At 39.5% G+C, this 72,089-nt stretch overlaps 4 protein-coding genes and 3 long non-coding RNA genes across 8 annotated transcripts; 3 read left to right on the top strand and 4 right to left on the bottom strand.

Moving 5' to 3' along the window:
• Window positions 1-6,319: 6,319 nt before the first annotated feature.
• On the bottom strand, window positions 6,320-7,438 carry LOC103424174 (transcription factor MYB24-like). The gene is made up of 3 exons (XM_029096516.2): window positions 7,166-7,438; window positions 6,954-7,083; window positions 6,320-6,846 (listed from the first exon to the last, which is right to left on the bottom strand). The coding sequence occupies exons 1-3, from the start codon at window positions 7,326-7,328 to the stop codon at window positions 6,420-6,422; spliced, it is 720 nt and encodes a 239-aa protein (XP_028952349.1). The 5' UTR covers window positions 7,329-7,438; the 3' UTR covers window positions 6,320-6,419.
• A 21,176-nt stretch (window positions 7,439-28,614) lies between these two features.
• Window positions 28,615-29,157, top strand: LOC139193168 (uncharacterized). The gene is made up of 4 exons (XR_011577568.1): window positions 28,615-28,678; window positions 28,762-28,859; window positions 28,943-29,040; window positions 29,124-29,157. It is a non-coding gene; the product is annotated as an uncharacterized lncRNA (long non-coding RNA).
• Window positions 29,158-41,427: 12,270 nt separating this feature from the next.
• On the bottom strand, window positions 41,428-41,988 carry LOC139192652 (uncharacterized). Its single transcript, XR_011576885.1, has 3 exons — window positions 41,849-41,988; window positions 41,644-41,735; window positions 41,428-41,551 (listed from the first exon to the last, which is right to left on the bottom strand). It is a non-coding gene; the product is annotated as an uncharacterized lncRNA (long non-coding RNA).
• Window positions 41,989-42,201: 213 nt separating this feature from the next.
• On the bottom strand, window positions 42,202-43,866 carry LOC139192651 (uncharacterized). The gene is made up of 2 exons (XR_011576884.1): window positions 43,530-43,866; window positions 42,202-42,642 (listed from the first exon to the last, which is right to left on the bottom strand). It is a non-coding gene; the product is annotated as an uncharacterized lncRNA (long non-coding RNA).
• On the top strand, window positions 43,709-49,108 carry LOC103403606 (glutamyl-tRNA(Gln) amidotransferase subunit B, chloroplastic/mitochondrial). Of its 2 annotated transcripts, none has more exons than XM_070814964.1 (9): window positions 43,709-44,117; window positions 44,508-45,174; window positions 45,509-45,717; window positions 46,300-46,440; window positions 46,527-46,730; window positions 47,251-47,448; window positions 47,525-47,593; window positions 48,425-48,541; window positions 48,636-49,108. In XM_070814964.1, exons 1-9 carry the CDS (start codon window positions 43,845-43,847, stop codon window positions 48,714-48,716), a joined length of 1,959 nt encoding a protein of 652 aa, XP_070671065.1. In that variant the 5' UTR covers window positions 43,709-43,844; the 3' UTR covers window positions 48,717-49,108. The 2 variants fall into 2 exon arrangements, with proteins under 2 accessions (XP_070671065.1, XP_070671067.1); XM_070814966.1 differs by having other exon boundaries at window positions 43,882-44,117; window positions 44,504-45,174.
• A 25-nt stretch (window positions 49,109-49,133) lies between these two features.
• Window positions 49,134-50,423, bottom strand: LOC103403669 (F-box/kelch-repeat protein KIB1-like). The gene has a single exon (XM_008342509.1). It carries the CDS (start codon window positions 50,421-50,423, stop codon window positions 49,134-49,136), a length of 1,290 nt encoding a protein of 429 aa, XP_008340731.1.
• Window positions 50,424-50,894: 471 nt separating this feature from the next.
• Window positions 50,895-51,845, top strand: LOC103403668 (mitogen-activated protein kinase kinase 9-like). Its single transcript, XM_008342508.3, has one exon. It carries the CDS (start codon window positions 50,895-50,897, stop codon window positions 51,843-51,845), a length of 951 nt encoding a protein of 316 aa, XP_008340730.3.
• Window positions 51,846-72,089: the final 20,244 nt, after the last annotated feature.

Here is a 72,089-nt window from a genome sequence, read left to right as displayed (position 1 = left end):
GAAGCTCAAGGGAAAATTTTATAGGACGGCAATAAGGCCGGCGATGCTGTATGGCACAGAATGTTGGGCGGTGAAACATCAACACGTACACAAAATGGGTGTAGCGGAGATGAGGATGCTTCGTTGGATGTGTGGGCACACGAGAAAGGATAAGATTAGGAATGAGGATATCCGGGGTAAAGTAGGAGTAGCCGAAATTGAAGGAAAGATGAGAGAAAATCGGTTACGGTGGTTTGGACATCTGCAAAGAAGGCCTACTGACGTTCCGATTAGAAGATGCGACTATGGGACAGAGGTTCAGGGCCGAAGGGGTAGAGGAAGACCTAGGAAAACTTTGGAAGAGACTCTAAGAAAAGACTTAGAGTACTTAGATCTAACGAAGGACATGACACAGGATCGAGCACAATGGCGTTCTAAGATTCATATAGCCGATCCCACTCAGTGACTTGGATTTTCCAAGTCTCCAACCGAGAAGTTTTCCTCACTCGGGAAATTAAGGGAACACTACCCCAACCTACATGCTCCACTCAGAAAGCTTCAACATACAAGCTTTAACAAAAGAAAATTCAAAGAACTTAGCGAAGAAGGCTTTGGTGTATTTAACACAATACGTTGAAATGAAGGAAAGCTTATTTATTGATATCCCCGATAAGCTACAAATATGTACATATACATGAGTCAAAATAAGCACACAAGAGGGAGCCTTCACAAAGGTTGCTTAGGAGAAGTCTCAGCAGTCGGTAGAGCCCCAGAAAGAGAAGGCACCGGAGGGGGATCATTTAGAGCCTCAGTACTGGACAGAACCCTAGAAGGAGGAGGCATCAGAGGTTGATCATTTGGAGCTTCATTACGCGGTACAGCCCCAGAAGACGAAGGCAATAAATGCCTTTGGAACAAACCCACAAATCTCTGATGATCAAGTAAAACCTGACCATCAGTTTCCTTCATCTGGTCAAGCTTCCTCTTCATGTTTGTAGCATAGTCATGTGCGAGCCGGTGCAACTGTTTATTCTCATGCTTGAGCCCTCTAATCTCCTGTTTGAGACTCATCACTTCAGCCGCCAATGATTCAACTTGGCGGGTTCGAGCAAATAGGCGTTGGGCCATATTAGACACAGAACCTGCACACTGAACACTGAGAGCCAGCGAATCCTTAACAGCTAACTCATCAGACCGTTTGGAAAGTAGTCTGTTATCTTTGGGAGTGAGAAGGTTCCTGGCCACCACCGCAGCGGTCATATCATTCTTCATCACGGAATCCCCAACGGTAAGAGGACCAGTAGGGGAGACGAAGGATGGGCGCCATATGTTGTCTGGAGAAGGCGGGGCTGCCTCTTCAACAAGGTTCAAGTCAAAACGACGGTCGGAGGGGCCAGACATTTTCAAAGGTGTTGAAGAGAGAAGAGGTCGGACAAATCAAGATCTTAGAAGTGCAAGAATGAAGCTTCTACTGGTGGAGATTCAAGTGTGCTTTGGAACTTAATGCCAGCCCCTATAAAAATCTGCACTCGACGAAGCTTCAGAAATCGAAGAGGCACCTGCTCAGAAATCGAAGAGGCGTTTGCTTTCTCAAAAGCTGGGCTGCTTAGAGATCACCAGGGTTGATCTCAGAAATCGAAGAGGCGTTTGCTTTCTCAAAAGTTGGGCTGCTCAAAGACCACGAAGGCCGATCTCAAAAATCGAAGAGGCGCTCGCTTTCTCAAAAGCTGGGCTCCCCAGAGACCACGAGGGCCGATCTCAGAAATCGAAGAGGCACCTACTTTTCCAGCCTTTTCCAGCCTTGTCAGCACCTGTCACATGCACACTCAGTTTTGCGGAAATTATGGGCATTCTGTCAAAGACTTCTGGGGAAGTAGAAAACACATGAATCTTACTGTTCAATCACCCACTTCTCACACGCAACAATAGCTCATGGGTACCACAGATAACTTTGCCAAAGTTCTCTGCCAAAGTTGAGCACGTGAAGCTTGCAGCTCCCACTACATCGCTCTGACCAAGAAGGGTAAAAGAATAGCAAAGAAACAGCACTAACAAAGTTTAGACCCATAAATTTTGAAGGTCTAGCTACCATATTATTACCCACAAGGGTAAAGGAACAGTACCACTGCTGGATAATTGGAAAGTCCCTGTGTGTCAACCTCTGTGCTTCGTGGCAAGGTAGACTAGCAAACATGCCCAACCTTTACTCACATTCGAGAAAACACTCCCAATAAGATTGCTTGCTCCAAAATCGAAGAGGCACCGTCCTCCGAATCTCGAGAGCCAGACTCCCAACATGACTACTTTCTTAAAAATCGAAGAGAGGGTAAAGGAACAGTACCATTGCTGGATAATTGGAAAGTCCCTGTGTGTCAACCTCTGTGCTTCGTGGCAAGGTAGACTAGCAAACATGCCCAACCTTTACTCACATTCGAGAAAACACTCCCAACAAGATTGCTTGCTCCAAAATCGAAGAGGCACCGCCCTCCGAATCTCGAGAGCCAGACTCCCAACATGATTACTTTCTCAAAAATCGAAGAGACACTGCTCCCTGAATCTCGAGAGCCAGACCCCCAGCATGATTGCTTTCTCAAAAATCGATGAGGCATCGTTCTCTGAATCAATCGAAGAGGCGCTCGCTTTCTCAAAAGCTGGGCTGCTCAGAGACCACGAGGGCCGATCTCAGAAATCGAAGAGGCACCTACTTTTCTAGCCTTGTCAGCACCTGTCACACGCACACTCAGCTTTGCAGAAATTATGGGCATTCTGTCGAAGACTTCTGGTGAAGTAGAAAGCACATGAATCTTACTGTTCAATCACCCACTTCCCACACGCAACAATAGCTCATGGGTACCACAAATAACTTTGCCAAAGTTCTCTGCCAAAGTTGAGCACGTGAAGCTTGCAGCTCCCACTACATCGCTCTGACCAAGAAAGGTAAAAGAATAGCAAAGAAACAGCACTAACAAAAGTTTAGACACATAAATTTTGAAGGTCTAGCTACCATATTATTACCCACAACTGTAAAGGAACAGTACCACTGCTGGATAATTGGAAAGTCCCTGTGTGTCAACCTCTGTGCTTCGTGGCAAGGTAGACTAGCAAACATGCCCAACCTTTACTCACATTCGAGAAAACACTCCCAATAAGATTGCTTGCTCCAAAATCGAAGAGGCACCGTCCTCCGAATCTCGAGAGCCAGACTCCCAACATGACTACTTTCTCAAAATCGAAGAGAGGGTAAAGGAACAGTACCATTGCTGGATAATTGGAAAGTCCCTGTGTGTCAACCTTTGTGCTTCGTGGCAAGGTAGACTAGCAAACATGCCCAACCTTTACTCACATTCGAGACAACACTCCCAACAAGATTGCTTGCTCCAAAATCGAAGAGGCACCGCCCTCCGAATCTCGAGAACCAGACTCCCAACATGATTACTTCCTCAAAAATCGAAGAGACACTGCTCTCCGAATCTCGAGAGTCATACCCCCAGCATGATTGCTTTCTCAAAAATCGAAGAGGCATCGTTCTCCGAATCTCGAGAGCCAGATACCACAGACCACTTTTTCAAAGTGCTCTGACAGAGTTAAAACATGTGAAACTGGCAGCTCCCACTACCGTGCTATGACCAAGCAGGGTAAAGGAATAGCATTACTACTTGTTGTTAGGGAGACTCCTATATATGTCGACCTCCATCCCCAACGGACAGGCAGACCTGCAAAAATGCTCAACCCTTCATCATATCTGAGAGGGCACTCCCAACGAAGCCTTTCGAAATATTCAGCTTTCTTTCCCCCCGATAATACCTCTGCAAACAAGTTATACTAGAGCAAGAATATCTCATATCATCAGGGTTAAAAGCAAGAGTATCCCATATCATGCTTTTTCCCTGTCTTTTCTTTTGGCCTTGTTTTTATCTGCAAGACAAGGAGAAAGAAAGCAATCAGTCAGCACTTGGAATCAAGCTTCCAGCCAGGAACTGACTGCCTGGAACCCCTTACCTGATTACTTACCTGGCATTGCTCTCGAGTACTCATCTTCAACATCTTATGTTTCCAGGGAAGATTTCGCATCTGCTTGAGGAACAGATAGGGCAAGTGCGAAGGATACAAGGAAGCATGTGGAGACAAGCGTAACAGCACACGTGCCGATACATTCATTACTCTGTCAAAAGCAAAAGTATCCCATATCAGCAGGGTGGAACGTACTCTAGATTTGATGGACTTGTTTTGACCCTCAAATTCTTCAGTCGGCCTTATACTCTGGAGGAAACCAGAAAACCCTCCAGCTCAGTTCAAGAATAAGCCTGTGGAAAGTTACTTCTTCAAAAGCAAAAGTATCTCATATCATCTCTTCTCATTTTTCTTCTCTTTATCCTTCATGCTGCTGCAAGATGGGGAGAAGGTGAACAATCAGTCGGAGCTCTGATTGCTTACCTTGTCTGTCACCTCTTTCAGCAAACCCCCTAGCTTGGCGACTTGGGGGACTCCTACTACATGGTTTGTATCGCGCTTGACCAAGCCTGAAACTACAAGTAAGCTTCAAGTGAAATTGATACATTACCTTGTGCATCTCCACCAGTTAAAGATACCACCCCTGGATGGAGGAAGAGTACTTCCAGAGAAGATGCCACATCTACCTATGAGACAGATAAGGCAAGTCAAGACGACACCACACTCCGATACTTAGAAGTTTCGTGATTACGAGATCATTCTCCCACAATATTTCCTAATGTCATTTGTACTAAATCATTCACTTGTACTCACTAAATGAGAGCTTGAACCTATGTACTTGTGTAAACCCTTCACAATTAATGAGAACTCTTATATTCCGTGGACGTAGCCAATCTGGGTGAACCACGTACATCTTGTGTTTGCTTTCCTATCTCTATCCATTTATATACTTATCCACACTAATGACCGGAGCAATCTAGCGAAGATCACAAAAAGCGATCGTTTTCGCTACCTAGGATCTATCTTGCAAGAGAACGGAGAATTAGATGGAGATCTCAACCATAGAATACGAGCTGGATGGAAAGAGTGCATCCGGCGTGTTGTGTGACCGTCGTAGGCCACTGAAGCTCAAGGGAAAATTTTATAGGACGGCAATAAGGCTAGCGATGTTGTATGGCACAGAATGTTGGGTGGTGAAGTATCAACACGTACACAAAATGGGTGTAGCGGAGATGAGGATGCTTCGTGGGATGTGTGGGCACACGAGAAAGGATAAGATTGGGAATGAGGATATCCGAGGTAAAGTAGGAGTAGCCGAAATTGTAGGAAATATGAGAGAAAATCGGCTCCGGTGATTTTGAACATGTGCAAAGAAGGCCGACTGACGCTCCGGTTCGAAGATGTGACTACGGGACAGAGGTTCAGGGCCGAAGGGGTAGAGGAAGACCTAGGACAACTTTGGAAGAGAGTCTAAGAAAAGACTTAGAGTACTTGGATCTAACGGAGGACATGACACAAAACCGAGCGCAATGGCGTTCTAGGATTCATATAGCCGACCCCACTTAGTGGGAAAAGGCTTTGTTGTTGTTGTTGTTGTTGTAGTCTACCGATGCAAGCATTTTTTCTAAATTCCATATTAAAAAATGTTATAAAATATAAAAATAGAAATCATACCAAAACCGAACCAAAATTTCGGTTTGGTTTTGATTTAGACAAAAAATCGAATCAAATAAAACTGAACCCACCCCTATTTTCTGGTAGTAAAATCCAGCCATCGACTGAAATGGTGCATCCCATTCTTGGGTGCATTATGAAATGTTTGTAGTCATTTGGCTATTGAACTCTCAACTCACTTGGGTATGACACAATCCAAGTTATTGAACAAACTATAATCAAACTAAGCAAAGCATTATAGGTATTGTGGCAGTATGTTCGTCCATTTGCATCCAGATTCAAACTTTACTTCCTTTTAAATATCAAAGTTGTAAAAAGAAAAAGGAAAAATAGTGAAATCGGAGTGGGAATCGTATTTGTCCATATAAATTGAAATGAAAACCAGTTCTTATCTTGGAACAAGACCTTTGTGGTAATAAATCATAGAGTAAGATTGCATTTGTCCCAAATCATTACTTAAAATAGCATAAGAAATATAAAGACAAAAATGTCACGAGAAGCTTGATATGACTAAGGTAGTACTAGTACACAAAAGTTTTGAAGACGGCGTGGATACTCATGCAACTCAAAGTACAAATGGGTTTTTGATTGAGCAAATGACTTATTGTGTTGTTTAATATTTTATTATGTTGTTTAATAACTAATACTATAATGCTTTGAAAGGCAGAAAAGGGTTTATGGAAAATTACATCTCCATACTTGAAGCTAAAACCAGTTAAATTAAACAACTTCCGATTAATCAAAATTGTGATGCAGCATGCCAACACCAACTTAACCCTTATTTGACAGAAGTGGAAAAACCCTAGTTGTGAAAACTAGCTTTGCCTGGTGGTGTTAATAAAGTTTGCATGTACATCATTTAAGTTCCACAAACCATCCCACAGAAAATTGTCCTCATTGCTGGAGGCAGCTTCAGGCAAAGACACATTGACAATATTGCCATCGAGCATGGAATAGAAGAAGCCTTGCTCCTGATGATGATCAGCTGCGTGAGGCCAATATAACGGCAGTTTAGTCTCATTTTCGTCCAATAAGGACATGATTCTTTTCACTTCTTGATCCACTTGCAAATTTTGTTGTTGTTGCTGCTGATTATGGGATTTTTGTCTCCTTAAGAGGCGGGTTTTGGCCCCTTCGGAGGCATCAGAAGGCGCTTTTACCCTTTTCTTGAAATGAGTCCTCCAGTAGTTCTTGATCTCATTGTCAGTCCTTCCAGGCAAACTTCGTGCAATTGTCGACCACCTGATTTTTTTAACACAGAAGTTAAGCCTTGTAGCAAATAATAAGCTAACTGAGTTTAAATAAAAACTCACTAAGTTTAAAAAGGAACGATAAAACTAAATATTGACCTGTTTCCCCATCTAGCATGTAGATCTAGAATGATGCTTTCTTCATGAGGAGTTATGTGCCCCCTCTTAAGTTCTGGCCTCAAATAGTTCACCCACCTCAATCTGCAGCTCTTTCCATTCCTTTTCAGCCCTATACAACAACAGATCAAACAAAGATTTTTATTAGGGTTTTGGGGGGGGGGGGGGGGGAGAGAGAGAGAGAAGTTGCATACCTGCAAGCCTAGCCAGAGAGTTCCATCTGCCTTCACCATGAAGCCTCACATGCTCAATGAGCAATCCATCTTCCTCAGCAGTCCAAGGTCCCTTTCTCCATGCCTCATCTTCTATCATTCCCCAACCCCTATGATGTCCTCCTGCCATCATCCCCAAATACATTTGTGAAGAAATCACAACTTACAGCTTTAACCTTTAAAGTTTGTGTCTTCAAATCCTATGGAACCTATGCTCTATGCTTGTTGTATGTTTATAAAATTGCAGCATTGGTCCCTATACTTTCTTCCATCAGTCAATTTGCTGTCATTTTCAAATCCTCCCCATGACAAAAACACGCTGCCACGCCTTTTCCCATTTGTGATTTGTAAAGATTGTTCCTTGATTTCTTTTGTCACTTTATAATCTTATATCCCACCTTTCTGATTTAACTTAACACCATACAATTCACTAAAATATTGTGGTAGCGACAATGACTGACGCGCTTATGTGCCTAGCAGGATACCAAAAGTATGCTATCGTTTTGGGTGACACATTCTAGTAAGGATCTAAATCTTTAGTTTAAGTTATTGGATGATAAGTGAGACAAAAGAGAAATAAAGAATACCATGGCTTTAAGACACGTACATACAGAACTTGTGCATGTTAGGAGAAGAAGAACTAGAAGGTAAGCATAGCCTAACAAATTTTACTGTAGAAATAAGTGGGTGGTGGAATTTTTTGAACTTGAACCAATGGATTTTTACCAGGTGTTGGATTTGCTTACTTTTTAAGGAGATTTGTTCCAATTAGCCTCTGAAAAATTATAATTAAATATAATTTGGTGATGCCATTAGAATTCTAGGGTATTATATTGATGGTTGTGGAACGTCATCAAAGGGGACACCTGATGCTTTTTGTTATACTATTGGAATGATATTGGTATGCATCAACTTCAATTTTCATTGATAATGTCAGAGCAAATACAAGATTTGGTACTGAAAAACTAAACTCCATAGAGGGTTTATACAATTACATAGATCTAATTAACAAGTAATGAAACAACGCCACTAACTTTGCAATCTAGTAGTGTTTCTTTTAATTATAAATGAGAAGTTTCAAATCCAACTCATATTTATGAAATGACAAGTTCGACACTAATATTATTCTATTAAAAGGTAATAAAACAACACTAATTAGAAGCCACACATCATGGATGAAAAATGATTTGATTGAGCTTGAAACACTAGTGACGATAAATACGCCACACATAATAAAGAATCTCTCTTAAAACTAATATAATTTGCGTTGTATCGATATGTGACTCAACAAACACTAACAGAATATGATGCATCACGTTGTTGCAGGTGAACCCTACCGAATCAAAATCTCAGATTCTTTGATTAATTAACATTTCTAGACAATGCTAATCCGTGTTTGGTACGGATAATCAAGAAAGGCGAAACACCTTCAGCTAGAGTAACGTGATGTGGGTTTATTAATTATTGTACTAGACCACTACCCTTTTGTTGTTAGTGTGTCATTCCAAAGCAGATTAGGATAGAGTTTAGGGCATGACGTGGGGTTACTAAAGCCCTAATTTTTCACCTAAGAGAGTTTCTAGAAACAATGTAATTATGTTGTTGCCTTTTCAAAACTTAGTGAGTTCGTCATGATCTGTATCTAGTTGTGCTCCACTTATTTATTTATGGATAGAGACGATATTACAAGTGTTTATAAAACTCATGTGGGTCCTTGATATTGTTTGTAGGGTTGAAATTTCAATAGGAAGAAAACTAATTAGTGTTAGTGAGTCTAATTACTTTGAGTTTTTATTTGGGTGGAAAAGGAAATGAAACCATAATTAGTATGATTATGCAAATCTTAATTAAATGGGGGTAAGGCTAGCCGACATTCACCTCTCCCAGACCTTGCGTAAAGCGGGAGCCTTGTGCACTGGGTACGACCTTTTTTTATGCAAATCTTAATTAAGATATGAAGTCATAAAGATTCAAAGATATGGAATCCATGCAAGTGGTCTGGTATGATTGTCTTTACACAGTGCTTGTATCATAGTTGTTTTTGCTAAAAAAAAACTTCCATGAGGCTTATTCCTGCTACATGACATTGATGCTAAATAATAATACAGTTCAGTTAGAAGTTAGTATATGTATATTTGATGAGAACAAGAGTACACATCACCCACTTTTAATGATACTTTCATTTAACAAGTCTTGCGACATGAACAACACCACATAAGATTTTCTCTTTTTTCGATACTCACTGTGACTATGTTGAATTTTTGATAAGTGAATTTAGGAATTACTACAATTCAATATACCATCTAGTCTCGTAACACATGACAATCTTTTAACATGGTAGTGATGCTCACCACCTAATCTCTTTACATCCACAATTTGCATGTTGGGTGAAATTAGGTTTTTTTATTTATTTATTTTTTTTTTGTTTTTGTATGGTGAGGTTCATGGCTTTCGGTCTCTAAGTTTTAGTCATCCTTTGAATAAATAAATAAAAAGTCTAAAATATACACTCCCATAAAGTGCATATGAATCTTCAAGATTTGTGACCGAAGTATTTCTTTGTTCATCTTTGCCTTTCAACTAGGGATGCTTACATCTAAATCGTAGAAAACTTGGCAAATGAAAATCATGTGAGAAAAAATTGGGCACAAGACAATTAAGAACTTAAACAGAACCAAAAAGCAAATGGCTACGTATAGGTTACAATGAAATCAAGATAATGTGTATAATATCAGATCAGATGCTATGACTGATGACAAACAACAGCCTTCCAAGACAAGTCATCATTTACAATCCAAATACCCAATTCTTAAAGCCGCTTCTGAACTAAATCTGAAGCCATATCACCAAAATACCATCTGTTTTCCATCCCCCAAAGATTAATTAACATTACTGTAATCGATCTTGAGACCGTAGCTTGTCTCGTCGAGACTCTTGACCTTCACACCCTTCTGTTCCAAAAGCTTTGTCATTATGAAACCAAAACTTATGCTCTGCCTTTTAACTAGCAACGAGTTCACCATCATTGCAAATTTGGATATAAAATCATCACCATCAATATTCTGAGCGAAAGATCTACTGGCAAAGAAAAGTTTCGAGCTCTTCCCTGTGTAGAAATCGTATGAGGGATCAGACTCAACAAAAAGGTCACTACTGACAGGAAGCATGTTCACGTCCACCACCCAGGCATTGTACCTAGATTCTAAACTGACACGTCCCGACCCCGATATTCCCTGAATACCCGAATAGGCACATGCTGGCCGACATCCGAGGGTGATGAAAGCCATTTTTTTTAATACAAGAGTAATGATTAGGAGGAAATATTCATGAATAATCATTAGAATCTAAAGGTAATAAACAAAGTTTAAGGAAATGTCTAGAGTGCACAGAATACGTTCTAATTCAAGATCACAAAAGGAAAAATCATTACAAGATATCACACAAGTGAGTGATAGACTGCTACTGGTAGGGGAATGCCTCGTACGTTGTGTCGTAGTCCTCGTTTCTAAGACCTGAATGGGGGCGCAAAACAAAGATGAGTGGACCAAGTTCATATATACGATAATAATAAAACAGTTATCAAGATACTAACCTCTACAGTTTATATAAAGAAAACTACTAGCATAATAAGTGATAGTTTTACTGAAAACCCTAGCATGCCAAAAACATCTCAAAATACATATCTTGGAAATCAAAATATCAAACGTCTCACAGATCGTCTCGTAACTCGATGTAGTACTGCTAGTAAGATAACTGAATAAATATAACTCCCGGCCCTATGCTAGCACTGTGGTCTCTGCGCCCGTAGCCAGAGATTACCAACTCCCGGCCTAATGCATGCTCCGTGTCCCTCAGCCCGTAGCTAGGGATTATTTCTCTCGGCCTATCTGCCAACACCAGATCCTCACCCCAGGCGGCATAATGTCCACTAGGTATACACAAATAGTTACGCCCCTCATAAATAACCACTTCATAGTATAAAGTCATCCATCGTCTATACTATAAAGAGGGGTTTCTAAAACATGTTCTAGCAACCTATCGTCATCCATCAGATAGTCTACCAGTTCATGGTTTTTATAGAAAATACGATATATTAAAATATAGCTCAATATAGGCCAACAATTAATTCCTTACAAAATAACGAGACGATAATCCACATTCCAGTAAACATGTTTAACATAAAATTAGTTCATAAAGTCATAAGGCATGCATTTCGTTTATGCAAATAAACTATAAAATTATGCAAATTTTAGAAGGGGTCCACTCACAGATACTTCATAACAGCAGAGTTGTGCGGAAAATGATTAAGGAAATCCCCACTAGCAACTTCACCTAAGCATAAAAATATACAATTTATCAAACTACCCAAATATAGAATTTCAAGAAATGGAAATGGGTCTTGGGTTTGGATCCGGATTAGGGTTTAGGTTTAGGTTAAATAAGGTTAGGACCTATTGGGTTTTGGGTTTGGATAGTTTAGGAACAAAAAGGGGGTGGTTTGGGCTTGAGCCCAAACCCACACAACACACATACACACACGCCAGCACACACACACACATGCATGCACATCACACATGCACACACATGCACACATATACGCACACACAGTACACTCACACACCCACACACACGCACGGCACAACACACATATACACACGTGCACCACACACACTCACCATACACGCACACACCCACACGGAAACACACACACATTGTACACGCACACACCCATACACAACAACACACACATACACAGTTAACACACACACACACACACATTGCAGTTCATACCACTGCACACCCACACACGGCACTACCAGCAAACAACAAGGTAATTAATTACAAGTGATAGAATTCAAAGGAGTTCGAGTGCCCACACCTTCGAACTCGTCAAAAAATGCTCGGGTTTCACAGTCGGAGACTGAGACAGGGAGTATGGGTGCATGCAGAGAGTTAGTCCCACGATTTCAAGCTTAGGTTAGCCCAAGCACACAACAAAAGCCAAAATTGAGCTAAAACAAAACAAGGCAGTCAGCAGCTTGCTTCAAACTCAACGACATTCACTGGAATTCGTCACTGGGGGTGGCATGCATGCACATATTCAAAACAGGGTTTAAACCCTTAGATTTTTTACATAAACACGCATCACAGACCAGATTATAACCCACACTAATCAAGAGAGGGATTAAACCATACCTGAGATGGAGTTCGAGAGAGCTCAAGCTCTCTGCGTTAATGGTAGAGCACATAGAAGTGCTTTGATGACACATGCAAGGCTGCAGGTGGATTCGCCATGTCCCAAAGGTTTGAGGTTCAGATTTTTGGGTTTTGGTTTGGTTGAAAATGGAGTGGGTGATGGTGGTTTCCTTCTCGACGCTGGAGAGATAAAAGAGAGTGTTTAGAGAGAGGGAGCACGGGGAAAGGGAAGAAAGAGAGGACTGAAAAGGAAGAGATAAGAAAGACTCGAGGGGGGGGGACAAAAAATCAGGGGTGGGCCCCTTAGGCTCACCAATTAAAAACTAAAAACCATTTTTAAATAAAATAGGGGATGGGGTGTAACATATGATGAGCATGATTGTCTCCATCTTGTGTGATAGACAAGATGGAGACAATCATGCTCATCAGGCCACGAAATCATCTGTCCAATAGATGATTTCGTGATCATATTCATTTACCTTATTAAGATCCCTGATTTTATGTAAATATTGATTTGTAGAATCTTTCCTTATGCAAATTGTCAAAGATTGTAAACCCTCTGTAAATCTGTATAAATACAATATACTGAGATCAATGAAGATCATCCAAAATTTCAACAAAAACTTGTGCGTGTTCTTTATGTTATTTCCTTGCACTGTTTAATCTTTCATGGTATAATAGAGCCCTTGACTAATCGTCCAATTTTTTTTCTCTTCTCTACTGTCTCCTAATGGCTGCCACTACCAAGACTCCCTCTTCTGCTGAACCTTCCACTTTCCCTAATGCTTCCCATGTCATCACTATCAAACTTGATACCATCAACTACCCTATCTGGCTTGCTCAGATTGTACCGGTTATCAAAAGTCATCGTCTGATGCACTTTATTGATGGTTCTTCAGAATGTCCTCCCCTTTTTCTCAAGGATGATGCTGGACAACTTACCACCACTGTCAATCATGATTATGAGGATTGGATTCAGAAAGATCAGTTGGTCCTTTCTTGGATCAATGGGTCTCTTGGCCTTCAGGCTCTTTTTGCAACTGCTCGCCACCAATCTGTTCGTGATGTCTGGGCTGCTTTACAGCACCGATATGCTTCCAAATCAGAGTCACATCACTCAACTTCGTACCTCCTTCTTCCAAACCAAGCGTGGCGATTCTTCCATTGCTGACTACCTGGATCGCATCAACTTTCTTGTTGACATTTTGGCGTTTGCTGGTTCGCCAATCACTGATACTGATCTTGTTTCTGTAATCATGTCCAATGTTGGACCCAAGTTCGAAAACACCGTTGTTGCTGCCCAAGCTCGTGAAACCCTAGTGTCTTATGTTTATTTGGAAGCCTTTCTCCTCTCTGTCGAGCTTTGCTTTGCTGATCCAACTCCTGTTGTTGATCACTCTGTTCAAGCTATAACGGCTTCCTGCAATCGCGATTCCTCTCGCGGGGGTGGTCGGTCCTTCTCTAATCGTAACGATGGCCGCTCCATTTGCGGGGGTGGCTCCTATCGAGGCAACTCTAATGCCTCTTGGAATTTTAACCGTGGTGAACGTAATGGTGGCTTCTATCGAGGCAATCCTAATACCTCTAGAAATTCTAATCATGGTCAGCAAGTTGCAGGTCTTTTAGGCCCAACCCCAAATCAGCATAATGGATCATCTTCTTCCAACTTTGGTGAGTCACGCATCAAGTGTCAAATTTGTGGTGGTCTTGGGCATCTTGCAATTGATTGTTTCAATTGTATGAATCTAGCGTATGAATGGCGTATTCCATCTAAGCGTCTTATGGCTATGGTGACTCAAGCTGCTCAATCCGACAAACCTTAGCTTTTAGATTCTGGTGCTAATTCTCACATCACCAATGACTTGGGCAAACTTACTCTTACTCGAGAATATCGTGGCAATGATTCTGTTGGTGGTGTGCTTGGTGGAACAGGTTTGCCAATTAGTCACATCGGTAACTCAACCTTATCATCAAATAACCTCACTTTTAAACTGCAAGATGTCCTCCACTACCCTAATGCTTTAACTTCCATTGTCTCTGCCTATCAATTTATGAAAGATAATGTATGCTTCATTACCTTATTTCCTGATTATTTCTTTGTACAGGATTCGGTGACGGGGAAGATTCTTTTTTGGGGCAAGAGTAAAGATGGTGTTTTTCCAATTCACTCATCATCAAAAGATTTTCATGGTTGTGTAGCAATGCTAGGTGTTCATGTTGGTGGCAATATTTGGCATTCTCGTCTTGGTCATCCCTCCTCTCAAGTTTTTCAATTTTTATTTTCTCGAAATAAATTGCCTTCATCTGGCAAAATCTCTATGAATAATTTTTTTTTGTCATTCATGCCCTTTGGGCCAAAGCATTAAACTTCCTTTTTCTCCATCCTTGTCCGTTACATCTCATCCTCTTGAACTCATTCATTCTGATGTGTGGAATGCTTCAAATGTATCCATTAGTGGTTATAAATATTATGTTTTATTTGTTGACAATTATTCTCGTTATTCTTGGATTTTTCCAATGCGCATAAAATCTGAAGTTTACTCCATCTTTGTTTCGTTTAAGACTATGGTTGAGAATCAATTTTCTACTAAAATTAAAATGTTTCAATCGGATGGGGGGGGGTGAATATACTAGTACTCAATTTAATTTTTTTTTCACTCAACATGGGATTCATCATCGTCTTTCTTGTCCTCACCATCCCGAGCAAAATGGTTTGGCGGAGCGTAAGCATCGCCACATTGTCGACAATGGGCTCACCTTGATGGCCCAAGCGTCGATGCCTCCTGCTTATTGGGCCGAGGCAATGCACACTACGGTATACTTAATAAACCGTCTTCCTTCCAAAGTTTTAGATTATGATACTCCTTTTCAAAAACTATTTGGCAAAGAACCTTATTATACCGTTTTAAAAACATTTGGTTGTGCATGTTTTCCATACTTGCGTCCTATAATAATAATAAACTACGTTATCATTCTACCAAATGTGTGTTCTTACGGTACTCTTTGAATTATCAAGGGTATAGATGCTTAGATATTTTAACCAACCGAATTTTTTTGTCACGCCATGTTCTTTTTGATGAGTTAAATTTTCCATTTTCTGAGTTATCCTCTACTCTTGCCTCCCACAAGACATATTCGTCCCCGGATTCCATACTTGAAATTATTGGGTCCCTACCCACACACACAACCCAGCACACGTCACCCCTTCCTAAACACATTACCCAGATGCCAACCTCTTCCCCCACCCCCCAAGCAGTGCACCCCACCATAACCCAACCGGTGCAATCCAACATCATACATCATACCCCACCCCTACCTAATCCCCCTTCCTCGATGCCCACCTCATCCACTACCACTCAACCCGCACCTCCTGTTCCCTCATCGCAACAACCTACACCTGCCTCCTTACAAGTTTATCACCGTAAAAGTTCTCGCTCTCCAGCCTCTGAACCTGTTCCTCCAATTTCTTCAAGAAACCCATCTGTACCCGCCACGTCTTCGGTAAAAGAGATGAATGCTCATTCTATGGTGACTCAGAGTAAATCTGCTGGTCTTAAGTCCAATTCCAAATATGCTCATTATGCGGATGCTTCTGTATCTACTAATGTTTTCTTTGAGCCTACTTGTTTCAGTCAAGCAAATAAATTTCCTGAGTGGCGTTAAGTAATGACAGATGAATTCAATGTTCTTCAACGAGTTGGCACTTAGGTTCTTGTTCCCCGTACTTGTTTAATGAACATTTTGCCAAATAAATGGGTTTTCTGTATTAAGAGGAACTCTGATGGCTCTATCCAACGATTCAAAGCCCGCCTTGTTGCCAATGGGTTCCATCAGCAACCGGGACTCGATTACGGAGAAACTTTCAGTCCCGTAGTCAACCATTCCACCATTCGTCTCATCCTCGTTCTTTCTGTTCAGTTTCGGTGGCCTGTTCGTCAGCTTGATATTCAAAATGCATTTCTACATGGTTTTTTATCTGAAGACATCTATATGCTCCAGCCAAGTGATTTTGTGGATTCCCAATTCCCTGATCATGTTTGTAAACTTCAGCGGTCTCTCTATGGTCTTAAACAAGCCCCTCGAGCATGGTTTCAATGTTTCTCTTCTCACTTAGAGGATTTGGGTTTCACTCCATCCCAGGCCGACACATCTCTTTTCATTTATCTTCTTGGATCTATACGCATTTATTTGCTTATCTATGTCGATGATATTTTGATCACAGGAAATGACATGTCTCATATTACACAGTTGATTGTCGACTTAGGCCGTCGATTCTCTATGAAGGATTTAGGCCCCGCTCATTATTTTCTTGGCATGGAGATTGTTCGAACCTCAGATGGCTTATCTCTTTCTCAACATAAATATGTGCAGGATCTTCTATCACGAACGAAAATGGCAGCAGCTAAACCTGTTCATACCCCCGCTGTCAGCGGTCGAAGACTTAGCCTTCAAGATGACGACCCTCTTCCGAATCTCATGGCATACAGAAGTTTGTTGGTGCTTTCCAATATCTCACTCTCACACGTCCTGACATTGCGTTTGCAATTAATCAAGTTTGCCAATTTATGCATCAACCTACCTCTTACCATTGGTTAGCAGTCAAGCGTATCCTACGATATCTAGTCGGTACTCTTTCTCACGGTATTACATACAAACCTAGCTCCATTTTTCTCACTGCCTATTCTGATGCCGACTATGTCGGTGATCCTGATGACCGACGTTCCACTGGTGGATATTGCATTTATATTGGTTCTAACCTTGTCCCTTGGAGCTCTAAGAAACAGGGTGGTGTTTCTTGTTCTAGTATTGAAGCGGAGTACCACCAGCTTGCCTACACTGCCGCTGCGATATCCTGGTTTTGTAAGCTTTTTCATGATCTTCGACTTCTACTGTACTGTCTAAAAGTCCATTGTGATAACATTAACGCAATATCTTTAGCCTCCAATCTTGTATTTCATGCCCGCACTCGTCATGTTGAGGTAGATTATCACTATGTTCGTGAAAAGGTTGTTCTTAACGAGCTGAAAGTTCTTTATCTTTCGACACATGATCAGATTGTTGACATCTTCACCAAAGGCTTGTCCGTTACTCGCTTTCGCTATCTTTTTTCCAAGCTTCTAGTGCTTTTTCACCCCGTCAGCTTGCGGAGGTTGTTGGAAATGTGCCCTAAAACCAATCATATGATGATACTTTACGGACATTTCACATGTTAAACTAATCTAGTTTAATATCAAGGGCAAAAATTATTGTTTTAAGTCGTCTCATATAAATGTTATATGCTTAAACGATAAGTCCAATGAATATGTAATTAGGAGAATGTAATTTAAAGAAGTTAGATTCATGAGACCATTCTCTTTCGTATACATATCCTAAACGTTCCTGATTATAGGATTGCCAATTGGGCATTGACAGTCCGTTAAGATCAGTACGTGTTGTGTCTTCTCTCAGGGAGAGTGACTGGTCTCGAGTCATTGGTGTGATTGACACCAAGACAAGCATGTAGGTGCTCAATAGAGAATAAGTCCACTGAACACGATCAACGAGGAGTTCTTATACTCATGTCACATGAGAACTCATGGTTGGGATAATGCAAAGTAGTCATTTGACCTGAGGCATCATAGTTGTCTTGTGGTTAAGTCATTGATCTTTGACTATGTCAAAGTCATTCTGTCAGAAGTGTCCACGACATAGTTGGGGTTAAGCCATTTAGCCATAGAGGCAAGTGAATGCACAACAAGGGATCTCTAACCTTCAAACCGTTTGAGGGAGAATACTCTATGATATGATTAAGAATCTCTGGCCAGAGTATGAATGAGATTTAGGAAATCGTTCCAAATCACATTCAAGGTAATCATATAAGTAAAAGAATCACATTGGATAGTAGACATGAATAAATTATCAAACCAAACAATGTGGTCAAGAGTATTGTATTAGAGAAAGACCGTATTGCATTGTAATCCTAAACTAAATAGGTTCTCCACCTCTTCTGATTAGCTTGGGTAACCATGACATACTGCTAGGTGTCACTCATGGTTTGTGGAAGCCCTAAACGTGTATAAACACTAAAAGGAGAATTGAAAGTAAGTTTCAATTCACAATCGATTTGAAAGAGTTCTAATCGCCTACTGCCTCGCTAAAAGGAACCTAATGGATCGTACACCGTGTAAGGTAGAGATTGAAGAAACAACGGAGATGAGTAAGGATAATTAAATGGTTTAATTATTTATGGCAAGGATTAATTAATATGTTAATTAATCAAACGAATAAAGTTCGTTAAAGACCTAGGGTTAATTTTGGGCCTCAAGGCCCAATGGGCTTCGAACGTCAAGCCCATTGACTTAAGTTGTATGACAACTTAATGACGAAATATTCACAAAGGCCTAAATAGCCCAATAACACCCTATGGCCGGCCATATTGATAAAGGAGTGGGTTTTGGACTTATTACAAGTTTGCCACTCCAATGAAGGTAGGTATAAGTATGACTTTATAGCCTTTTCTTCATTAGGGTTTCTTTTAGAGAAAAGATGAGAACACAATGTCTCTCCCTTTCTCTCTAAGAGGTCGGCCACCCTAGAGGATTTTAGCTAGCAATCTTACATCCTCTAGGTCACTCATCTCTTCTTCAAGTCCTACCTTGGTGTGGAGACTTAGAGGTTCTCAACTTTGGGAACTTGGAGAATCCTTTCAACCATCCTCATCCAAGAAATCCATGGAGCTAATAAGCAAGAATCAAGGCCCTCTCCTTGGGTGATTAGCCTTTGCTTATGCAAAGAGGAATCAACAAAGGTATAAAGTTTCTCAACTCACTTTGTTTTGAGTTGAGTCTTGGTTCACCATTCTACTAGGCTTTGAATTTCATGGGTAATGTTTTGTTTTTTAGTGCATACAAGCATGATTCTGTCTTTAATTGTTAATTGCATGCCATAGATGTTGCTCAAATGAACATGTTTTTCACAAAATTTCCTTCAAGTGGTATCGGAGCCTAGGTCTAGTAGTTGGTGAATCCTTTTGGGTTTTGTAGTTCATAGTCTTTGATTTGAATGTTGTAATTGTTACAAGCTTTATTCTTGCTTCTTTGAATGTAAATTTTGTTAGAAAATTTGTCATCTCAAATGTTGTAGATGTAGTTCATATGAGCATGAATTTTGGAGCTAAAATTTGGTGCCATGTTTTTGGGGAAATTCGGCCAAATCCAAAGGGTGGATTTTTTGGTTCATGTTTGTCTTGTTAAAAGTGTTTTAAAGTGACATTAGGAACCCCTAAGTACCCTAGTATGGTAATATCTTATTTCCCTTAAGTTTGAGAGTTTTTGGGGTGTCTTTGGGTGAAAAATGTTCATGGAGCTCTTATGGGTTTTCATGGATGTTCTTCATTGTTCTTGTTTTGTTTTTGGCAAGAACAAAAAGGTGGGGTATTTTGATTCAGAAGTTTTGGTTGTTGAATAAAGTTTTTGTCTGTGATGGATGGTTTGAATTTTCAATAAATACCCATACCAATCACTTACACTTTTTCCTTGTTTCAAGGAACCATGTTTTATCGAAACCTACTTTTTTAAACCAACCCATCACCTTTTCAACCCATCACCTTTCACTTTGTTGAAAAATTCATAAGTTTTTATGACACCATCACTCTCACCAACCGGCCACCCTATTAAAATAGGGTACTTTTAGGGTTTTTATGTAATTACATAAAGTTTTGATACTTTTGTGTATATATACTTTGACCTGAAAGTTTACGTTTTTACGTAAAGGCCCAAAATCACTAAAGGACAAATTGTTTCGCTCCTTTAATGAAGTTTTTGTATTTGATGAAATTTTTGGGTTCTAGTTGTAATTACATGAAGTAGTGGACTTTTGTGTTCTTACAAAGTGACCTCAAAAGTTTGTGTTTTGCAACATAGCCCAAAAAGTTGAGGTTATTGCATTTGGCCCAAATTAGTTGAGAACAAAATAGTTTTGTATCTTTAAATGAGAATTGGATTTTCATTTCATTTAGCTCCATTTAAATTAATTTTATGGAAACAAAAACCAAATGAAAATGTTGCATTCAAGCTTAATTAGTTAAAGCGTTAATTAAGTAAAGAAAGGGTGAATATGAACCTAAGCCTATGATAATTGAGCTATGTGAAAGGCCGTCTCAAATTTGTTTGAACCATGGGAATGTGTAGATTAGATTTTGGTTGTAATTTGATATGATCAAATGTTGTAAAAGAGCATAAGCTCTTCTTTACTTTAAAGTAATTTGTTTTGATCAAATATTGTAAAAGAGCATAAGCTCTTCTTTACTTTGAAGTACTCATTTTCTTGTTTTATTTGATATGCATGAAATTGGAGTAGTTGGGTCCAACGCCCAATAGGAAAAACACGCCTTAATATGATTAAATGCGTAACTAAAATCAATCACCATCCCTAGACCGAGATTCAACACTAGGCTCGTGTTGGATCTAATCAAAGGTTCATAGTCATCCTAAGGCCCTAAGGCAACTATATAGTCCATCAATGAATGCAAACCTTATGTTAGTAGTACCATATACTCTTGCTTTAAAAACCGTTTTACAAGCATAGTGGGAGTATCATGTACAACTAAATCACACATGGACCAATAGTTGTAATAGGACCAAATTGTTTTAATAAGATTAAAATGCATGCTTATATGTGATGAGACCTAAAACCCTCAACCAAACCATTATTAAGTTGATAAGCGTGAGAGTGCTTTGAACACTTTTTCGTGGCCTTCCACCGTGGTAGGCTCCGATCGTTTGTGACTCGTACACCGACTTCACCCTATCATGGGGGAGTACAAAGTGCGTGTTTACACTCAGAAGGAGTTCTATATGCATACATGATGTTGTGAAGGTAGGCAACGAGAATGATGATGTTGTAAAGGTAGGCAACAAGAATGATCAACATCATATCATTGTGAGGTTGTTCTTGAACCCCTACTTGAACTTGCATGGTGGGAATGACTTAACTAAGTGCAATGGAGGCAGCATCATATCATTGTGAGGCTTCATTCTCTGGAGGCCAAATAAGATGGGTACTTGCAAGAGATGCAAATGAGTAAGCGTACTCTCTCATTATTATTGATGCTAGCCAACATCATATCATTGTGAGGTGGGCTTGGTAATGGTGAGTCTCCCATACCCTACTAAGAGTTTCCTCCAAAACTCTCGAATTCCGATGAGAGATATGGAATTTGCCAAAAATAGTGGGTGGTGCTATTTGATTTAAAGACCCGAATCAAATGGCTTAAAATCAATCAATTTATATTCGTTGTGTATTTATTTACCAATATATTTGCAAACGCTATCCAAAACTTGACAAAGAAAAAGCCGAAAGCTTTAGTTTCCAAACTTGGTACTACAATCCCATAGATTGTTTATAATGGCTCGTATATGTACCTAAGTAATCTCATCCTCACAATCTTCCTATTGATAATGTATCATTGGAAGAACATGTTAGATAAGTCTATCATAAAGAGGACAACACTTTTAATGTCATAATTCTTTAATTACAAATTGTTGTAAGAAGAAATAAGAGTTGCTTTGAACAACCCTTAGCTAATGCAAACATTAGTGCTTGTTTCTTTGTTACATGAACAAGGAACTTGAGAAGTAAGCACAAGGGCATGAACACTTTATGTGCCATGATTCTTCACTTACAAATTGTTGTATGAAGAAATGAGAGTTGCCTTGAACAACTCTTGAAAATTTGTAATTATGTTTAGAACATAATGGTTGGTTGACAAAAATAGTCCATCAACATGGACTTATGATGATTTTGAATCATTGAGTGTTGAAGTGTTAAACCACTTCTAGAGATGGAAACTAGGCAAGGACTTCACCTTTGTGTCCCTATCCAAATGGTTCACTAAGTTTATTGTAAACTATATAGTGAACAATAACCACACGCTCTCCAAATCATTTGATGTGTATAACACAATTGAAATAAGTTTCAAGAGAGATAGTGGGAGTTTAGGGACCATGACTATTGTAGTCAAAGGAGAAGTCAAATGAAGAAGGCAAAATAACTCCAAGGGAACAAACTTTCTTTATGAAAGGATGGACATTGGAAGGGATATTTGCAAGAAATGTCTTGCAAGTGTCAAGAACACACATTTTGAAGGTGTTGTAAATTGTTCTTGAATAGTTCAAAATAGTTGATTCTTCTACTTGAATGTATGATTCAGTATTAGTAACTATGTTTTACAATCGTTGTAAAAGTGTGGCTAATAAGAAGTAGAAGATTAATGACAGAAGAAAAAGCACTTCACATTCGGAACGTGAATCAAATGTAGATCTCTGTGAAAGCAGATCGTACTTACTTCCTCATATGAACTACCAAAGAAATTGGAAAAACTAAAGATTGTCTTTACATTCCAATTTTAAGGAACTTAATTCCGTCACTATGAGAGATGGATGAATGTTTTGTTTGACAAAACATTGTTCTTTATTAATGAATGATTAGATTATTGTAACCTAATTGATTATCTCTATAGTAGAGATGATATGGTAGTGTTAACTGTTTAGAATATAACGATGCTTAAAACCCAAAAGGTTGCAAGGTAGTGACTAATCCCAACTGAGTTGTGATACCTCTAAAACATAAATTACGAGTTGGTCATAGATAGATGCTTTGGATCGTTAGATCCGGATCCAATGCCTTCTTGTTGAAATTGTATAGAGGCAAAATGTTTGAATCTTTATTCTTTTGGAAAGGAAGAAAGAATCACAAAGTTGTTGAGGTTAATTCACTTAGATGTTAGTGGCACTTGTCCACAACATAATACTGCTCATGTTGTATGACATTCACCGAAGATCGCTCTTGGTTGGACTATCATTTATTTTGAATAAACACAAGTCCGAATATTTTGCAAAAAGTTTCAAGGAATTCAAGAAATGTAAGTTGATGAGTAAGATGTCTAAAGTATTTACCTCCTTAGATTTGATCCAAGGAAAGGTAACATTTTAGAACAGTTTCATTGAAAGATATTAAGGAAAGAAGCATCATAAGATAATGGATTTCTCCATTAAGAGAAGAATGAACTCGAATAAGATTTAGTTCGTTGGATGTTATCAATTACCCATATATAGGATATATACTTCTAAGACAATATGATTGTCAATTAGAAGATCTTCCAAAATTTTCATGACTCCATAGGATGTAGTTGGAAAGAAAGACAAATCTTAATCATGTTAAGATTTGGGGTTGTATGCTAATAAGCAATATTTGTTTAAAGAATTATCTTGTGGGTATCCTTGAATTAACATTTGGATATCACTTCTATAAACCAACTAACAAATGTTGTTTGTTGGGTAGTTCATTGTAATCCTACACTAGGAGTTGCCTAAGATAGAGCAAATGAACGAGGGATAGAACTCAAAGAATGGGTTCTTTGAGAGACAAGATAGTGATCAACAAATATAACAACCTAGTTCCTATACCACAAGCTCCAAGGTAGTAAAGAAGGATTTATAAACTGTCTCAGTTGAATGGTTTGAACTTTATGATTATGTCATAGAGTTACACTTCTTAATTCGAAAGAAATAAGAATGAAAATCCTTATGACTACATTGAGTGTATATATAACATATACTCAAGGAAATGGTAAAGTACCATTTGACCCGAAATAATGAAACCTTTATAGCTAATTGGTAGCTTAAAGTGACTACAATCAAAGAGAATGGTTGACTTGGAAGAAACCATCTTTGACATAGTCTTGGTTTCAATTAATTCGAAGATTGCTAGCTACAACTAAATGGTGATTCAATGTTTGGACATAATATGGGTTTCCGAAACCATTATTAAGATAGTCTTGATAATATATGTCTAAAACTATGAATCACAAGACATGTAAGTTGTAGAGATCCATCCATCATGAATCTTAGCAAGCTAGTGGGAGCTATAAGCGTCTTATGAGAGAAAAGATCAAATCGTTTGATTTCTCATAAAGATGTAAATGAATCTTTTGTTCACTAGGTTTACAAAAGATTAGTGGGACTTAATCATGTTCCTAAATTTGAATATATATATATATATACACACACACATATATGATATATTAATTTTGGAAATGAAAAGTGTTGATGCACAAAATCAGCGAAGACTTTGGTACAACAGAAAGTGTCAGGTTTTGTGACCTTCGCTTGGTTGCTTGGTTGCTTCAGTCACTAGTGAGGATAAGTACGTAAATGAATAGAGACAGAGAAGCAAACACAGGATGTACGTGGTTCACCCAGATTGGCTACGTCCACGGAGTAGAGGAGTTCTTATTAGTAGTGAAGGGCTTACACAAGTACAAAGGATCAAGCTCTCAATTTAGTGAGTTCTTGTGAATGATTTAACACAAAATGGCATTAGGCAATATTGTGGGGGAATGACCCCTATTTATAGAAAAACTTGTAGCTTTGTCACATTGACATGTGTCATGTTATGATTGGTTCTTGATGTCGACACGTGCTGCGCTCTGATTGGCTTCTAATCTTGACACGTGTCGAGTAGTGATTGGCCTCCTGGTCGGAGGGGAACTCTTCTGGGTCCTTGACAGTATAGCGTTGGCCGGTGTTCGGTAGTTTCGGGATTGGTCAAGTATGGTACAAACAGTGCTCCCCTAAGTTCCCGAGTGAGGGAAACTCCTCGGTTGGGGACTTGCAAGATCCAATCCCTTGAGTAATCACGAAACTTCTAAGTACCGAAGTGTGGTCTGATCTTCATCTGCCCTTCTCTGGAAGTACCTTTCCTCCATCCGGGAATGGTGTACTTAGCTGATGTTGACGCACAAGGTAATGTATCAATTTCACTTGAAGCTTAGTTGTAGTTTCGGGCTTAGTCAAGTGTGATACAAACCCTATAGTAGGAGTCCCCCAAGTCGCCGAGCTAGGAGATCTGCCGAAAGAGGTGACAGACAAGGTAAGCAGTCAAACTTCCAAGTAAGCAACCCAGGATCAGAGGTTTGACTTCGGCTTCCGGTTGATTGTTCTCCTTCTCCTTGTCTCTCATTCAACTGCTAGGATAAGGAGAAGCAAATGGATAAGAGATGATATGAGATACTTTTGCTTTTGAAGAAGTAACTTTCCACAGGCTTATTCTTGAACTGTGCTGGAGGGTTTTCTGGTGCCCTTCAAAGTATAAGGCCGACTCAAAAATTTGAGGGTCAAAACAAGTCCATCAAATCTAGAGTACGTTCGACCTTGATGATATGGGATACTTTTGTTGTTGACGGAATAATGAATGTGGTATGGAAAGGTGTCGTGCTGTAGTGATCTGTTTCAGCTCACCGTTGAACCTTCTGCTTCAATCTTTTGCATGGCAGAAGTGGTGTACAACCTTTGCATTTAAATGGTCCTTCAGAACATTCCTTCATAGTGACTCATCCACGCTTGGCAGCTTCAGTGTAAAGAGCTAATATCTGATCAACTGTCATGAGGTATTTGCCGGTGGAATTCGTGACCTTGACAGCAGTTGAGGATGAGTACTCGAGAGCAATGCTAAGTAAGCAACCAGGCAAAGGCTCCAGGCAGTCAGTTCCAAATTGGAGGTTTGATTTCAGGTTCCGACTGACTGCTCTCTTTCTCCTTATCCTGCAGGTGTGGACAAGGACAAAGACAAAGACAGGGAGAAAGCATGATATGGGATACTCTTGCTTTCGACCCTGATGATATGAGATACTCTTGTTCTTGGTGTGGCTTATTTGCTGAGGTATTATCGGGGGGAAATAAAGCTGAGTATTTCGAGAGGTTATGTTGATGGTGCCTTTTCGAACGCGAGAAAGGGTTGAGCATTTTTGCAGGTTTGCCTTTCCGTTGAGGAGGGAGGTCAATGTATATAGGGATTTCCCAATAACAAGTAGTAATGATATTCCTTTACCCTTCTTGGTCACAGCAATGTAGTGGGAGCTGCCAGCTTCACGTGTTTTAATTTTGTCAGAGCACTTTGAAAAAGTGGTATGTGGTATCTGGAAAGCTGATATTACGTGTGAAGATTACAGACAAGCTTTATCTAAGGAAATCTGGCTCTCGAAGTTCTGAGAGTTGTGCCTCTTCGGTTTTCGAACAAGCAATCCCGTCGAGGATCTGACTCTCGAGATTCGGAAAGCGGTGCTACTCCGGTTTTTGAGAAAGTAATTATGTTGGGAGTCTTTTCTCGAATGTGAGTAAAGATTGGACGTTCTTGCCAACCTGTCTTGCCGCAAAACATGGAGGTCGACACACATAGGGACTTTCCAGCTGTCAAGCAGTGGTGCTGTTCCTTTACCCTTATGGGTAATAGTAGGGTAGCTGGAACTTCGAAATTCTCGTGCCTAAACTTTGTCAGAGATCTTTGACAAAGTTATATGTGGTACCCGAGGAGTTGATGGTGCATATGGAGAGCGGTGATTGAACAGTAAGATTCACGTGCTTTCTACTTCACCAGAAATCTTCGACAGATTGCCCGTAATTTCCGCAAAGCTGATTGTGCATGTGACAGGTGCTGATGAGGCTGAAAAAGCAGGTGCTTCTTCGATTTCTGATATCGGCCCTCGTGGTCTCTGAGCAGCCCAGCTTTTGAGAAAGCAAACGCCTCTTCGATTTCTGAGATCGGCCCTCGTGGTCTCTGAGCAGCCCAGCTTTTGAGAAAGCAAACGCCTCTTCGATTTCTGAGATCGGCCCTCGTGGTCTCTGAGCAGCCCAGCTTTTGAGAAAGCAAACGCCTCTTCGATTTCTGAAGCTCCGTCGAGTGCAGATTTTTATAGAGGCTGGCATTAAGTTCCACATCACACTTGAATCTCTACCAGTAGAAGCTCATTTCTTGCACTTCTAAGATCTTGATTTGTCTGACCTCTTCCTTCTTCAACACATTTGAAAATGTCTGGACCCTCCGACCGTCGTTTTGACTTGAACCTTGGAGAAGAGACAGCCACGCCTTCTCCAGACAACATATGGCGCCCATCCTTCATATCCCCTACTGGTCCTCTTACCGTTGGGGATTCTGTGATGAAGAATGATATGACCGCTGCAGTGGTGGCCAGGAACCTTCTCACTCCCAAAGATAATAGACTACTTTCCAAACGGTCTGATGAGTTGGCTGTTAAGGACTCTCTGGCTCTTAGTGTTCAGTGTGCAGGTTCTGTGTCTAATATGGCCCAACGCCTATTTGCTAGAACCCGCCAAGTTGAATCATTGGCTGCTGAAGTGATGAGTCTCAAACAGGAGATTAGAGGGCTCAAGCATGAGAATAAGCAGTTGCACCGGCTCGCCCATGACTATGCTACAAACATGAAGAGGAAGCTTGACCAGATGAAGGAATCTGATGGTAAGGTTTTACTTGATCATCAGCGGTTTGTGGGTTTGTTCCAAAGGCATTTATTGCCTTCGTCCTCTAGGGTTGTACCTGGTAATGAAGCTTCAAATGATGAACCTCCAATGCCTCCTCCTTCTGGGGTTTTGTCAAGTACTGAGGCTCCGGATAACTACCCTCCGGTGCTTTCTCTTTCTGGGGCTCTACCGACTGCTGAGACTTCCCCTAAGCAACCTTTGTGAAGGCTCCCTTTTGTTTGTTTATTTTGACTCATGTATATGTACATATTTGTGGCTTATCGAAAATATTAATAAATAAGCTTTGCTTCATTTCAACATATTGTGTTAAATACACCAAAGCCTTCTTCATAAAGTTCTTTGAATTTTTGCTTTTGTTGAAACCTGTATTGTTGAAGCTTTGTGAGTGAAGCATGTAGTTTGAGGTAGTGTTCCCTTAATTTCCCGAGTGAGGAAAACTTCTCGGTTGGAGACTTGAAAAATCCAAGTCACTGAGTGGTTGTGAGACTGCCGAGTACCAAGGCGTAGTAGCATATGGTGGGAGTCCCCCAAGTCTCTAGTCGAGGGAGTTGACGAATGAGGTGTCTTGCTAATAGTCCATGTCGTAAGTACCAAAACTTCATTCTTTTGTTTTCTAAGTGGTAGCCCCGGACTTTTTCTTCATAGATTTTGTTGATGAAGGTTGCTAGGCCCGAATAAGTGGAATTGCAGAAGGTGTAACCGTTGGTGCATTAACATCATAATGGAAGCATCACAATGATGGAAGCATCACAATGATGAAAGCATCATAATGATGAAAACACCATAATGATGAAACATCATAATGATGTTTCTTTGGTGGAATTGTTTTTCATTTCCCCTAACAACCGGAATTGTTTTTCAACATAACACCATCATCTGTAGGTCGAATCACAAAGTTGTCTTCATGAAAGTTGTTCTTTAATTCCTTAACTACAACATATCCAAATTGGAGAGCCATCGGAGCAGTACAACTCCAGAAATCCAGGTATGATGAGTGACTGTTTATCATTTGTCTGTCAACCCGTCAGATTTGTTGTGAGCTTTGAAACTCTATTTTCTCTTGCTCAGATCAGCATGCTTTCTTCATTGAAGTTGTTCCTCAGCTTGTGAACTACAACATATCCAAATTTGAGATCCCTCGGAGCTGTATAACTCAAGAAACTCAGGTATGATGAATGACTGGTTATTATTTTTCTGTCAACCCGTCAGATTTGTTGTGAGCTTCGAAACTCCATTTTCTCTTGTTCAGATCGGTATGCTTTCTTCATTGAAGTTGTTCCTCAGCTTGTGAACTACAACATATCCAAATTTGAGATCCCTCGGAGCTGTATAACTCAAGAAATTCAGGTATGATGAATGACTGGTTATTATTTGTCTGTCAACCCGTCAGATTTGTTGTGAGCTTCGAAACTCCATTTTCTCTTGTTCAGATCGGTATGCTTTCTTCATTGAAGTTGTTCCTCATCGACTCTTTCATAACATATCAAAAATTCAGGATGAACTAACGGTTAAATATTTCCAGATCTTCGAAACATCACAACAGCTTCGAAATCTGCAAGAAGCCGACTATCATGTTTGGAGCTTCAACACTTTAATTTCCGTCGCTCAAACAGAAATGGTTCCTTCTTGAAAGTTGTTCATATGCTCAAGAACTATAGGGTGTCCAAAATTCAGCTCCATTGGAGAAGAGCAGAGGTTGCAGAAATTTGATAGATGAAAGGAGGCGGAAGAGGGAGAGAGAGAAAAAGTCTCTTGGGTTGGATTTCTATTTTGGGGCAGATTCCAATTTTTGTAGCACCTTCATTATTGATGAATTGCTTGTACTTTTGTCCATTATGAAATTTGGGACTTTGGCTTGTTGTTGGATCTATTATAATATGTTTGGGAACATATATAAGTGAATAAATAAGAAGGAAAATTTTGGGCCCTTGTGGGTGTAAAACAAAAAATGTTTATGTTTACCCAAGTGTTTTTGTACAAGTTCAAGGGCATCTTGGGTTTTGTGAACAAAATTTGTTTATTTGGAGCAAGGTTTTGTGTTGAAGCTTTGTAGGTGAAGCTTTGGTGTTGAACCTTTGTGGGTGAAGCTTTGGAGGTGAAGCTTTTCGGGTGAAGCTTGTTGGGTGAAGCTTTGTGGGTGAAGCTTTGTGGGTGAAGCTTTTTAGGTGAAGCTTTTCGGGTGAAGCTTTTTGGGTGAAGCTTTTTAGGTGAAGCTTTTCGGGTGAAGCTTTTTGGGTGAAGCTTTTTTAGGTGAAGCTTTGATGGTGAAGCTTTTTGGGTGAAGCTTTTTAGGTGAAGCTTTTTGGGTGAAGCTTTTTTAGGTGAAGCTTTGATGGTGAAGCTTTTTTGGGTGAAGCTTTTTAGGTGAAGCTTTTTGGGTGAAGCTTTTTAGGTGAAGCTTTTTGGGTGAAGCTTTTTGGGTGAAGCTTTGATGGTGAAAGTATGTAGAGGGAGCTTTCTAGGTGAAGATTTTTTAGGTGAAGCTTTGTAGGTGAAGCTTTTTTAAGTGAAGCTTTTCGGGTGAAGCTTTTTAGGTGAAGCTTTGTGGGTGAAGCTTTTTAGGTGAAGCTTTGTGGGTGAAGCTTTGGAGGTGAAGCTTTTCGGGTGAAGCTTTTTAGGTGAAGCTTTGGAGGTGAAGCTTTTCGGGTGAAGCTTTTTGGATGAAGCTGTTTTTTTTTTTTTTTTTTTTTTTTTTTTTTTTTTGGCGCTTGACACGGTCTTCATTTGCTTGTTTTGTAGTGACTGTGGAAGACGGATTGCTTTCTGATTGAGAAGGGTTCCGGCATCGCTTGCTATGAATGTAAAAGAGTGAGGGCTGAGTTGGCTAAATTACCTCTTTATTGAATTCATTGCCAAATGGCCTTCATTACATAGGATGCCAAACGGCTATAGCTCAACACTTGTACATCGTGAGTCTATTTGTAGTAGTACTTCAAGTGATCAGCGTTCCATGGATGGCCAAGGGTCTTGCCATCGGAGCTTCTAAGTGTGTAAGAGCCAGGGCGACTGATGCCAATGACTTCATACGGTCCATCCCAGTTTGGACTAAGTGTGCCTTCACTCGGGACTCTGTCGCAGAGTAATCTTTTCTTTAAGACCCAGTCTCCTATTTTGAAAGAACGAGGCTTGACCCTAGAGTCATAATAGTTGGAGATGCGCTGCTTGTAGGCGACATTCCTCAAGTGAGCTTGGTTTCTGTGTTCCTCGACTAAATCCAAGTTGAGGGTGAGTTGTTTGTCATTTTCACTTTGAATGTAGTTCTGGACTCGGAATGTTGCTTGCTCGAGCTCAACAGGGACAACCGCCTCTGTGCCAAAGGCAAGTGAGAATGGAGTTTCTCCTGTTGAAGTCCGATATGAAGTGCGATATGACCAAAGAACTTGGGGTACAAATTCTGGCCAACAGCCTTTAGCTTTGTCCAAGCTGGTTTTCAAAGTGCGCTTGATTATTTTGTTGATGGCCTCAACTTGTCCATTAGACTGGGGATGAGCTGGAGAGGCAAAGCATAAGTTGATGTTGAACTTAGAGCAGAACAACCTGAACTTCTTGTTGTCGAACTGTCGCCCATTGTCAGTGACTATCGCATTGGGAATGCCGAATCTACAAAGGATGTTCTTCCACACGAAGTCTTCTATCTTTGCCTCAGTAATGGTTGCCAAGGGTTCTACTTCGGCCCACTTTGTGAAGTAGTCCACTGCAACGACTGCGTAACAGACTTTGCCCTTCCCTGCCGGCATTGGGCCGATCAAATCAAGTCCCCACTGGGCGAAGGGCCAAGGGCTGATCATAGGAGTAAGAGGCTCTGGAGGGGAATGAGGCATAGTCGCATATCGTTGACATTTGTCACATGAGCGGGATACTTTGATGGCATCCTGGTGGAGTGTTGGCCAGTAATATCCTTGGCGAAAAGTCTTGTGTGCTAGGGACCGAGATCCAGCATGATCTCCACAGACTCCCTCATGTATTTCCCGAAGGACGATTTCCGCCTCGGCAGGCGTAAGACACCTTAAGTATGGCAGGCTAAAACCTCGCTTATAGAGTTGATCATTGAGGATCAGGTAGCGGGTAGACTTGTATCGAATTTGCTTAGCCTGGACTTTATCATTTGGGAGGGTGCCATGAGCAAGGAAATTATAGATCGGGGTGATCCAACTATCCCCCTGTTGTAAGTTGCATACTTCTGCGGCCATGGTGCTTGGTGTTGCCAACAGTTCGACATGAATTTTTCTTCCAATCTTGTCTTCCACAGCTGAGGCGAGGCGAGCCAGGGCGTCTGCATGACTGTTTGCCGCTCGAGGAACTTGGGTGATCTGGTAGTGGAAGTGCTTGAGCAAAAGTTGTGTTTGCGCAAGATATGCTGCCATGGAGCTGTCCTTAGCATCAAAGTTGTTGGTAACCTGGTTGACCACTAATTGGGAGTCACTGAAAATATCAATTTGTTTAACCCCGAGGTGTTTGGCCAAACATAATCCTGCTAGAAGGGCTTCATACTCGGCCTCATTGTTTGATGCCTTGAATTTGAAACGAAGAGCATACTCCATTGCTACTTTGTCGGGCGTAGTCAAGACTAGTCCCGCTCCACAGCCCTGTTGGTTGGATGAGCCATCAACATACAGACTCCATGCTGGGGTTGTTGGTTCTATCTTCTGAGCTTCCGGGGGTAATGAAGCCACTGCTTCAGGTGTAGAAGCAATGTCAACCGGATATGTGAAGTCGGCAATGAAGTCTGCCACTGCTTGGCCCTTCTCAGCTGGCTTTGGTTGGTAGGAGATGTCAAACTCACCCAACGCTATTGCCCATTTGATCATTCGCCCTGAAGTGTCAGGACTTTGGAGTATCTGTCGAAGAGGATAATTGGTAAGCACGATGATGGAGTGCGCTTGGAAGTAAGGACGGAGTTTTCGAGCAGACATGACCAATGCTAGAGCTAATTTCTCAATGTTGGAGTATCGTGTCTCCGCATCTTGTAGGGCCTTGCTAGCGTAATAGACGGGCCGTTCGACACCACTGTCCATTCGAATAAGAACAGAACTGACTGCTGAAGCCGAAACCGATAGATAGATGATGAGAGTGTCACCAACTTCTGGTTTTGAGAGCAGAGGGGCTTTACTCATGTACTCTTTGAGGTTCCTGAATGCCTTGGCACATTCCTTCGTCCATGTAATGTACTTCTTATTTCCCTTGAGTGCTTTGAAGAAAGGAGCACATCTGTCTGTGGCCTTAGAGATGAACCTGGTTAAGGCTGCCACCTTGCCAGTAAGGCTCTGGATGTCCTTTGAAGTTACCGGTTCCTTCATGTCGAGGATTGCTTTGATCTTCTCGGGATTAGCTTCAATGCCTCGTTGGCTAATCATGAAACCTAAGAATTTGCCAGAGCCTACGCCGAAGGCACATTTGTTGGGGTTTAACCTCATTCGATACCTCTTCAAAATAGTGAAAGTTTCAGATAGGTTGGTGATGTGTTGGTCAGCATGTTTGCTCTTGACTAACATATCATCAACGTAAACTTCCATGCTCTTCCCAATCTGCTCGGCGAACATTGAGTTGACTAGTCTCTGATAAGTCGCTCCTGCATTCTTTAGGCCGAAAGGCATGACTTTATAGCAGTATAGTCCTCTGTCGGTAGTGAAGGCTGTGTGTTCTTGATCCGAAGGGTTCATGAGGATTTGGTTGTATCCTGAGTAAGCATCCATGAAGCTCAGGAGTTCACACCCGGCCGTAGAGTCTATAAGTCTGTCAATAAGAGGAAGAGGGAAGCTATCTTTCGGACACCCTTTGTTTAGGTCGGTGTAGTCAACACACATTCTCCACAAGACCTTTTGAAGCAAAAGACTTTCTTTGGTCGGATTTTTCTTAACAAGGACCACATTTGCTACCCATGTCGGGTAATTGACTTCGCGGACAAAGCCTATGCCTTTGAGTTTTTCAACTTCTGCTTTCATTGCCTCGTATCGTTCAGCGTCATAAGATCTTCACTTCTGTCTCACCGGCTTGATCTTGGGGTCAATACTCAAACGATGACAGATGACATCGGGAGAGATGCCTGGCATGTCCTCGTATGACCAGGCGAAGACTTCAGTGTTCTCTTTCAAAAAAGATATCAATGCTAACCGAAGGGGTGGTGACAATGTGGTGCCAATCTTCACCATGCGATCTGGATAATCTCTTGAGATAGGTACCTTCTCCAACTCTTCAGCAGGTTGGGCTTGCTGGGTGAAAGAGTCATCTCGAGGATCATCGGGTTGATTGTTGCTATCAGGAAGATCCAAGTTCGCTTCATCTAGGCTGGTCTTTGTGACTTGGTCATGTACAGACAGGGTTTCCTTGGGTCCGGGCAAGTGTTGTTGCTTAACTGAAGTGTTGTAACATGATCGTGCACTAAGCTGATCTCCTCTGATGTAGCCGTTGCCATGGGGGGTTGGAAATTTCATCAACAGCATATGCGTGGATACCATAGCCTTGATATCATTGATGCCTGTGCGCCCAAATATGACATTGTATGTCGTTGGGCAGTCAACCACTAGGAAGTTAGTGGTAATGGTAGCCGTGTAAGGGCCTGTACCAATAGTAAAGGGTAAATGTATGCTCCCTAAGGGTTGCACGATATCACCGGAGAAGCTTATCAGAGGAGAAATCGAGCGATCGAGCAAGTGTTCAGCTACACTGAGTGCCCTGAAAGCTTCGGCAAACATGATATTGACCGAAGCCCCTGTGTCTACGAGGATTCGTCGAACATCAAAGTTGGCTATGTGAGCCTCCACGATCAATGGGTCGTTATGAGGGTAGATGATGCCTCTTTCTTCCTCAGGGTAGAAACATATCAGATCCCAGTTAGGCTTTTGATACTTCCCTCCCCTGATGTCTTCCACGTGAAACACTTGGTGACCAGGCCTCAGAATTCGTTCACTGTTTTTCATGGCCCTATTGGAAGATTCAGATATGGGTGTGCCGCCGCTTATGGAATATATGACATTCACCTGGCGTTGGTTACGGTTATCCCTTTGAGGGTGAAGGAGGAATTGATCAATTTTTCCTTCTCGTGCCAAAGCTTCAATACGATCACGGAGGATGATACATTTCTCGCTATCATGGCCGTTATGCTCATGGTAGCAACAAAACATGTCCACGTTATTCGGGGGCGTGTAATCTGGGTGCCTCGGCTTTGGCTTTGGTATCAGGTGAGCTATGCTGGGGTAAATGGCCGCGCATGTGGCATTCAAGGGCGTGTATGTCTCATACCTTGGGGTAGGGGGTATCTTGACGCGGGTTTGACCCACTGCATTGACTGCCTGGGGGCGAGCGTTATTGTGGCGATACCCTTGGTTATCGGGATAGTGTCCCTTACTCTTTTTACTGAAAGGAGAGTGGTGAGGATGGAAATCCTTCCTCTTGCCTTGAAATTGATATGTCTGTTGATTCGGCGAAGCATTATGCAAGGCATGGGGAGGTGCCACTGCTGTTTGGAAAGTCGAGGTCTTCTCATTTAGGTGAGTCTGGCTTCCACCTCCCACTTGTTGATAAATGATGGTTGTAGGGGGCTTCTCCTGATATGTCTTTGCCTCGGCGGAGGCATGGTTATAAGCCTGCGCCATCACCTCAGAGTAAGTCTTCCAAGTATTGGCATTGATCATGTATTTAAAGAAACAATCACGTAGGCCTGCCGTGAAGGCTTTGAGGGCAGTCTTGTCGTCTGCCTCGGCACACCGGGAGTATTCATGGCTGAAGCGGCCAGCATACATACGTAATGACTCGTCTGGCTTCTGGCGGATAGTGTACAAGTCATCTGCAGAGTGCAAGCGATCGGTTTGGAAAATGTGTTGGGAAACAAATAGTTTCCTCAATTCCTCAAATGAGTCTACCGTCTCAGGTGTAAGACGACAATACCAATTTAGAGCTCCACTAGAGAGGGTGGAGGGGAAGAGAAGACATCGCTCTTCGTCGGTGTGCATCCGGTATGCCATGGTGGACTCAAAGAGGTTAAGGTGCTCAATCGGGTCCTCTTTTCCAGTATAAAGTTGCAAGCCAAGCTTTTGCTTTGTCTTTGCTTGAAGGGGGGTGTTGAGGATCCTCCTTGTAAGAGGGCCAGGCCTGGGTTGGTTCCAGTCAGGTATTTCAGCCTGACGTTCAGCCTTCAACTTGTTTACTTCCTCAAGAAGTTGTAGGACAAGGGGGTCCTGAGCGGAGTTATGTGTCACTGGAGCTTTCTTTCTTAAATCTCCATCTCCTATTGGAATTAGGAAGGTTTGATCAAGGGCATGTGATTTTTCCCTGGACTCGCTGTACTGGCTTCCAGGGTATGTCTGTCGGAACACCTCTGAGTCCCCTGTACCCTCATGTCTCTCTAGGACTTGTTGCCCCTTCCCCAAATTGGTGGCCGGCTTGGGCCGTGGCAGGGGACCGAGTCTCTCAGAAATCCTTGGGTCATTAATCTTTGAGCTTATATGGATGGAATTCTCTCGACGTTGCTTTAGGAAATCCCGACAATCGCGAAAGACGGCTTTCGATCCTTCTGCCCCTTCAGCAAAGAGGTGTCTCCCTCCACTTCTCATGGTTCGGGTCGAAGCAACTGGGTTAAGAGAAGCCTCATGTTGATTATCAAGTCGAGGGGTAATCTGTTCCCTATCAGGGATATCTATGTCGAATACATGTGACCCTCCATGTTGGAGGGCACCCAGTTGATGGTTGACTTCCACGGGGGCAACAAGCTCGCGTGTCTGAGCTTACCTAGCTTCGTGGAGTGTCTCGAAGAGCTTCTCATATTGCTCCTGGAGGACCTCATTCCTCATTGCTATCTTGTTGTTCTGAGCTTCCAACTCATCGACTTTAGCTTGAAGAAGAACTCGTTTTCCTTCCTTCTTTCGTTGTTTCGCACTATGTGCAAGGGGGGTGTCATTCTGTGTGCTGTGGCTTCCTTCGCTTCCCATGTTGGAGAGGGATGCCTGATCAAAAGAAAGTGTACGAATGATAGAAACCAGCTTGACACAGCTGAAGAGAGTAGGAATAAGTGTCGTTTCCCACAGACGGCGCCAAATGTTGATGCACAAAATCAGCGAAGACTTTGGTACAACAGAAAGTGTCAGGTTTTGTGACCTTCGCTTGGTTGCTTGGTTGCTTCAGTCACTAGTGAGGATAAGTACGTAAATGAATAGAGACAGAGAAGCAAACACAGGATGTACGTGGTTCACCCAGATTGGCTACGTCCACGGAGTAGAGGAGTTCTTATTAGTAGTGAAGGGCTTACACAAGTACAAAGGATCAAGCTCTCAATTTAGTGAGTTCTTGTGAATGATTTAACACAAAATGGCATTAGGCAATATTGTGGGGGAATGACCCCTATTTATAGAAAAACTTGTAGCTTTGTCACATTGACATGTGTCATGTTATGATTGGTTCTTGATGTCGACACGTGCTGCGCTCTGATTGGCTTCTAATCTTGACACGTGTCGAGTAGTGATTGGCCTCCTGGTCGGAGGGGAACTCTTCTGGGTCCTTGACAGTATAGCGTTGGCCGGTGTTCGGTAGTTTCGGGATTGGTCAAGTATGGTACAAACAAAAAGAATACTTCTTCGTTAAAGTTATGACTTTAAACATTCTATAAAGATAGAATGGATATGGGAGACACAGTCTATATACATGAGATGGAAATCTACAATGATAGATTTCAAGATATAATTGGATTATATCAATCCCTAATACTAGACAAAAGATGCTAGGAAGTTTCTCATATGATGATAAACTTCAATCAGAAGAACAACTCTAGTGAGACTAGGAGGTAGCTCTTCTCAAAGGGAACGTACCCTTTGACTCCCAAAGAAATAATGCGTAAATAGAATTCTTTATGCATACGCAGAAAGGCGATTTACGTATTTCATATTGTATGAAAACGTTGATATGAGTTGTACCAAGATCGGGACAAGACGATATCAATGCAAGCCCAGGATCAGAACCATGACAACTGTCAAGTGAATCCTTAAGTATTTGAGAAATAATAAAGGATGGATTCCTCAAGAATGAGGAAGAATTAAAGTAACGTAATGGAAGCGTAAATGTATTAGATTATGAATCTAATCCACCATTGAATGTTTCTTCATTATAAATGAAGAGATAATTAGATATCTCTTTATTATGACTAAAGAGATATTTGGATGGAAACATTAAAAGTAATGACTTTAGTGTGTTCCATTATCAATGCAAAATATATTGCCATAAAGAAGCTTACAACAATGTTGTTTGGATGAGAAAGTTCATTTATGAACTCTCTATTCGGTTCCAACCAGAAAGTGTCTTTAGTGTACCGACACTACGACACTAATGGGGCGATAGCTCAAGCCAGGGAATCAAGGTCTAATCATGATCCGAACTCAAATGAGAGACTAAACCACATGATTAAGAATCATGTATAATGGTGACGTTGTTATTCTCAAGGTTGCTTCTATGGATAACATATAGATATCCATTGTCTAGGCCTACTACTCAGCCATTTTTGAAATGACTACAAAAGAGGTATCATCATTGATGACCAAGTTGATTGGCTCTAGTGCAAATGGGAGATTGTTGGAAATGTGCCCTAAAACCAATCATATGATGATACTTTACGGACATTTCACATGTTAAACTAATCTAGTTTAATATCAAGGGCAAAGATTATTGTTTTAAGCCGTCTCATATAAATGTTATATGCTTAAACGATAAGTCCAAGGAATATGTAATTAGGAGAATGTAATTTAAAGAAGTTAGATTCATGAGACCATTCTATTTCGTATACATATCCTAAACGTTCCTGAACATAGGATTGCCAATTAGGCATTGACAGTCCGTTAAGATCAGTACGTGTTGTGTCTTCTCTCAGGGAGAGTGACTGGTCTCGAGTCATTGGTGTGATTGACACCAAGACAAGCATGTAGGTGCTCAATAGAGAATGAGTCCACTGAACACGATCAACGAGGAGTTCTCATACTCATGTCACATGAGAACTCATGGTTGGGATAATGCAAAGTAGTCATTTGACTTGAGGCATCATAGTTGTCTTGTGGTTAAGTCCTCGATCTTTGACTATGTCAAAGTCACTCTGTCAGAGGTGTCCACGGCATAATTGGGGTTAAGCCACTTAGCCATGGAGGCAAGTGAATGCGCAACAAGGGATCTCTAACCTTCAAACCGTTTGAGGGAGAATACTCTATGATATGATTAAGAATCTCCGGCCAGAGTATGAATGAGATTTAGGAAATCGTTCCAAATCACATTCAAGGTAATCATATAAGTAAAAGAATCACATTGGATAGTAGACATGAATAAACTATCAAACCAAACAATGTGGTCAAGAGTATTGTATTAGAGAAAGACCGTATTGCATTGTAATCCTAAACTGAATAGGTTCTCCACCTCTTCTGATTAGCTTGGGTAACCATGACATACTGCTAGGTGTCACTCATGGTTTGTGGAAGCCCTAAACGTGTATAAACATTAAAGGGAGAATTGAAAGTAAGTTTCAATTCACAATTGATTTGAAAGAGTTCTAATCGCCTACTGCCTCACTAAAATGAACCTAATGGATCGTACACCGTGTAAGGTAGAGATTGAAGAAACAACGGAGATGAGTAAGGATAATTAAATGGTTTAATTATTTATGGCAATGATTAATTAATATGTTAATTAATCAAACGAATAAAGTTCGTTAAATACCTCGGGTTAGTTTTGGGCCTCAAGGCCCAATGGGCTTCGAACGTCAAACCCATTGACTTAAGTTGTATGACAACTTAATGACTAAATATTCACAAAGGCCCAAACAGCCCAATAACACCCTATGGCCGGCCATATTGATAAATGAGTGGGTTTTGGACTTATTACAAGTTTGCCACTCCAATGAAGGTAGGTATAAATATGACTTTATAGCCTTTTCTTCATTAGGGTTTCTTTTAGAGAAAAAAATGAGAACACAATGTCTCTCCCTTTCTCTCTAAGAGGCCGGCCACCCTAGAGGATTTTAGCTAGCAATCTTACTTCCTCTAGGTCACTCATCTCTTCTTCAAGTCCTACCTTGGTGTGGAGACTTAGAGGTTCTCAACTTTGGGAACTTGGAGAATCATTTTTGCTTATGCAAAGAGGAATCAACAAAGGTATAAAGTTTTTCAACTCACTTCGTTTTGAGTTGAGTCTTGGTTCACCATTCTACTAGGCTTTGAATTTCATAGGTAATGTTTTGTTTTTGAGTGCATACAAGCATGATTCCGCCTTTAATTGTTAATTGCATGCCATAGATGTTGCTCAAATGAACATGTTTTTCATAAAATTTCCTTCAGGGGTGTGATAAACAAGATGGAGACAATCATGCTCATCAGGCCACGAAATCATCTGTCCAATAGATGATTTCGTGATCATATTCATTTACCTTATTAAGATCCTTGATTTTATGTAAATATTGATTTGTAGAGTCTTTCCTTATGCAAATTGTCAAAGCTTGTAAACCCTCTATAAATTTGTATAAATACAATATACTGAGATCAATGAAGATCATCCAAAATTTCAACAGCGTGTTCTTTATGTTATTTCCCTGCACTATTTAATCTTTCAACATAAACACTTTCTTAATACATAGGCCTTGATCATTTCCGCATATGAATCTTGGAGAGACATTAATTTGTAAGCTTCTACACTCTTCAGAAACAGGTTTGTACCAATCACCGGATATCCTCTTCTTGCCAGACAAGTACATAGTGCCATATATTTAGACTCTCAGGGTGCGTTTGTTGCACCGGACTATCTCGGACTGGACTAGCTTTAGGGATTAAGTTGGACTGGGTTAGACTAGACTAAGTTGGACTGTCTCAGTGAAGCGTTTGATGCAGTGTTGGACTAAACAACAGGATAACAACAAATTCTAATATTATATTTTTTCATTTATATTTTATTAATATTTTATATTATTTAATACATATTTAGTAATATTTTATTACTTCCACTGTCTATTTGCTTTTTCATTCTGAAACCACCCATCTCCATTTCTTCCTAATTTTGCTCCGACCCTCTCCCTCTATTCGTCTTTTTCTTTTCCTTTCCACTCTCTCCTCCCTCAAAACAGCGTCATTCATCACCCCCTTTTGTTCTCTTTTTTTTTTCCCTTTCCTTTTCTTTGCTGTTGTGATTCCTCTAAAGACCGAGGCGAACGCTAAGCCGAGGGAGGATGACGACGAGCCCGAAGAAGGAGAGATCGTCGGCAACCAAGACTCGGCGTCGTCGAAGCCTTCGAAGGGAATTGCGCCGCAGTCTCACGCCCTGGAGCACTCCTGGACCTTCTGGTTCAATAGCCCTACCGCAAAGTCCGCCAAGTCCAAGCATGAGGATTGGGGCAGCTCCATCGGCCCGATCTACACCTTCATTACCGTCGAGGAGTTCTGGAGGTTAATTTCTTTCATTTCATGTGGTTTTGGGTTTAATTTTGTTTGGTTGGTAGGAAAACTGAGAAAAGATTGAATTAATGCGTTTGTTATGTGCTTGCTGTAGTTTGTGATAGAACAAATTTGGCCATTTTTTGGTGGTGGAAGAACCCTCGCAGGGAGGAGGAAGAAGCCCAGAACTCACAGAAGGGCTCTCAGGGAGGAGGAAGAAGCCGGTCTTAGCAAGTCCCATGGTTTGGGGAGTGCCTCGCTAAGAACCTTTAAGGAGGCCTCTAGTCCACACGAGTCCCCTTTAGTCCCACTTAACTTAGTTCCATCACCTATCAAACATGGGACTGTAGTCCAGTCCAGTCCAGTCCCTCCTAAGGATGTGAAACAAACGCCCCCTCAAAGTGGCAGAACAAGTTCCTTATTGCCAGCTCGGATACCCCAAATAGGCTCACTACGATAACAGTGTCATGTTTCTGCACAGAATTAAGAAGAGACCCGAGTTCATCAAAGGTCCCAAGTCCCAATAACTGTGTCGGGAAATACTTCTCTGAAACAAAAATCATACCACTTAAGATCACTCAACGGTTGCATATCCCAAAAATCCGAATCAAGAGAACCTTCATACAGTATATGGGAATCATCTCACCCTGTCGTCACCTGCACACGAATTTATCATCTCAACTGAGGAATGAGTGAGATAGTAAAAAGTTAAAAATTAAAAAAGAAAAAAAAAAAATCCAGAAATCGAATTGTTAGAAGTAATAAAGTACCATGCCATGAAGAAATGGCTTAATGCCCTTTGCCTTGTGATTGTCATACCACACCCTGAACTCTTTCCAAGTGCCAACTAGTTGGTACAAGAAGAGTCGTGTTCTATCATTCATTTGTAGTTTGTTCCCGTGTTTACCTATAAGCAAACAACAAATCAAATAAAAGTAATCCAATTGTATTTTGCTACTGTGTTCTATTCACCCATAAGCCAACAACAAATCGAATAAATAGGTTCGCCGTTTCTTTTCCATTTGTTTTCATGAATAAAAATGAAAAAGAAATGTGGCAAGCTAAAAGATGATTTACTTAATTGCAACCTTATTTTCTCTTCACAAATTCATTCAAATCCAAATATTCCAAAACTGAAATTTAAATTTGATTTTCCTTTGCCTAATACAATCATGCAAACGAGTATCTTATAACATTCTTGGATAATCTACACCAACAAGATCAGACAACACAATCAGACAATGCTTAAAGTAGAAGAAATCCAGGTATCAGACAATCCAGCACTAACACTGACCATAAACCCTTTCACATTTTCCTTTTTGGGGGTGAGTGGGGGAGAGAGGAGTGGTAATAACTGATAGGAGAAGAAGATGAAGAGGATGGAAAGCGACAAGAGGAGGAGTGGGAGGAAGTGTCTCTTCGTCCCACCATTTTTGTAGGGCTAGATCTGGGATTTGAAAGTAAAGAAGGGCATTGTTTTTACATTGAAGATGTTCAAATAGCTTTGATGATGAATAAATTTAATGAACTAAGGTGTTCATATCTTCTCTCCATCTTGGTGTACCTGCACATAAAGTTCACATCTTAAGTAACTGAGTAATAATACTAACATTGGTTTGGTCTAATATGGGACTAAGAAGATTGACTAGTTACATAACACGTTTTGGGTTCGATTTGCAATAAAATTTAACTATCTAATAACAAATTTCACATTAAAAATAGGAAGTGAATAAAATAATTTTAACTGTTTTTATTTTTGTTGGATTGAAATGTTAACTGTTGAAAAATTAACAGTCAAGTTCATAACAAAACTTTTCGTGTCGACCAAGTTTATAAAATGCTATCCATTATATCAATCGAAATGTCAATTTGTTCCCTGTATAAATTTCCCTACAATCACATCAAATTCCTGAACAAAAAAAACATACAAATCTATAACACTGTCAAAACTCACGAGTTAACAAACAAATGTGAATACAGTGTTGTTTGCATAAAAAGTTCAAAACCTATAAAAACACAAACTGAAATTCTATTAAGCATATGTCCAATTTGGATGCGGATATAGTTTTGTTGTTTAACTCCGATCTCGCATAAGTATCATATTTACAACTATATGATACTTAAAAAGAACACTCATGTTCTCAATCTCTGTATCTGAAACTAACACAATCAAGAAACAAAAATCTTAATGCAAATTCAACTAAATAAATGTGATTAACCAATATTGTCAATCCAACAAACACTAGATTCCATATAGTGTACATAAATACTGCAGAACTAGAGAACAAACATTGTTGTCCACAACTTAAAGAAACTCTACAACTCAAATCGATTTTCGGACAATGGACTGCTGATCAAGTTCTGGGTTCTCTTTGTTCCAAAAGAAATTAATGATTTAACACAAACATAAATAAATAAGTAACCCAAAAATACCAAAAGAAACTCACTTGCCTGTTCCTGAGATGAGATGCGAGATTGATCCCGAGAGAGCTGTGAGAAGGAGGGTGAGAGAGCCAGAGCGCGACGAAAATCAGAGACGGGGGTGGGGGTTGCTCGCCGATGGCGTAAAGTGGTCCGAGATGGCCGTATGGGGGTGGTGGCGTTTGGAAGGTTTGGAAGGAGACGATGGTGATGGTCGTCGCAGCCCGCAAGTCGCCAGAGAGAGAAAGCTCTCTGACTATGAGAAAAGATCCAATCCAACGGTGGAGTGGATGTGAGATTAAATCCCACCCAATAATCCAACGGTAGAAACGGACCTCATTTTTTATGGTGATCGCAATTATCCCATGTTTCATATCCCCGACCTCTTCTCCCACCACACGATCCTATTGTAGCCACTCCACTCACTCACTCCTCGCCCATCCGCCATTGTTGCCGCCCCTTACCTCTCTTAATGCAACTGCTTCCGCCTCCTCCTTCCTCTGTCGACCCTACTCTTCTTCTTCTTCCTCTTGTTTAAGCAGCTGTGAGAGCTGCTCCAACGGTCCAACCGCGAGTCTCAACTCTGAACCAACCTATAACTTCTTCGACGAAGCACAGGTAAGTCTTCCCTCTTCCTCATTTGAATTCTGTTGATTGCCTTTCAAATTGTGATATATTACAATGAACACCCTTTTTTGCATTGTGCGTTGTGTTCTTGGGATAATTGTGATGCCCATCAGTAGTTTGATGGATTGTCTCAGTGGGAAAATCTTGCCCTTTGGGCGAAACTGGAACTGGGTTTTGTGTTTGTGTTTGTATTCGATGGATTAAATTGGATTATGATGTGCTTTGTTTTCGAATAGGCGAATGGCACGGTTAGAAACCTAGGATTATATATTATCCTTGAAAAATATTACTTTCATTCAGTTGTAGCTGTTACAGTTAACTTTAGACTCTTAGTCTTTCTTTTCAACTAATTCATGCATTTCTTAATGGTTGGGAAGACAGCCCTTGCATTGTTTGATATCCAGCTGGGTTACGAAGATGGCTTCCACGATCTTTAGAAGCCTTCATACGAACCCTTGTTTGCTCCATACAACTGCACTACTTAGAAGAAAAGATGTCATTTTGTATTGCACAATGAGGAGCGCACAAACCCGGACAGCCGCTACACAAGATAAGGTTAAGCCGCAAGTGAAAGTAGCACCGAATATTCAGAACAAAACACTCGAGAAAGCCTCAAAGGACTATGAAGCAGTCATAGGTATAGAAACTCATGTCCAGCTCAACACTCTTACCAAGGCCTTTTGTAGTTGCCCTTATAATTATGGCTCTCTACCGAACACTAGCGTCTGCCCCGTATGCATGGGTCTGCCTGGTGCTTTACCGGTTTTGAACATGAAGGTCATTGAGTCTGCAGTTAAAGTCGGGCTTTCACTCAATTGCAAATTGTCATTCAACTCAAAGTTTGATAGGAAACAGTACTTTTACCCGGACCTTCCGAAGGGTTACCAAATATCACAGTTTGATGTTCCAATTGCTACTGGTGGCTACATTGATGTGGATCTTCCTTTGGAGTATGGTGGCGGGCATAGGAAATTCGGCATTACAAGAGTTCACATGGAAGAGGATGCAGGGAAGCTGCTTCATTCAGAAGGTGGAAGTTACTCACAGGAAAGTACCTTTCCTTTCATACTTTTAAATCAACGTTGTTCTACATCTTATAAGTTATAAAATAGAGAACCACATTCTGTTTTTTTTTTCTCTGTGAAATTTCTTTGTTTCCTATTTTCTTTTATTTGTTGTACTACTTTAAAGGCTTCATTAGATTAGTGTAGTGTTACGGATACTGCATAAATTCAGTTTTGTATGTCCTTTGAATTTACTGTGGAATAACAATTACTATTTATGTATATATAGAAATCTACTTCTCATAGTTATGTAAGGTTATGAGAGGCTGAGGTTAACACTATCACCTTTCTGGATACTATTTGTTTATTTCATGCAGGTTGATTTAAACAGAGCCGGGGTGCCTTTGCTTGAGATTGTTTCTGAACCTGATATGAGAACTGGTATTGAAGCTGCAGAATATGCTGCAGAATTACAGAGGTTGGTTCGGTACTTGGGAGTGAGTAATGGGAATATGCAAGAAGGTTCACTTCGTTGTGATGTGAATATCTCTGTTCGACCAATTGGGCACATAGAGTTTGGGACAAAGGTAAGTAAGTTACTTTACACATTTTCTGTTTTTTTTTTTTAACAACTACAAATCTAGTATAAAGAGAAACACGGGAAAAAAAAGAGAGAACAAAGAACTGGGGTATTTACCAAAATTTCAGCTATGGAAACTGATTGAAACTGTCAAGCTGGTAGGTTCTTGGAATAAAGTAGAATTTGTTCTTTGCAAATAGTCCGTACTTTTATAACGTTTTAAAGGAAACACCGATTTTTTAGAAAAGGGTAGAATGGAATTAGTACTTCTCAATGCATTCTCATTTGTTTCTCAAATTAAAGATGCCTTATTTCTAAAAGTTTCCTGCATTGAAGAATATCCACAGAATGTTATAATTTTTCATCCTCTGGTGACATCTTCTCAGAAAGGAAGCATTTTGTGATTGACAAAGATCTTACCTGAATGACATAATGAGATATGGAAAATACTTTTTAACATAAAGAAATACACTATTAAATAGGTTATGTCAAGCCTTTATATCATCACTGTCAAAGTCACAGCCTTGGATTAGAAATACACTATTTGTTTTCAGGGACTGATGTAATTCTTCCTACTACATATTGGCAGGTGGAGATAAAAAATTTGAATTCATTTTCCTCTGTGAGCAGGGCAATAGATTATGAAATCTCCAGGCAGGTGCTTCTTCATAGTCAAGGCGAGGACAAAGAAATTGTGCAGGAAACTCGTCTATGGGAAGAAGGAGCTCAGGTGATAGCACCTTTATCATCCTTATTGTGTAAAACGTTCCTCTGTGTCCAGCTACGTGCTTCTGTTAACTTTATTGTGCTGTTCAGAAAACAGTTACAATGAGAAAGAAAGAAGGACTTGCTGATTACCGATATTTCCCAGAACCAGACCTTCCAGGAGTTTTCCTCACCCAAGACTATGTTGATGGTATTCGTAATACATTGCCTGAACTTCCAGAAACGAAGCGTCGGAGATATGAAAAGATGGGTCTGAGTATGCAGGATGTTCTTTTTCTGGCCAACGACGTAAACGTAAGTTCTCTGGAATATTGTTCTGAATGCTTTCTCTGTCTTGGAGTTGCTTTAAATTTCTAGAATTTGAGAGTTAAAGTAAGAAACAGAAGTAGAAATTATGACTGAAACAAAAGAAGTAGAAATTATGAATGCTTGCTCTGTTGGGAGTTGCTCTATATTCCCCAGGTCACACAATTCACACAAAGAAAGAAACAAAGAAACAAAGAACAAAAGAAAAATTAATATTTACTTACAATGCTAGCAATTGTACCTTTGATGGACTGGCCATCTTTCTCTTAAGTGTCTATCAGTCTCTTACTGTGTGTTTTAAACCAGATGTTTTTAGTGTCAATGGCTGGTTCCCTTTTGAAATTACTAAGAAAAGCCTTTAGTTAGTCATTTCATCCATTCAATGTTCAAGTGGTTGATGATTATCTAAATGGCATGATATGCATGCCTATTATTTTTGTTTTTGTCTTCAAAAATGGCATCATATGTAATATGTGAAGCGGGGCTGATTGCTTTATGTATACCATAGGTTGCAGAGTTTTTTGATACTACTATTACAAAGGGTGCTGATGTGAAGCTAGCTACCAACTGGATAATGGGTGATATTGCTGCTTACATGAAAAATGAAAAATTGACCATCAATGAGATTAAGCTTAGCCCCCAAGAGTTGGCTGAGTTAATAGCTTCCATAAAAGATGGGACTATTAGTGGGAAAATAGGAAAAGAGGTAACAGGTTTTGTTTTCTTCTTTCGGACTACATTTACAATTTTATGTATTTCTAAAAGATCAATCGAATTTGCAGATACTGTTTGAGCTTCTAGCCAGGGGTGGTACTGTGAAGGGACTGATTGAAGAAAAAGATTTAGTACAGGCAAGTTCACTTTATTGCCAGGCTTGTTATTTTTTTGGGAGTTTTAACGGAACACTCCCGGTACTGTTCACTTTTAATGAAAAACCACATTTTTACCTTTTTCTGATACTATTCACTACACCTTTATTTGTCCTTTTTCATTAAAACTAAAGTTTTTTTTGGATTTTTCGTTAGTTTTCCTTATTTTTAAATGGTCAGATGTTTGAGGTGTGATTCATTCTTATAATTGTCTGTCTCCACTTTGAAACTTAATTGCCCTTATATCCGAAGTTCAGTAATTTTATCTGATTCTCCGATCCTATGCTAGATTAAAAATGTGCCGAAGGTTGAGCACCTTCTCAAGCATCATGTGCCTTGGCCTAATATAGCATTCATTTTTTTTTTTGTGTTAACTTCAACATCATCGCAATATTTCTAAAAATAACAATGTCGTCTAGGCTCTGGATTATTTCCCGCTTACCAGATTGGTAAAATTGGTGGTATTGTATCTTATTTTTGACATGTTTCGCAGATGTTATCTAGTTTCAGAAGTCAAAAGACATAATTTTGATTTGTTCATGTGCCCCTACTTTATGTGAGTTAAAGTAAGGATAGCACTGGAGATTCAAATACAATATAACAATTCATCTCACCCTAAAATAACTGATTGATCCTACTAATTTGTCTGCTTAGTTTCCAGTTAGAGAGTAATTATGTTGGATGATGTCATATAAAATTTATGCACAGCTGCATGCAGCCAATCAAACAGCGAAATAAAATCATCTTACGATGATAATATGGTTTAGAACTTCGTAACAAATTAACGGTCCTCTAAAGACGTGTTTGTAACAGATAGTAGATCCTGCTGAGATTGAAAAAATGGTGGAAAAGGTGGTGTCAGAGAATCCAAAGCAGCTGGAACAATATCGTGGTGGAAAAACTAAACTGCAAGGTTATTTTGCCGGGCAGGTAAAATTTTGTGAAACGGTAATCCATATGCTCCGTTTTTAATAGTGTTTCTTAAGTTGAGTGAGATGGTTTTGAACATTTTAACCCTTTGCAGGTAATGAAACTATCAAAAGGAAAAGCAAATCCAGGAGTCCTAAACAAGATCCTTTTAGAGAAATTAAACGCCAAAAGCTGATAAAGTTCCAGATGATGCAATATAGTGGCCATCAATCGCAAACAAGCATTGTCAAAGTCAGATGAATTCACTCAAGCTGAAGCGTTTTGACATTTTGTGGCCTCCAGTTTATCTTGCTTACGGTAGAAGCATATTTTGCGGCTACTGCTGAACCAGCAGTCAGCAGCCGCTCGAGATTGTTTACGTGCCCCATCCAAGTATGGAATGAAGGTTACCTGGAGAATGTAGAAATGATTGGCTTCTATTTTTTATACTTCCTGCTGTTGTTTGGTTGCTCTACATGCTAGAAAGCTGGATAGAGAAACATTGACTTGTAACCTCGCCCTCTTCCAGTAATTTTGGTGTTCACATATTAATTTATATATAAAAGAAATGAGATCAATTACCCAACACATCCATTTTGTGTACTATCTACTCTCACCATGGGTTAGGAACTATCCAAAAGGGTGGTGGATCAACTCTCCACTTCTCAAATTGGTAAATTGGCTTCACAACTTTGTTGCCTATGTTGTATATTCCTACATCATGACCACCATAACCATTGTCGTCAACACTGCCGGCGTTGAAATTGATCTCGTCCCATCGATCGTCCGTGAAGTAAATTGAGTTTTCTTCGCATTCTAGAAAATCGGGAGTCGACACTGACATTGATTGATTCCCGCCCAGAAATAAAGCTCGACCGCGCAAAGATTCAATTTTCTCCCACTTATTGGCTGTGAAATTCAACTTGAGGACATAAAACTGCAATGTTCTGTAGGGACAGAAGTAACCATACTCATCTAGATCCCCCTCAAGAATAGCCGTGCCCTCATGGTTGACAAAGTTGCCGATAACTCGCCCCACGGACAATATCTCACCCAAAGACTCCACCAAGTACGTCTGAGTAGAATATTTGTCCTTGGAAAAGTCCTTAATTATATGATTTACATTTTCTAGCTCTGAATATGGCTGATGAAGATTCATAGTTTTGATGGGAGTAGAGGAGTTGTTGAAGTCCCTCCACACTTCGACCGAGCCATCCCCCGCCAATGCATACAACTTCTCCTTGTGAAAAATAACATCACAATATTCTCCATGCACACCTTCTAAGCCTCTCCATCTGCTGCCCTCCTCCCCATACTTACAAAATCCAAGTTTTGAAGATAACACACCATAAATTATCACAACAACAAAGTTGCCGTTGCAAGAAGGGTCGGAGGAGAGAACAGCTTTGCAAATAAAAGTCATGCGCAATTGTTCAATGCTGTCAGGATTGCTGGGGCAATTTTGCAGAGACCAAATTTTTGGGAGTTGAATTCTACGCCGCGAAACGGGATTGAGAAGATGTGGGACTGCGTTGTTGTCCATGATCACCAGCCAACCGTGTGATGAACCAACACACCAATCATCATGACATTCTTGTAACACGTTCTTGACAGTGTAGACTTCATCTTCTTTAAGGCTGTAGAAACACCGAGTCCTAATATCGTTATGAACGTTTTCTTGATCACTAGGGAGCATTAGCCATGGAGAAGTTTGCGGAAACGATGTGGCATAATAACATTTCATGGCTTGATTCCAAGAAGAACAAACGGATTTAAATCGAAGCATGTCGAGGAAGGAGAGATTTTTCATTATTAACTCTAATATTTCAGATCGGAGGTCAGACCAATTTGGCGATATTGTTCTTCTCTTTATGTGGCGACGGTGGTATACTTTTCCGAACATTGTTGAATGAATGGTCACGACGCTTTGTAAAGAGTGAACGGAAAGAGCAGACCCCACATATTATATAATGGACTTGAGTTTGGGGAATCCAGTGTGAGTTAGGAAACCAAGCAAATTCATGACTGTTTTAGGATTTAGGAATACTAGTCAAGGATGCATTAGGAAATTAGCTAGTTCCGAGTATCCTGCTAAAATTACTACTCATTTTAGGAAGAGTTGTGTTATCCGCATACCCCTATTTACTTCTCACATAGTCTTTGTTAACTTATGTCCTTTGATCATCATCAATTCATTTTGATCCGACGGCTGAAAATTAAGAGAGTGTGTGACAAGTAAAAAATGGTGTGTGGATATCACATCCCTTTAGGAAAGCTATATATATCAAAGCCCTAGCTACTCAATGACCATAATCCATAAACCTTGCTCCGTACTCAAAACCCTACGACCTAGTTACTCAAAACTCTACTCACCATGGCTCTCATTCGAGGTCGGCAACTGAAGTCCTTGGCCCCTCTCTCCGTGCACGTGCACCGCCCATGTTTCTCTCTTCCCATCCATCCTCCCGCACTGATGACAGCAACCAACTACTCCTCCACTTCAATCTCCGCTGCTGATCTCGAGACACTCGAACTCCTCGGCCAAGGTAATGGCGGCAAGGTCTACAAGGTTCGCCACAAGCAGACTTCCAGTACCTACGCTCTCAAACTCGTCAGCAACCATTCAGACCACACGGTCAGGTGTAATCTCTCCCGCGAGATTGAGATCCTCCGCTGCACCGACTCTTCCCACATTGTCCGCTGTGAAGCCTTCTTTGAACAGCCCTTGGGAGACATCAAAATCCTCATGGAGTTCATGGACTCCGGCAGCCTCGAAACTTTACTCAAAGACAATGGCACCTTCTCCGAGGCCAAGCTTGCCCACGTGGCCCGTCAAGTGCTCAGCGGCCTGAACTATCTCCATACCCACAACATCGCTCACCGTGACATCAAGCCCGCCAACATTTTGGTGAACAGTAACATGGAAGTTAAGATCGCCGACTTCGGTATCAGCAAGATCATGTCCTTAACCTCGGAAGGCGCCTGCAGTTCTCCTGTCGGTACTTTCGCTTACATGAGCCCCGAAAGATTCAACAAGGAGAACTGTGGTGGCACCTACAGTGGCTACGCCAGTGACATATGGAGTTTCGGCCTGACCATCATGGAGCTCTACGTGGGTCGCTATCCACTCTTGCCCCCAGGCCAGAGTCCCGACTGGCCCTCCCTGATGTTAGCCATATGTTTTGGAGAGCCGCCGAGCTTGCCGGAGGGCGCTTCGCAGGAATTCAAGAGTTTTATTGAGGCTTGCTTGCAGAAGGAAGTCGGAAAGAGGTGGACTGCCGGTCAGTTGTTGAAGCATCCCTTCCTTTCCGATGTTGGTTTTTGAACGTTAATTTCTGTTGTACATTGATTGATTGATTCCCACGGAAAATCGAAATCCGATGAAACATAATTTTTTATGCTCCCATCCTTTTCTTATGCAATATTACAATAAAAAAAAAAAAAAAAAAAAAAAAAAAAAAAGGTGTTGGACCAAATCATTCGCTTTGCACTCAAGTTTAAATTGCATTTTTGTATAGGGCAATGACTAAATTTTTTAGACAAAATCTACAAACCATGTGATGTACGTCACTAATAAAAAATAACATGTTAATTAACACTTAAGTAATAAGCTACCAATCATCAACAATCACGTTATATGGTTCAAATAGATGCTATTCCTAGCATTACCATTATGTATATAAACTTGCTACATTTGTACCATCTTTAGGCCTGGCAATTCCTGACACGACCCGATAACCCGACACGACACGACACGAAATTAACAGGTGCTCGGGTCGACACGATAACGAAACGGGTCGTTATCGGGTAACCCGATAAGCACCTGTTAAGATAACGGGTTTGTTCGGGTATACACGTGAGTAACACGATACACGATAAGTAGAATATTAATTTAATAATTTATAACCCTAAAAAAATACTATAATAATTATATAGGCCTAATTGGATAAATGGTCCCCGTGGTCATAAGGTATTCGGATGATAGCCCCTGTGGTAAAAAAATTTGGATTTAAACCCCTGTGGTCTAAGTCTGTTAGGATTTAAACCCCTGTGGTATAAGTCTGTTAGGATTTATGCCCTTTTGTTAAATAATGTTGATGTGGCTGCCACATATATGCCACGTGGCTGCCAAATGTCTGCCACGTGGCAAAAATAATAATTTTTTTTTTTTTAAAACCTGAATTTTTACAAAAAAAAAAAAAAAAAAAAAAACAAACCCAGATCTGCAAGAAGAAGAAGAAGGAAGAGGGAGAGAGAGAGGGAGGAGGGCGCGGGGAGAGGGCTCCGGCAGGAAGAAGAAGAAGAAGAAGAAGAAGGAAGAGGGAGAGGGAGGAGTCGCGCGGGGAGACCGGCGGGAAGAAGAAGAAGAAGGAAGAAGGAGAGGGAGGAGGGTCGCGCGGCGGGGAGGGGGGGAGCTGGCCTCCGGCGGGGAGAAGAAGAAGAAGTCCGGCGGGGGGGGGGGGACGGGCGGAGGGCGGGGGGAGTTTCTGGGGGTTTTTTTTTTTGTAAAAATTCAGGTTTTTAAAAAAAAATTTAAAAATTATTATTTTTGCCACGTGGCAGACATTTGGCAGCCACGTGGCAGCCACGTCAGCATTATTTAACAGAAGGGCATAAATCCTAACAGACTTAGACCACAGGGGTTTAAATCCGAATTTTTTTACCACAGGGGCTATCATCCGAATACCTTATCACCACGGGGATCATTTATCCGATTAGGCCTAATTATATATATATTAAATTAACTATAATAATTATAATAATTATATATACTATAATAATTGTACCCAAAATATTAACTATAATAATTATATATATATATATATATATATTAAATTTTATACCCCTAAAAACTATAATAATTATACATACAAAATAAATAGATTTAAATCTACTTAATAAATAAATATATATATATATATACACACACACACCATTGAACTTCATGGGATACGAATTATACGAAACTAATTTCAACGATCCAACCGTCAAATATGTTTGTATATACTTCGAGATCGCATAAGCCAAAAATTGCAAAAAAAAAACATTCAGAGAGCAAGTAACGGGACAACACTTTTTGACGGTTATAAACGAAAAATCACGATTTAACGGTCATTTTAATTCCGATTTTGATGATTTTTTACAACCACACTCCTTAACCCTATATGAATACAATGATTGAATTCAATCTTCAATTTAAAATATTTACACTAGTGTTATACTTAATAAAAGTATGAATAAACTCTTAAGTATTAGTGAATCTATTGTTTTGATGGGATACTCATTCTACAAAACTAGTTTTAATGATCCAACCGTCAAACATGTTTGTATATACTTCGAGATCGCATACGCCAAAAATTGCAAAAAACAAACATTCAAAGATCAAGTAATGGGACAAAAGTTTTCGATGGTTATAAACGAAAAATCACGATTTAACGGTTATTTTAACTCCGATTTTGATTATTTTTTACAACTACACTCCTTGACCCTATATGAATACAAGTAATGAATTTGATCTTCAATTTAAAATATTTACACTAGTGGATACCACAAAATCTTATGTTATACTTAATAAAAGTATGAATAAACTATTAAGTATTAGTGAATCTACTGTTTTGATAGGATACTCATTCTACGAAACTAGTTTCAAAGATCCAACCGTCAAACATGTTTGTATATACTTCGAGATCGCATACGTCAAAAATTACACAAAAACAAACATTCAAAGATCAATTAACGGGACAAAACTTTTCGACGGTTATAAAAAGAAAAATCACGATTTAACGGTCATTTTAACTCTGATTTTGATGATTTTTTTTGCTACACTCCTTGACCTTATATGAATACAATGATTGAATTCGATCTTCAATTTAAAATATTTACACTAGTGGATACCACAAAATCTTATACTATACTTAATAAAAGTATGAATAAACTATTAAGTATTAGTGAATCTATTGTTTTGATGGGATACTCATTCTACGAAACTATTTTCAATGATCCAACCGTCAAACATGTTTATATATACTTCGAGATTGCATACGCCAAAAATTGTAAAAAACAAACATTCAGAGATCAAGTAACGGGACAAAACTTTTCGACGGTTATAAACGAAAAATCACGATTTAACGGTCATTTTAACTCCGATTTTGATGATTTTTTACAACTACACTCCTTGACCCTATATGAATACAATGATTGAATTTGATCTTCAATTTAAAATTTTTACACTAGTGGAAACCACAAAATCTTATGTTATACTTAATAAAAATATGAATAAACTCTTAAGTATTAGTGAATCTATTGTTTTGATGGGATACTCATTCTACGAAACTAGTTTCAATGATCCAATCGTCAAACATGTTTGTATATATTTCGAGATCGCATACGCCAAAATTGCAAAAAACAAACATTCAGAGAGCACGTAACGGGACAAAACTTTTCGACGGTTATAAACGAAAAATCACGATTTAAATGTTAATTTAACTCCGATTTTGATGATTTTTTACAACTACACTCCTTGACCTTATATGAATACAATGATTGAATTCGATCTTCAATTTAAAATATTTACACTAGTGGAAACCACAAAATCTTATGTTTATACTTAAGAAAAGTATGGTATAGTACTATTGTTTTATTTTTTTTCATAATTATTTTGGTAAACTTCTCATAATTTTAATGATTTTTAATGTTTGGTTTTTCTATGCTTAGTTTATGCAGAAGATAGTTATGACGTGGAAAACCTTACTGAAAACATCATCAACATAACTCTTGAAGGCAATAGATCAAGCCAAAGTTCCAATGCAATTTCATGATGATCGATGTAAATCGAGGATTTTGTAAATTGAGGTTTAAACTTTTGAGAAAGATTTCACAACCTTGAAAACAAAAACTGTTTCATTTTGCATATCCTTGCACATTAAAAATTTGTAATAGATTAGTAGTGTATGTATTATTTTTTTATTAGGCTCTTATTTTCGAGTGTAGATGTAGTACTTAAACGACAAATGTGTTTTAATGTTTTGAAGTAATATTTATGTGGCAATGTGTGGTATGTGCAAATTTAAGAAAAAAAATATATTTTTCTTAACGGGTCATAACAGGTCGGGTCACTTTACCCGTTGGGTAAAGTGACACGACCTGTTAAGGACCCGTTAAGATAACGGGTATGACACGACACGACCCGTTAAGATAACAGGTGTTACACGAAAACGACACGAACACGACTGACACGACTCGTTTGCCAGGCCTACATCTCTCTCATTGACCCCATAGAATTAATGTCCACCAATATATGTTGGTCCATCTCTACTACAAAAATTGTACAAATATGGTATAAAAAATATAATAAGACTAACATGTTTGTTAACTATTGTTTTAAGGAGAAAAAGGATGGCCAGAGAAAAAAAAAGTAGAGAAGGGTAAAATATCAAATGCGGATGTCTTCCTGCAGAATAGTGAGGTTTTGGATAAATTATGTATAAAGATTACAATATATAAGGATTTGACAACACCCTTGAAAGGTGTTTTCCTGCGAGAAGTATGCGGCACTTGACACTTGTGCAGGATAAAGAGGAAACAACATGCACAGAGCGCTATTAAAGCAAAGTATAGCCATTACATTACTCCGCTTATTTGTTATTCCAGAGGAATTTAGCTATATTTTCCTCTTGCTTTTTCTTATTTGCTTTATCCATTTAATGGATGCCATCTTAAGTTATTTTACACCTAAATGTATGTATCAATTGTGTTTAAAACTTTTCTTTTCTCCTTTTACTTATGTCCCTAATTAACTCCCATATGACAACCAAATCATTAAATTATCCACTAAAATTTGACAAATCTATTTATTTTAATTATTAATATTATCTTTTGTACAAGTTTCACTTTTGGACTCTCATTTTTTGTTTTTGTTTTTGTTTTCTTCTGACATTATATTCAATAGAAAGTATTGTATTCAAACTTACGACATAAACATGAAACATTGTTCCATCGAGCTCGATATCTTTCTTTTAAAAATCTTGAACATGCTGACACTAAGTGGGGAACTCTACACCCTAAGTAGTGGCTATTGTTGGTCGTAAACCATAAGTCATGATCATCCTTCCTCCTTTCTTTTTCAGAATAACATGTTGATAATCCAAAGCCTCTACTTGAAAAAATTTAACAAAAAATAGAAAAGAAGCATATATAAAAAAAGTAAAATTAATAATTAAAATAATTAGATCTGTCAAATTTTGGAGAATAATTTAATAATTTATTTGACATATAGGATTTTTAATTTGTAGATGGAGAAGAAACAAGTTATAAACACAACTAATACATAGGCAAGTGGCCCTTTACCACAATGGTGGAAATAAGTTGTGTCCTTGCATGACGGCATAGGTTCAAACCCCGTCGGTGACTAATCTAATAAAAATCTATCGTTTAACAAAAAAAAAAAAAAAAAAAACACAACTAATACATAGATTTAGTTGTCACATAAATTAACATGGAATTGATTGAGTTAGAAAGGCAAATGAAGAAATATAAGTGAGGAAGGTAGTTAACATTCCTCTTACTATTATTACACCTTATACACTATAAAGTATAAAGAGAAATGTAAAAAGGATAAGGAGCGGGCACCACTTCCAAATAGGGAAACAATTCAAATGGTAAAACAAATTGTGTTAATGAGGATTATACACTTCTTTTTCCCTCTTTCTACACACCCTTGTTTAATTATGTTCACTATTTCGTTTCATTTATTCAATGTGATGGTTATAAATAAAGAGAAATATGTAAAAGGAAAAAACATTGCGTGGTTATCATATCTCTTAATTTGTTGTATGATAATATGGTCTTCGAGACCCTTGGAGGTTAGATATGTAGATTTCGTTTGTTTTTTCTTTTCAAAAAATGATAAACACAAACTATTTTTCTCCTTCTACACACTTCCATTGCTAAATGAACATTGTTTATGTTTGATTTATTCAATTTAATAAATAAATAAATAAATAAAAAAAAGTATGTGAGAGGCTAAAAAGTATGAGTGAACTATGTTAAGTTTATGTTTTTTTCCAATTATCTTCAACCTTGTTTAGGTTGCTGGACTATTACTCGGATACCACCTTTTCAGTCGGGCAAAATAATTTTTCGTCACCTTAGGTTTTGACTAACAACAATTCGTTACCGAAAGTTTGTGGCGGAAAACTCGTAATGCGAAATTTTACTTGATGAAAATAAAAAATCATCTGGCAAAACTACTTTGCCCCACCGATTTTTCAATGACAATTTCATCAAGCAAAAATGTGTTGATCAACTTTGCTCGACAAACCTAACATGCCCGACCAAACTCTTTCATTTGGCAAAGTTATATTTTATTAAAAAAATAATAAAATATATTTAAACCAACGAAATTATCCTCGGGTTAGCTTTATAAAGAAAATAATAATAAATATAAAAAGCTTGCTCAACGACATCCTTCGTCGGGCAAATGGATTACATATTTTTTTTAAAATATACAAATTGTAATAATGTTTAATCTAAAATTTTAATCTTTATTATATTTATGTGAAAAGATATCACAATATAAAACAAGTATTTTATTATTAAAACTAAAATGTTCTTACATTATATTAAAATTGAAAAACAAATTTGTCCTCAGTTGCACATTATTATCTCTAAGCTGTCTAATTGCTTCACTCTAGAAAATGTCCATCCCTAGAAATTATAAGTTTTGAAAATAACCGCAGAACCAGTGTAACTCGTCCATCCTATGCTCAACCTAGGGTGGATGGCTCATAGTTTCATCATGAATTTCAAAATTCATGCACTGTTTGTGAAGCTCGTACATCCACTCCTTAAATGGCAGAGTTCGCAACTAGGTTATGTAGCCGGACATACCAGGCACTTCCACGTCGATCTCGAAGTTGTTTTGAAATAGACAAAATACAAGTTAGTTTTTAAAATACACAAAAAAAATAAATTATCCCGAATAAGTAAAATCATTGAAATATAAATTAATAAAAGACTTACAGAGAGCGGAGCCTTATCGCCTCATTCACCCATAGGGAGATATTCTTCCATTTGGAGGCGTTCATAGGGCACCTCATGCAATGATTCCATCTCGCGAGTCAACTGCATTTGGACTTCGGGGTGTGCACACAAGTGTTCTAGGTTGTAACGAATTTGGTTCTTCCTTGCTTTATGGGGATAGTGAACGATCTCGGCTTCTGTAGAAAAATTTCTAAAATTCCATTATTTCCTAAAAGTTTCTAATATTTTGTATAAATTATAATATATATAAGAAATTTATAATATATTATAAATCCTATTTTTCCTAAAAATCTCCAATATTTCCCACGAATTTACAATATATAAAAAATTCTAATTAATAATTCCTAATTTTTTTTAATATTTCTTAGAAACTTCTAATATTTCTAAAAGATTTATAATATTTTCAAAAACAACAACGCCTATCACGTCCCTGCACCCTCCCTACCATGTTCCTCTCACCATCCCCAACACCAGTCCCCCAAACCCTATCCCTCACCCTTCCAAACCCATTCCACCCCTTGCCTCCCCCACCTCTTCAATTTTCTCCACCCCTTCCCCACATATAATGCGCAAATAAATCACAAATTTAGACATATAAATTCAAATGAATTCATAGCAAATAATTTCTAATATAAAGAAATTTTATTCGAAATAAGTGGGGATATTGTACCTTTGTGAGGTTTGAGAGTTGGAGTCTTGGAGAGAGGGGGAGAGACGTGGCAAGTGTGAGAGCTAGGGGGAGGCGGTTTGCAGCAGTGGTAGGGGATTTTGGAGTGAGAGAAAAAAAGTTGCAGGAAGATGAAGAGAGACTGTCGGCCCGATTAAAACAACAGAACTTTGCCTGACAAAATGGTTCGTCGAGCTACGGTCTAAAGATTTTACAAGTGTTTTTATCAATCTTTCATCCACGAACAATTTCGTCGAGCAAGTCCACCATAAAAAAAGTCTACCAAATGAAATTTTGGCGAAAAAATGGTGGGGAATAATATTTGCGCGACGAAATTCATAGTTTTCGGAAAGAGATACTTTTGATGCTGCCCCTAATTCTTAACATTTTTTATATTAAAATCTTAATAATATTCAAAGTTTGATCAAGGTCCATTGACTTTGTAACCTCATTATATTACTATTAATATTTATATTTTTATAGTTTTGACATTAATTGTTTGATATTTTATGAGATTTAAAATCCTATAAATTTAAAATCCCTCATTATAATACTATTAGAAATTGTTACAATAAAAAAATTCAAACATCTTGAATGAATAAATGGATAAAAACTATGTAAAAATAATAAATAATAAATGACAAAAGAATGTACCCATAGTGTTAACAAAATTGGTACATTTCACATATAACAAAGTGGTACATTAATAAAGAAGAATGAGTACATTAGAAATAAATTAGGGTACAGATAAAAGATTAAAAATTATGAATACAAATGAATTTTTAAAAATATAGGCGCTAAAAGAAATTAATACATGGTTACAAAATATAATAAAAAGAAAATACTACAAATTTAAAAAAAATGTTGCAAATTAAAAGTGGGTACAAACTAAAAATATAAATATATGATACAAAGTTTAGGCATAAACCATAAATATACCATATGTAATTTTTCTATCATTGATTAAATATCACGTGACGGTATACAAATGGGTACAAACACAAATAAAACTTTAAAAAATATGGGCACAAAAAGAAACTAATATATGGGTACAAATTAAAAATGAAAAGAAAATTGGTACAAATTTAAAAATATTTACAAATAAAAAATAGGTACAACTAAAAATAAAAATATATGATAAAAAATTTAGCCATAAATATAAATATACTAATTGTAACATTTTTAACATTAAAGGAATATATTTAAAAATAAAAATATTTTATTATTCAAATAATTAATGATGTTATTAATACCCAATAACCTTGATAAAAAATTGAAAATGAATAAGATTTTAATCAATAAAGTAACAAAAAAAATGATGTAAACCTAATTTTCTCTTTCGGAAATCCTCCCCTTTTGGCTTTATTTGAGTGGTTGACGCAATCCAATAGGGCAAACTTTTAATATGGAGGTAAATTTGAACTTTTGGAAAAAGAAAGGGAGGAATTTCAACCTTTGCCCGATGAAAGTAAGTAATGTTGCCTAACGAACGTTGTAGATTTCGTTGAGCGAACTCTAAAAAAAATCAAATTTTCTCTAAATTTTTTATTTATTTTCAAACGGTTAAATGATCATTGAATTTGATGATCAGATCTATTTAGCGTGTGATTTGGCTCTCAACTAGCATTCTTGCAAACAATCACCAAAATCAAAGTTGACGTAGTAGTTGAATCGTTATGCTATGTTTGAAACTGTCCAGCCTTTTGATCTGATCCCTAATCCCTGAAAGTTTGATTTTGGTAATTTTTGGCTTATGCAATCTCATACAATATTCAAATGTGTTTGACGATAGGATCGTGTAAATTAGTTCCATAGACTACGTATCTGTTGACCCTAAAAACTACTAAGCCTACGTGGCACGCAGACCGAGTAATCTATAATAAAGCTAACTACGTCATTCGGTGAATGCGGGGCGTGCCAACTCGTTGGCCGAGCTCGGCCGAGGAGTAAAATTTGTTGATGTTGGGTGCGCGGCTGACTTCTGCGTCTTGCGATTGTGGCCGAGAAAGAAACACGTCTCGGCCTCTTGGGCTCTCGAACCTGAAGACAAGGTTACTATTCTTATGAAGTTCAATATCAAATTCGGCTTTCAATGTGCCGAATGCAATAACTTGTAACACCTCACTTTGCCGAGAAGGCTGATGAGATGACCTCGACCAATAAGGATTCAGAAATCCTTCTCGACCGAGACTTGGATAGGTAATCAACCGTCATTGCCGCAGTGCTGTTGATGCCAACGGAAGATGCTGCGAGATCGACTGATTCTACGGTGATAGAGCTATCTATGCCGACTTAAGATATCACCGGTTGCTTTCACAGTGCTGTTGATGCCAACGGAAGATGTGTCAGCGAAAAGAGAAAATAAAAAATCTCAAAGTTATTGAGAGAGTTTGCGCAGGGCAGTTTTGTGTGTTGAATTGGAGGACCTTGAACGATGCACAACCTCTTCTATTTATAGCAACGGATACCCTCAAGGTCGAGTTAAAACCCTATTCGGACTAGGACTTCTTCTCCTGATCAAACACTAACTCGACCAGTCCTATTTTCACTATGATTGTGAACCTAGTCCTTTATTGAACCAAATTCACTTCCGGGTGCCGAGACTCCTTATTGCGCCAGGACTCGACTTGTCTTGCAACATGACCTAACCGACTTAGGTTTGGAGGCCCACAAACTACACGATCCATGGTACCCTTGTCGTAAGGCCGTCCGGGCCGAGAATGATTCTATACTCGGCCCAAACCAATATTTTGGGCCCAAACAGTATCCCATCAAAACAACGGAGTAAACAAAAAATTAGAGTTTATTCAATACTTCTATTAAGTAGAATGTCTCATTTTGTGGTATCCATTATTGTAAATATTTTAGACTGATGATCGGTTTCATTTGTTGTATTTTTTTGAATCATTATTAAAATCGGTGCTAAAATAAACGTTCAAGTGATTATACATTTCTAACCGTCGAAGGATTTCGTCTCGTTACCTAATCCATGAAAGTTTATTTTTGTCAAATTTTCGTTGTGCAATCTTGGAGTATATACCCTATACATTGACAGTTGGATTGGTCAAATTAATTTCGTTGATTGCAAAAATCCTCAAAGGAATTGAAAATGCAAAAATATCCTAAGCTCTTACCCAAGGAACTATAAACCTTAAACCCTAAATCATAAAATATAGCTTTGCCCGACTAATATCCTACGTTCTATCAGACAAGGACACCTTACCCAAATTAGGACAAGGATTGTCTGCCCTCCTTGTTCTCGTGCCCTCCTTATTTGTGTGGTCACGGTTAAGCCACGTCAACATTTTATATTGTTTTTTTATAGAAATAATAAGACAAAATTGAATAGTAATATAAAATGTTGACGTGGCTTAACCGTGACCACACAAACAGGAGGGCATGAGAGGGCACAGAAACAAGGAAGACAGACAATCCTTGTCCACAAAATTATCGCCTTTCTGTCAGGCAAAACACTAACTTTTTTTAAGCATAATGATTAAATGGACCACTATGAACTTAACTTAAATAAAATTAACAGAATACTTTATTGAATACACAATTTTCATTACTTTCCAACCACGTCCCATCGTCACCTTTGGATCATCGAGGTAGAGTACTTGTTTCGCCGTATTGGTGAGGATATATAATTGATCCTCAAACCCCAGGTGTTTGTTGATAGATAACAAGTAATTATCTCAAATGACACTATCTATGGTGTCTAGGTTCGTATCATACTAATGACACTTAAACATGACTTCCTTCCGGTTTATGTATAACAATTGAACCACACTTACAATTATCTATTTAGTCCAGGCAAGTTCACTTTATAATTACCAGGCTTGTTATTTTTAAATGGTCAGATGTGTGAGGTGTGATTCATTCTTATAATTATCTATTTTTTTGGTCCGATTAAAATTGTGTCTCCACTTTTAAACTATAATTGCCGCTATATGCGACGTTCAGTAGTTTTATCTGATTCTCTGATCCTATGCTAGATTTAAAATGTGCAGAAGTTGAGCACCTTCTCAAGCATCCTGTGCCTTAGCCTAATATAGCATTCATTCCTTTTTTTGTGTCAACTTCAACACCTTTCACCACAATATTTCTAAAAATAACATGGTGTTGTCTAGACTCTGGATTATTTCCAGCTTACCAGATTGGTAAAATTGGTGGTATTGCATCTTATTTTTGGGATGTTTCGCAGATGTTTTCGAGTTTCAGACGTTAAAAGACATTATTTTGATATGTTTATGTGCCCCTACTTAATGTGAGTTAAAGTTGGGATAACAATGGAGATTCAAATATAATATATAATTCATCCCACCCTAAAATAACTGATGGATCCTACTAATTTGTCGACTTAGTTTCCAACTAGAGGGTACTTTTGTTAGGTGATGTATTATAAAATTTAACAGCCAATCAAACAGTGAAATAATATCATCTTATGATGATAATATTGTATAGAACTTCGTAACAAATTAAGGGTCCTCTAATGACTTGGGTTTGTAACAGATAGTAGATCCTACTGGCTGAGATTGAAAAAAGGGAACTTTAACGAAAAGCACCCGGTACTGTTCACTTTAACGAAAAACCATATTTTTACACTAAAAAGTCAATCCTGGTACTATTCACTTTACCCTTTATTTTGTCCTTATCATTAAAACTCAAAGTTTTCAAGCCCTTTTCATTAGTTTTCCTTTGAAAAAATGGTAGAAAAGGTGGTGTCGGAGAATCGAAAGCAGCTGGAACAATGTCGTGGCGGAAAAACTAAGCTACAAGGTTATTTTGCTGGGCAGGTAAAATTTTGTGAAACTGTAATCCATATGCTCCGTTTTTAAATCATGATTAAGCTATTCGTAGTGTTTCGTAAGTTGAGTGAGATGGTTTTGGAAATTCTAACCCTTGCTGGTAATGAAACTATCAAAAGGAAAAGCAAATCAATGGCTCCTAAACAAGATCCCTTTAGAGAAAGTTAAACGCCAAAAGCTGATAAAGTTCCAGATGATGCAATGTCGTGGCCATCAATGGCAAACCAGCATTGTTAAAATCAGATGAAGTCACTCAAGCTGAAGCGTTTTTGACATTTTGTGGCCTCAAGTATGATGGAGATATATTGTAACTATAAGATTGTGACACTTGTCACAATCTTAGAGAGGTAGTTAGTTTGTTAGAAGTGTTATGAATTGTATAAATACCAAGTCAATGTACTTTCTTAATCATCAAGAAATTAATACAAGAAAGCTTAAGGATCTCTCTCTCTTCTTTCTCTCTGATTTTTTCGAACTCCTCTCTCTCTCTAATCATAGATTTCTGTAGATTGACATAGTATCAATCGCCACTGCTCCTGCTTGATCTTCGTTCCTTTCCTGCTTCCGCTACTAAGGATTCTTGCTTCGACTACCTCTACAATCGACAATTGAAGGTTTGATCGATTCGATTTCGTCTTCTCCACAATCTAGGGTTTTGTGGTGTTCTCAATTGACATCTGCGATCTTAGTTCTTCTTCTAGTTTCTTCGGTCGATACACAAGTGTTCGACGTTTTCTCGCACACAGCTTTTGGTGCAATTAGAAAATGTGCCCGTGCTTTGTTGCCGGTGTTGAATGTATTAGTCTCAACATGCATGAATAATTTCCACACAAAACAACTAAAAAGACGTTGTAGCACCTAAGAACCAATGAACAATTGTGACATCATACTCATGTTAGACAAGCCAATCCCTATTGAACAAAAGTCCTATTTCTTCTTCAAATTGAATCGACATCATTGATCAAGCAATTAAACATTCCTACTGACAAATAATTGACTCAAGAGTTGAGCAGATATATAGGGATTGGAAAAAGGAGAAACAATTAAACTATATAATTTAACAAAAGTAAAGGTCAACTCAACTCTTCGAATTAAACTATAAATCTAATTTACCAAAAAACTTAAATTTACAGTTTACTTGATACAAGCACTTAATTTTCCTATTTAAAACAGTTTACCCATTCTTGATAAGTAAAATATAGCTTAAGCTTAATTTATTAACAGCTTACTGTAGTTCAAAAGTATTTTCTGTTGTGGCGAGAAGGAGAAGCTACAACCAATCCGCCTTTACTTTTTACTTTTTCCAGATGCATATGTACAGTTTACTTGCACCTTCATACCATGTGTCTTGAGTTGTTACCTATCCTCCACGTGCAACAGTTTTCCTCCTCAGCACGAGAACCTCTTCTGCACGACTGGACTACAGAGTGGGAGAAAAACATTATTAGGAAAACACATTATACTCAAAACCATCACACTAAAGATATTTTCAAACAATTCACAATCCATATCATACAAAGTGCATCCAACTCCAAGGCAAGACTAAGCAAACACACAAAATGTATAAAAACCCAAGAAAAGTAGAAGTGTAACAATATTGTTATGCATTTGTATTTATTCTCACAAATAATGAATATAAGAATTTGATGATCTTGTTACTCAAGCTCCAAGGAAAAATGAAAAAAAAATTCAATGATTAAAATTAATCCTTATGTAAATGTATTCCCCACATCTATATAATTCAAGTACAATAAAATTCAATGGTTTCAACAAAAAAAAAAGAAAAAAGAAAATCCTCATTGACTTGAGTTCAAAATATTCAAGTACAACGTAATTGAAACCTGTGCAAGTTCCATGAAAACATAACATTGTTGACCCTAAAAACTACCAAGCCTACGTGGCGCGCAGGACGAGTAACTAGTGAGCTAACTATGTCCTTCGATTGATGCGGGGCGTGCCAACTCATTGACCGAGGAGTAAAATATGTTGATGTTGCGTTGGGTGCGCTACTGACTTCTTGATCTTGCGATTGCGGCTGAGGAAGGAACACTCTCAGCCTTCGGGTTCTAGAGCCTGAAGACAAGGCTGCTAGTTCTACGAAGTTCACAAATTGTCAGCATCGAATTCGGTCACAATATATTTGTAAGAGTATAAGCACGCTGAATCGACACCAGACTATATGGACATAAGTATTCAAAGCAGATGTACGTTTTAATTGTAAATGTGGTTCGGCCGTCAGAATGACAAACTCTAAATCCAACTTGTGAGTATCCAATCATAAAATAACTCAGCGTTAAACGCACCGAGTCTAGTGATTTGTAACACCTCACTTCGTCGAAAAGGTTTGTGAGATGACCTCTGCCAATAAGGATTCGGAAACCCTTCTCAACCGAGACTTGGATAGATAACCAATCGGCCTTGACGCAGTGCTGTTTATCCAAACTGACGGTGCTTCGCGGTCGGCTGATTCTACGACGACAGTGCTGTTTATCCAAATTGAAGATGTTCGTCGATTGCCTTCACAGTGCTGTTTATCCAAATTGAAGATGTGTCAGTGAAAAAGAAAATAAAAATCTTAAGGTTGTTGAGAGGTTTCGCGTAAAGTGAGAGTTTGGGCAGGGCAGTTTGTGTGTTGAATTGAATGGCTTTTTCCGTTGTTTGCCGCTTTGTATTTATAGTAGTCAATCTCCTCTTGGCCGTATCAGACCTATACTCAGATTAGGATTCTTTATCCTAATCCAACCAGGCCTCGGTTAATCCTATCGTCACTAGGACTCTGAACCAAACTCCTTATCCGACTATCTTTACTTCTCAAATCTTAGCATCCTTATCCCATTGACACTCCTTATCATACCAGGACTTGACCTATTCGCTCTTATCCAGATTAATCTTTCTTGCAATAAGACTCGACCGCCCTGATTGGGTAGCCCATGACCTTTGGCTGGCCCACAGTATTTTCAGAAAAGCTTTGGATTGAACCTAAACCTATGCTCGGCCCAATAATATTATTTTGGGCCTAAACATTGCCCCTTCACTTTTGAGGTTTTCGGCTTAGAACTTCTTAGCCATGTTTCGACCTTGAAGAAGTGAACCCTAGGTATTTGAAAAGTTCCCAATATTCCATCCATCATGTACATTCACGAAACACAAACGCACGGTCCTAGTCTTGTCAGTCATCCTGCCATGTGGCGTCTTCTGAGCATGCCTGTCCTCTAATGATGACACTTGAAACGTGCGTGTAAACGCTAAACATCACTTCGTCATTAATTCTGCCGCTACACATACCCATGCCACCTTGAACCATGAATTGCTAAGCACCGAATTGTCCCTTCATTATCAAAACCGCCGCCACACATTACCACGTCACCTCAATCCCCGAGTTCTTTGGTCCCTTCACACGGGTTTCTGAATCTCCATAAAGATTGAAAAAATCAACTATTTGGTTTTACCAGTTCTTTTCAAAATCGAACGATTGACCTCCTTCTAAAACTCTTATAAATACCCAAAATCCTTTATTTTCCCATTTACGCTCTCAGAACTTTCAAACCTTTTATTCCCAGATCAACCTACAAAAACTCCTTTCCAACCAGAAAATTTCCTCAAAGTCCAAAACTTCTTCAAGCTCTCAGCAATGGCTTCCAACACCTTCATCTCCAAACTTTCTGACGAATGCGCTAAGTGCAGGGACTTCATCGACCGGAGCGTCATAAAAAACCTACGATTCGAAGGTGACTCAAGCGCTTCTCATCAGATCCTTGGACCACTCTTTAAAGACAATGTCCCAACATCCATTACCAACCTCCTCAAAGACAACTGCCTGAAACCTTTGTTTCAAGGATATGACTGGTCGAAGTGGGAATTGACTAAACCCTAAGGAACCTGGCCTTCCACTATCGCGGCCTGGGTAGCGTGGGTCGAGAGGATGATAAGTTCTTCAACAAAGAATGGAAGGTTCTTGGCATTTATGATGCCATCAAGCTCTCGACCATCGAGATTGCCATGGACAAAGAACTTCTCATGGCAGCTCTGGGTTTTTGGTGCTCGGCCACCAATACTATGGTCATTCAACTCGGCCTTATTGGCCCTACTATTCTCGACATCTCAGCCATCCTTGGGCCTCCCCTTCAAGTCTCCCGATTAACATCTCCCTCTCTGGATGTCCTTCTAACCTCGACCTTAAGATACTTTTCGACGAACGCGTGGCCGAGTTGCTAAGGAAGAAAAATCAAGAGCCCTTGAACAAAGAAGTTCATAAATTGCACAAGAACTTCTTCAACTACAACACCCTCATTCAACACTTCGCTGGCCGAGGGGGAGAGAGCCTCAGGGAGGGAGAACACGAAGCCTTCATTTTCTACTAGTACAATAAATTCATTTGTTGTACCAAATCAAATAAATGTTTAGTCTAGAACATGTCGGTCTCTGAGGCGTTAGCTAGTGGTCATGTCCTGGCTCTTAGCTTGGCTATCCTTGCAAACCTAACACGTTGCCTAGCCGAGGCGACGGTCAACAAGATTGACCCCTACCAGACAGGCCCACTTTGGGTGCTTCAAGTCTGGTTGCAAGTTTATTTTGCCACCTTTAGGTCATAAATCCCCAACTTCATACCTACCGAAGCATTGGGTCTGCAATTGAGCTCTAGACCCGCTCCTCCTCACTCGGTCGAATAAGTTTTAAAATACTTTTTTGGCCTAGAAGACCTTTCTGATGATGAGTTTTTGATTTGCTGTCGTCAAGAATATCCCCATTCCATCAAGCTCACATCTTCATCTTGGACTGAAGCCGAAGACGCTGTCTTCCAAAAGAGCTGGGGACCATTTGTGTTGATGCACGACTTTCCCCTCGGCTGCAATGCCAAACATGCAAGTTGGGAAGTCTACCATCCCCACTTCACTATGCGGCAACTTGGCTACCTCCAAGGCTGCCCACTACCTCTACTTACCTCCCGTTCTTTCCTGAGCCGATGACGCTTCTCTGGTTCTTCAAAAAGAGAATGCAGGATGGTCGAGCAAGAATTTCAAGAAAGATGTAAGAAATTTCACCTCCAGCCGAACGTCCTCGAGACACTTAATACCGCCACCTTTGTTGAATGGCGGGCCGTCTATACCCAAGACTTTTTTGGCGCACCAGTTGAAAATGTTATCAAGAAAATTTTTGGTGACTGCCCGAAGAAGACTTCTGCCCCGACCCATAAAGAAGCGGCTAAAGGTATTTATCTATGTCTATCATTTTACTTTGGCTATTTGTTTAAACTTGCTATTTTAATTTTAGCTTCTTCAGGTAGTCATGTGGACGTAACAGCTACGACTGTGAGCAAGAAAAATCTGCCCCTTTCGCTAAAGAAAACTGCAACCGCCTAGCCAATCTTGCCGAGCAAACTGTCTAGCCCAGAGGCCGAAACGGTTGGCGATGTCCCCTTCCTAAAAGACGTGTCAAGAAGTTGGCAAGAAAAGGGGAGCGGGAGATTCATGTTATATCCAGCCAGACTATAGGAGCCATCACTGAATCTCCTCGCGCTTATGTCGTTCAAGTCTCGACGGAAATGCAAACGAAACCTCCCACCAATCAAGCTCCTAAGGTTTGCCCCGTTGAACAAGTCGTGGTCGAGCCGACAGCTGATCTGGTGGTTGAGGAATCCTCAGCTCCAGGGTCAGCCGTTGCTCCCGTCTCGAAGGAAGTGGCCACCTTGGCTGAGAAAACTCTCTCCTCGAATCCAAAAATAAAAACAACGGTCGTTATGGAGGAAGATGTATGACTATGTTACTGGTAACTTTTCCTTCCACTAGATTCTGAATCCTAAACAATTCTTATTTCAGGATGACGACATCGAAAAATTTCTACTAACGAGTCGCCCTCGACCAACTAGACTTCTTACCAACAATTCTCCACCTGTGGTTGAGGCGAATAAATAGGTTGATCCTTCTGCAGCTGACGGTGGAAAAAGGTCGCTTATCGAGCCTGAAGCAACGACGGAGACAAGAATCCACCCACAAGATCAGGACCTTGGCATTCTTCCTCAAGAAATTACTACGCTTTTGTAAGGCTCGATCCCTTTCTTTCGTTGATTTTATCATAACAAGTCTAAACTGAGAATAATACTAAATGTCAGGTGCCTGATTATTCATTTCACCCATAATTATATTTCCTGGCCACCTTAGTGGCCGTCGAATGTAGATAACCTTCATCGGTCGCGTGAGTTGAGAAGCAGTCTTAAATACTAGGCTCGGCCTTTAAGCTCTCTATGTTTGAGCAATGAACCAGAGGACCTAGTCGAAGTCTCATCCCGATAGGTCTAAAGCAAATTCTCTCTGTTATATTCTTTACGATTTTCTTTTCGCCTAATACCTTTTCATGTGAAGCTTTCTTGAGAAGCCCAGCTTAACGTTTTCTTTTCGAATACTGCTGGAGTAGCCAGATCATCTACTACGTAGGCCAAGCCTTCGGCAACCGAAGCCGAATCTAATGCCCTTGCCAAGTTGCAAGAACTCTTATCCCTCTCTGCTTCGTAAATCCTTCAATGCAAAGGCCTCGACTTTATAGGAGAATGCCTGAACGCTCTTGCCGTTAGTGGTCAGCTGAGTACCGAGAATGTCATCCATCTTTTCGATATCCTGGAGCGGACTCGGCAATTATTTATTACTTTTGAACTGTTCTCTGGGGTGATGACGACCTAAAGGCTGCCAAGACAGCTCATGAAGCCAGTCGGCCGGAGGTTGAGGCCATTAAAGCAAAGAAAACACAGTTGGCCGACTTTGATCATCAAATCGCCGAGCTGCAAAGTCGAATCACCGATCTTCAACATAAAGGTTGGCCGTTGCTTCATACCTCGAACATAATTTTGAAGCAAATAAAGCTCGATTAACGGACTTCGCGATTGGCGTAAGGCAGATCCAGCAACTTAAGCTTAATCGAAGGACGAGGCAAGCCGAAGTCACCATGGGTGAAGTAAGGTGGTTGGAACTGAAGGCCGCTCTTGAAGCCTTCCTTCTTCCGACCCTTTAAGGTTTTGGTCTAGGAATCATTTGTAACTTCGCTTGTACGTTTCTTTGCAAAATTAATGAAATAATCTTTTATTCTCGCATCTCCCAAGTGACTGGATAGTATTTCTTTAAAAATTTCTCGTTGATTGGTAACTTGTGAATTAAACCAGTTCGATCCTTAAGCTGGTATGCCCTATTGTCGAGAACTTTGTGAATGATGAACAGTCCTTTCCAATTCGGCGACCATTTACCAAACCGGGGGTCTTTAATTCCTATGGGTAGCACAGTTTGCCAAACTAACTCGCCCTCTCCGAATGTTTTTTGTCTAATTCGCTGATTATAAACTCGCTCGGCAATTTTTTTTTTTTGCCATCAATAAATTATACGCGTTAAGTCGATTTTCTTCCAAATCTTCTAACTCTTGCCGCATGGCCTGACTGTACTCGGCACTAAACCAGCTACTTTGTTCAATCACTCGCAACGAGTTTATACTTAGCTCGACTAGTAATATAGCGTCGTGGCCATAGGTTAATGCGTGTGGAGTCGTTCCGGTTGTCGATCAGAGTGAAGTTCGATAAGCCCACAATGCTTCGTTTAACTTTAAATGCCACATAGCAAGTCTTTCTTTTACCATTTTCTCAAGAATACCAATTAAAACCTTATTACTTGCTTCAGCTTGTCCATTCGCCTACGGGTAATACGACGTAGACTGCTCGAGTCAAATTTTTAAATTTACCGTGTACTCCTGAAACCTACTAGATGTAAAGATCGTACCATTATTTGTTATGATTGTTTCTGGTACGCCGAATCTAGTCACGATGTTTTCTTCTACAAAATTACAAACTTCTTTAGACGTTAACTCGACATATGACTTAGCTTCGACCCATTTGGTGAAATAATCCGTTGCAACATGTATCCACGCATGTTTTGCTATCTCGGAAGATGGTGCAATTTTGCTGATTACATCTATGGCCCATCCTCTGAACGACCATGGTTTGGTGACTGAATGAAGTGACTCGGCCGGAACCTTCTGTATAGGCCCATGAATTTGACACTGCACACATCCCTTTGAG

Source organism: Malus domestica, chromosome 16, assembly GCF_042453785.1.
Source record: "Malus domestica chromosome 16, GDT2T_hap1".
Classification (NCBI taxonomy): Eukaryota; Viridiplantae; Streptophyta; class Magnoliopsida; order Rosales; family Rosaceae; genus Malus; species Malus domestica.
Note: the sequence above shows the minus strand (reverse complement) of the source record. Positions and strands in the feature narration are given on the sequence as shown.

Coding starts and splice junctions, on each gene's coding strand:
- LOC103403669 (XM_008342509.1), bottom strand. CDS start 50,423: ATGTTCGGAAAAGTATACCACCGTCGCCACATAAAGAGAAGAACAATA.
- LOC103403668 (XM_008342508.3), top strand. CDS start 50,895: ATGGCTCTCATTCGAGGTCGGCAACTGAAGTCCTTGGCCCCTCTCTCC.
- LOC103403606 (XM_070814964.1), top strand. CDS start 43,845: ATGGTGATCGCAATTATCCCATGTTTCATATCCCCGACCTCTTCTCCC. Junction 47,594..48,424: donor AAGAAAAAGATTTAGTACAG/GCAAGTTCACTT, acceptor TGTTTGTAACAG/ATAGTAGATCCTGCTGAGAT. Junction 48,542..48,635: donor AAGGTTATTTTGCCGGGCAG/GTAAAATTTTGT, acceptor AACCCTTTGCAG/GTAATGAAACTATCAAAAGG.
- LOC103424174 (XM_029096516.2), bottom strand. CDS start 7,328: ATGTATTTGGGGATGATGGCAGGAGGACATCATAGGGGTTGGGGAATG. Junction 7,084..7,165: donor CTCTCTGGCTAGGCTTGCAG/GTATGCAACTTC, acceptor GTTGTTGTATAG/GGCTGAAAAGGAATGGAAAG. Junction 6,847..6,953: donor CATGCTAGATGGGGAAACAG/GTCAATATTTAG, acceptor TAAAAAAATCAG/GTGGTCGACAATTGCACGAA.